The sequence below is a fragment of the Ictalurus punctatus genome, unplaced genomic scaffold (assembly GCF_001660625.3).
Source record: "Ictalurus punctatus breed USDA103 unplaced genomic scaffold, Coco_2.0 tig00005203, whole genome shotgun sequence".
Taxonomy (NCBI): Eukaryota; Metazoa; Chordata; class Actinopteri; order Siluriformes; family Ictaluridae; genus Ictalurus; species Ictalurus punctatus.
The window spans coordinates 1-54,842 of NW_026521107.1; the positions used below are offsets into that span (position 1 = coordinate 1).

General features: G+C 45.5%; 7 non-coding genes across 7 annotated transcripts; all 7 read right to left on the reverse strand.

Annotated features, from left to right (window-relative positions):
• Positions 1-589: 589 nt before the first annotated feature.
• trnav-aac (transfer RNA valine (anticodon AAC)) lies at positions 590-662 on the reverse strand. Its single transcript has one exon. It is a non-coding gene; the product is annotated as a tRNA-Val (tRNA).
• A 13,726-nt stretch (positions 663-14,388) lies between these two features.
• trnav-aac (transfer RNA valine (anticodon AAC)) lies at positions 14,389-14,461 on the reverse strand. Its single transcript has one exon. It is a non-coding gene; the product is annotated as a tRNA-Val (tRNA).
• A 5,467-nt stretch (positions 14,462-19,928) lies between these two features.
• trnav-aac (transfer RNA valine (anticodon AAC)) lies at positions 19,929-20,001 on the reverse strand. The gene has a single exon. It is a non-coding gene; the product is annotated as a tRNA-Val (tRNA).
• A 2,726-nt stretch (positions 20,002-22,727) lies between these two features.
• trnav-aac (transfer RNA valine (anticodon AAC)) lies at positions 22,728-22,800 on the reverse strand. Its single transcript has one exon. It is a non-coding gene; the product is annotated as a tRNA-Val (tRNA).
• A 2,717-nt stretch (positions 22,801-25,517) lies between these two features.
• trnav-aac (transfer RNA valine (anticodon AAC)) lies at positions 25,518-25,590 on the reverse strand. Its single transcript has one exon. It is a non-coding gene; the product is annotated as a tRNA-Val (tRNA).
• A 2,717-nt stretch (positions 25,591-28,307) lies between these two features.
• Positions 28,308-28,380, reverse strand: trnav-aac (transfer RNA valine (anticodon AAC)). The gene has a single exon. It is a non-coding gene; the product is annotated as a tRNA-Val (tRNA).
• An 8,199-nt stretch (positions 28,381-36,579) lies between these two features.
• trnav-aac (transfer RNA valine (anticodon AAC)) lies at positions 36,580-36,652 on the reverse strand. The gene has a single exon. It is a non-coding gene; the product is annotated as a tRNA-Val (tRNA).
• Between the last annotated feature and the right edge of the window lie 18,190 nt (positions 36,653-54,842).

Sequence of the window (54,842 nt, forward strand, 5' to 3'; positions counted from 1 at the left end):
GACTCGACGTCACTCGGTGAACAGGGAAGGAACTGGTAGATGAGAAGACTTCCCACCGTTGACGAATGGCGATTTCAAGTTGAGGGTGCGTTTGCTTTGCGTTTTCCCGCTTGGAGGTGGGGAATTACAAGTCGCAACCTCTTCTCAAGCGCATCATTACTCTTGTCTTCTTGATGAAGGAAAGAGCCAGGCTTCCACATTCAGTGGAAAAGCAGAGACTGCCCGTGATTTTGCAAGCAGCTGTTATCTGCCTTGCTACAAAAGCTCAATGGAAGGGAAACCGCTCCCAGCCTTTTTCGGGCGTAGACCTCTTGCTGATAGGTGAACTTGGCGACCAGTACTTTATGGAAAATTTTCCAGTCACGCACAGAGTCTTATTGAGCAACGAAAGAGCCAGGCTTCCACTTTCTGTGGAAAACCAGAGACTCCCTTTCATTTTGTAAGCAAATGTTAACTGCTTTGCTACAAAAGCACAAAAGAAGGAAATCTGCTCTGTCCAAGGTGTCGCTCTCCGGCTGTTCCTGGAGGAGCTGATCCTACAGTGATGACAACCGGTCAGTTATTAAAGCAAAGTTCAAAATTGCTAGCTTGTTTCTGCCCGGTCTCAAAACAGGGACCTTTTGCATGTTAGGCAAACGTGATAACCACTACACTACAGAAACCATGACAAAGGTGTGAGTCGGCTCTTGCCTACAGTCTGCTGATGAGAAGAGCACATACTTAAACTTTTGGTCAGCAGGGTTGAACTGCCTAGTGTGGCATTGGTGGTATAGAGTTGAGCAAAGCTGCCTTCCAATCAGTTGACCCGGGTTCGATTCCTGGCCAATGCATGGATTCTAACTCGGAGCCTCTGGAGCTGCTTTATGGTAGTTGGCACAAAAAGAAAGAATCACCTACCTAAAAATTAATGGGTCCAGAGAATGTGCCATAGGCTTCTCTGCAGGCCTCCCACAACTCTTTCTGCTTCCCACTTGAATTCTTAGTGCTTCTTTTTTGTTTGTAAGCACAGCATTATCCAACAGGGCACGTTTGACCCGTGAACAGGGGCGAAAATGTTAGAAAATGCCGTCTCTCCGTGTCTGTCTTTTGTTAGCGACAAGCTAGCATGCAAACTGTGATGAGAGGTGTACATTTTTCACAATCAGCCATCTATATAGTCAATGTTTTATATTTAATATGCAAATATGTCTATATGCTGATTGGTCTTAAGCAGCGTTGTCCAATCTTCAGCTTTTCGTTCCAATCTAGCAGGAGCCACACCTGATTCCAATTGTTGGATCCGCTGATCTTGGCTTTCAATAGACTAAAGTGTGGCTTCTGCTTAGTTAGAATGACAACCTGCAACCACACTGGCCCATTCTGGAGAAGACTGGACAACCCTGATCTAAAGCAAATAAAGACCGAGGTAAGTGCCACTTTGTGAGTTCTGAATCCGTCATGCCGACTCGACGTCACTCGGTGAACAGGGAAGGAACTGGTAGATGAGAAGACTTCCCACTGTTGACGAATGGCGATTTCAAGTTGAGGGTGCGTTTGCTTTGCGTTTTCCCGCTTGGAGGTGGGGAATTACAAGTCGCAACCTCTTCTCAAGCGCATCATTACTCTTGTCTTCTTGATGAAGGAAAGAGCCAGGCTTCCACATTCAGTGGAAAAGCAGAGACTGCCCGTGATTTTGCAAGCAGCTGTTATCTGCCTTGCTACAAAAGCTCAATGGAAGGGAAACCGCTCCCAGCCTTTTTCGGGCGTAGACCTCTTGCTGATAGGTGAACTTGGCGACCAGTACTTTATGGAAAATTTTCCAGTCACGCACAGAGTCTTATTGAGCAACGAAAGAGCCAGGCTTCCATTTTCTGTGCAAAACCAGAGACTCCCTTTCATTTTGTAAGCAAATGTTAACTGCTTTGCTACGAAAGCACAAAAGAAGGAAATCTGCTCTGTCCAAGGTGTCGCTTTGCGGCTGTTCCTGGAGGACCTGATCCTACAGTGATGAGTGTTAGGCAAACGTGATAACCACCACACTACAGAAACCATGACAGAGCTGCGCTTCGGCTCTTGCCTATGGTCTGCTGATGAGAAGAGCACATACTTAAACTTTTGTTCAGCAGAGTTGAATTGCCTAGCATGGCATTGGTGGTATAGAGGTGAGCATAGCTGCCTTCCAAGTAGTTGACCTGCCTTTGATTCCTGGCCAATGCACGGATTGTAACTGGGAGCTTCTGGAGCTACTTTATGATAGTTGGCACAAAAGGAAGGAATCACCTACCTGAAAGTAAATGGGTCAACAGAATGTGCCATAGGCTTCTCTGCAGGCCTCCCACAACTCTTTCTGCTTCCCACTTGAATTCTTAGTGCTTCTTTGCTGTTTGTAAACACAGCATTATCCAACAGGGCACGTTTGACCCGTGAACAGGGGCGAAAATGTTAGAAAATGCCGTCTCTCCGTGTCTGTCTTTTGTTAGCAACAAGCTAGCATGCAAACTGTGATGAGAGGTGTACATTTTCCGCAATCAGCCATCTATATAGTCAATGTTTTATATTTAATAAGCAAAAATGTCTATATGCTGATTGGTCTTAAGCAGCGTTGTCCAATCTTCAGCTTTTCGTTCCAATCTAGCAGGAGCCACACCCGATTCCAATTGTTGGATCCGCTGATCTTGACTTTCAATAGACTAAAGTGTGGCTTCTACTTGGTTAGAATGACAACCTGCAAAGACACTGGCCCAATCTGGAGAAAACTGGACAACCCTTATCTAATGCAAATAAAGACCGAGGTCAGTGCCACTTTGTGAGTTCTGAATCCGTCATGCCGACTCGACGTCACTCGATGAACAGGGAAGGAACTGGTAGATCTGGTAGATGAGAAGACTTCCCACTGTTGACGAATGGCGATTTCAAGTTGAGGGTGCGTTTGCTTTGCGTTTTCCCGCTTGGAGGTGGGGAATTACAAGTCGCAACCTCTTGTCAAGCGCATCATTACTCTTGTCTTCTTGATGAAGGAAAGAGCCAGGCTTCCACATTCAGTGGAAAAGCAGAGACTGCCCGTGATTTTGCAAGCAGCTGTTATCTGCCTTGCTACAAAAGCTCAATGGAAGGGAAACCGCTCCCAACCTTTTTCGGGCGTAGACCTCTTGCTGATAGGTGAACTTGGCGACCAGTACTTTATGGAAAATTTTCCAGTCACGCACAGAGTCTTATTGAGCAACGAAAGAGCCAGGCTTCCACTTTCTGTGGAAAACCAGAGACTCCCTTTCATTTTGTAAGCAAATGTTAACTGCTTTGCTACAAAAGCACAAAAGAAGGAAATCTGCTCTGTCCAAGGTGTCGCTTTCCGGCTGTTCCTGGAGGAGCTGATCATACAGTGATGAGTGTTAGGCAAACGTGATAACCACCACACTACAGAAACCATGACAGAGCTGCGCTTCGGCTCTTGCCTATGGTCTGCTGATGAGAAGAGCACATACTTAAACTTTTGTTCAGCAGAGTTGAATTGCCTAGCATGGCATTGGTGGTATAGAGGTGAGCATAGCTGCCTTCCAAGTAGTTGACCTGCCTTTGATTCCTGGCCAATGCACGGATTGTAACTGGGAGCTTCTGGAGCTACTTTATGATAGTTGGCACAAAAGGAAGGAATCACCTACCTGAAAGTAAATGGGTCAACAGAATGTGCCATAGGCTTCTCTGCAGGCCTCCCACAACTCTTTCTGCTTCCCACTTGAATTCTTAGTGCTTCTTTGCTGTTTGTAAACACAGCATTATCCAACAGGGCACGTTTGACCCGTGAACAGGGGCGAAAATGTTAGAAAATGCCGTCTCTCCGTGTCTGTCTTTTGTTAGCAACAAGCTAGCATGCAAACTGTGATGAGAGGTGTACATTTTCCGCAATCAGCCATCTATATAGTCAATGTTTTATATTTAATAAGCAAAAATGTCTATATGCTGATTGGTCTTAAGCAGCGTTGTCCAATCTTCAGCTTTTCGTTCCAATCTAGCAGGAGCCACACCCGATTCCAATTGTTGGATCCGCTGATCTTGACTTTCAATAGACTAAAGTGTGGCTTCTACTTGGTTAGAATGACAACCTGCAAAGACACTGGCCCAATCTGGAGAAGACTGGACAACCCTTATCTAATGCAAATAAAGACCGAGGTCAGTGCCACTTTGTGAGTTCTGAATCCGTCATGCCGACTCGACGTCACTCGATGAACAGGGAAGGAACTGGTAGATCTGGTAGATGAGAAGACTTCCCACTGTTGACGAATGGCGATTTCAAGTTGAGGGTGCGTTTGCTTTGCGTTTTCCCGCTTGGAGGTGGGGAATTACAAGTCGCAACCTCTTGTCAAGCGCATCATTACTCTTGTCTTCTTGATGAAGGAAAGAGCCAGGCTTCCACATTCAGTGGAAAAGCAGAGACTGCCCGTGATTTTGCAAGCAGCTGTTATCTGCCTTGCTACAAAAGCTCAATGGAAGGGAAACCGCTCCCAACCTTTTTCGGGCGTAGACCTCTTGCTGATAGGTGAACTTGGCGACCAGTACTTTATGGAAAATTTTCCAGTCACGCACAGAGTCTTATTGAGCAACGAAAGAGCCAGGCTTCCACTTTCTGTGGAAAACCAGAGACTCCCTTTCATTTTGTAAGCAAATGTTAACTGCTTTGCTACAAAAGCACAAAAGAAGGAAATCTGCTCTGTCCAAGGTGTCGCTTTCCGGCTGTTCCTGGAGGAGCTGATCATACAGTGATGAGTGTTAGGCAAACGTGATAACCACCACACTACAGAAACCATGACAGAGCTGCGCTTCGGCTCTTGCCTATGGTCTGCTGATGAGAAGAGCACATACTTAAACTTTTGTTCAGCAGAGTTGAATTGCCTAGCATGGCATTGGTGGTATAGAGGTGAGCATAGCTGCCTTCCAAGTAGTTGACCTGCCTTTGATTCCTGGCCAATGCACGGATTGTAACTGGGAGCTTCTGGAGCTACTTTATGATAGTTGGCACAAAAGGAAGGAATCACCTACCTGAAAGTAAATGGGTCAACAGAATGTGCCATAGGCTTCTCTGCAGGCCTCCCACAACTCTTTCTGCTTCCCACTTGAATTCTTAGTGCTTCTTTGCTGTTTGTAAACACAGCATTATCCAACAGGGCACGTTTGACCCGTGAACAGGGGCGAAAATGTTAGAAAATGCCGTCTCTCCGTGTCTGTCTTTTGTTAGCAACAAGCTAGCATGCAAACTGTGATGAGAGGTGTACATTTTCCGCAATCAGCCATCTATATAGTCAATGTTTTATATTTAATAAGCAAAAATGTCTATATGCTGATTGGTCTTAAGCAGCGTTGTCCAATCTTCAGCTTTTCGTTCCAATCTAGCAGGAGCCACACCCGATTCCAATTGTTGGATCCGCTGATCTTGACTTTCAATAGACTAAAGTGTGGCTTCTACTTGGTTAGAATGACAACCTGCAAAGACACTGGCCCAATCTGGAGAAGACTGGACAACCCTTATCTAATGCAAATAAAGACCGAGGTCAGTGCCACTTTGTGAGTTCTGAATCCGTCATGCCGACTCGACGTCACTCGATGAACAGGGAAGGAACTGGTAGATCTGGTAGATGAGAAGACTTCCCACTGTTGACGAATGGCGATTTCAAGTTGAGGGTGCGTTTGCTTTGCGTTTTCCCGCTTGGAGGTGGGGAATTACAAGTCGCAACCTCTTGTCAAGCGCATCATTACTCTTGTCTTCTTGATGAAGGAAAGAGCCAGGCTTCCACATTCAGTGGAAAAGCAGAGACTGCCCGTGATTTTGCAAGCAGCTGTTATCTGCCTTGCTACAAAAGCTCAATGGAAGGGAAACCGCTCCCAACCTTTTTCGGGCGTAGACCTCTTGCTGATAGGTGAACTTGGCGACCAGTACTTTATGGAAAATTTTCCAGTCACGCACAGAGTCTTATTGAGCAACGAAAGAGCCAGGCTTCCACTTTCTGTGGAAAACCAGAGACTCCCTTTCATTTTGTAAGCAAATGTTAACTGCTTTGCTACAAAAGCACAAAAGAAGGAAATCTGCTCTGTCCAAGGTGTCGCTTTCCGGCTGTTCCTGGAGGAGCTGATCATACAGTGATGAGTGTTAGGCAAACGTGATAACCACCACACTACAGAAACCATGACAGAGCTGCGCTTCGGCTCTTGCCTATGGTCTGCTGATGAGAAGAGCACATACTTAAACTTTTGTTCAGCAGAGTTGAATTGCCTAGCATGGCATTGGTGGTATAGAGGTGAGCATAGCTGCCTTCCAAGTAGTTGACCTGCCTTTGATTCCTGGCCAATGCACGGATTGTAACTGGGAGCTTCTGGAGCTACTTTATGATAGTTGGCACAAAAGGAAGGAATCACCTACCTGAAAGTAAATGGGTCAACAGAATGTGCCATAGGCTTCTCTGCAGGCCTCCCACAACTCTTTCTGCTTCCCACTTGAATTCTTAGTGCTTCTTTGCTGTTTGTAAACACAGCATTATCCAACAGGGCACGTTTGACCCGTGAACAGGGGCGAAAATGTTAGAAAATGCCGTCTCTCCGTGTCTGTCTTTTGTTAGCAACAAGCTAGCATGCAAACTGTGATGAGAGGTGTACATTTTCCGCAATCAGCCATCTATATAGTCAATGTTTTATATTTAATAAGCAAAAATGTCTATATGCTGATTGGTCTTAAGCAGCGTTGTCCAATCTTCAGCTTTTCGTTCCAATCTAGCAGGAGCCACACCCGATTCCAATTGTTGGATCCGCTGATCTTGACTTTCAATAGACTAAAGTGTGGCTTCTACTTGGTTAGAATGACAACCTGCAAAGACACTGGCCCAATCTGGAGAAGACTGGACAACCCTTATCTAATGCAAATAAAGACCGAGGTCAGTGCCACTTTGTGAGTTCTGAATCCGTCATGCCGACTCGACGTCACTCGATGAACAGGGAAGGAACTGGTAGATCTGGTAGATGAGAAGACTTCCCACTGTTGACGAATGGCGATTTCAAGTTGAGGGTGCGTTTGCTTTGCGTTTTCCCGCTTGGAGGTGGGGAATTACAAGTCGCAACCTCTTGTCAAGCGCATCATTACTCTTGTCTTCTTGATGAAGGAAAGAGCCAGGCTTCCACATTCAGTGGAAAAGCAGAGACTGCCCGTGATTTTGCAAGCAGCTGTTATCTGCCTTGCTACAAAAGCTCAATGGAAGGGAAACCGCTCCCAACCTTTTTCGGGCGTAGACCTCTTGCTGATAGGTGAACTTGGCGACCAGTACTTTATGGAAAATTTTCCAGTCACGCACAGAGTCTTATTGAGCAACGAAAGAGCCAGGCTTCCACTTTCTGTGGAAAACCAGAGACTCCCTTTCATTTTGTAAGCAAATGTTAACTGCTTTGCTACAAAAGCACAAAAGAAGGAAATCTGCTCTGTCCAAGGTGTCGCTTTCCGGCTGTTCCTGGAGGAGCTGATCATACAGTGATGAGTGTTAGGCAAACGTGATAACCACCACACTACAGAAACCATGACAGAGCTGCGCTTCGGCTCTTGCCTATGGTCTGCTGATGAGAAGAGCACATACTTAAACTTTTGTTCAGCAGAGTTGAATTGCCTAGCATGGCATTGGTGGTATAGAGGTGAGCATAGCTGCCTTCCAAGTAGTTGACCTGCCTTTGATTCCTGGCCAATGCACGGATTGTAACTGGGAGCTTCTGGAGCTACTTTATGATAGTTGGCACAAAAGGAAGGAATCACCTACCTGAAAGTAAATGGGTCAACAGAATGTGCCATAGGCTTCTCTGCAGGCCTCCCACAACTCTTTCTGCTTCCCACTTGAATTCTTAGTGCTTCTTTGCTGTTTGTAAACACAGCATTATCCAACAGGGCACGTTTGACCCGTGAACAGGGGCGAAAATGTTAGAAAATGCCGTCTCTCCGTGTCTGTCTTTTGTTAGCAACAAGCTAGCATGCAAACTGTGATGAGAGGTGTACATTTTCCGCAATCAGCCATCTATATAGTCAATGTTTTATATTTAATAAGCAAAAATGTCTATATGCTGATTGGTCTTAAGCAGCGTTGTCCAATCTTCAGCTTTTCGTTCCAATCTAGCAGGAGCCACACCCGATTCCAATTGTTGGATCCGCTGATCTTGACTTTCAATAGACTAAAGTGTGGCTTCTACTTGGTTAGTATGACAACCTGCAAAGACACTGGCCCAATCTGGAGAAGACTGGACAACCCTTATCTAATGCAAATAAAGACCGAGGTCAGTGCCACTTTGTGAGTTCTGAATCCGTCATGCCGACTCGACGTCACTCGATGAACAGGGAAGGAACTGGTAGATCTGGTAGATGAGAAGACTTCCCACTGTTGACGAATGGCGATTTCAAGTTGAGGGTGCGTTTGCTTTGCGTTTTCCCGCTTGGAGGTGGGGAATTACAAGTCGCAACCTCTTCTCAAGCGCATCATTACTCTTGTCTTCTTGATGAAGGAAAGAGCCAGGCTTCCACATTCAGTGGAAAAGCAGAGACTGCCCGTGATTTTGCAAGCAGCTGTTATCTGCCTTGCTACAAAAGCTCAATGGAAGGGAAACCGCTCCCAACCTTTTTCGGGCGTAGACCTCTTGCTGATAGGTGAACTTGGCGACCAGTACTTTATGGAAAATTTTCCAGTCACGCACAGAGTCTTATTGAGCAACGAAAGAGCCAGGCTTCCACTTTCTGTGGAAAACCAGAGACTCCCTTTCATTTTGTAAGCAAATGTTAACTGCTTTGCTACAAAAGCACAAAAGAAGGAAATCTGCTCTGTCCAAGGTGTCGCTTTCCGGCTGTTCCTGGAGGAGCTGATCATACAGTGATGAGTGTTAGGCAAACGTGATAACCACCACACTACAGAAACCATGACAGAGCTGCGCTTCGGCTCTTGCCTATGGTCTGCTGATGAGAAGAGCACATACTTAAACTTTTGTTCAGCAGAGTTGAATTGCCTAGCATGGCATTGGTGGTATAGAGGTGAGCATAGCTGCCTTCCAAGTAGTTGACCTGCCTTTGATTCCTGGCCAATGCACGGATTGTAACTGGGAGCTTCTGGAGCTACTTTATGATAGTTGGCACAAAAGGAAGGAATCACCTACCTGAAAGTAAATGGGTCAACAGAATGTGCCATAGGCTTCTCTGCAGGCCTCCCACAACTCTTTCTGCTTCCCACTTGAATTCTTAGTGCTTCTTTGCTGTTTGTAAACACAGCATTATCCAACAGGGCACGTTTGACCCGTGAACAGGGGCGAAAATGTTAGAAAATGCCGTCTCTCCGTGTCTGTCTTTTGTTAGCAACAAGCTAGCATGCAAACTGTGATGAGAGGTGTACATTTTCCGCAATCAGCCATCTATATAGTCAATGTTTTATATTTAATAAGCAAAAATGTCTATATGCTGATTGGTCTTAAGCAGCGTTGTCCAATCTTCAGCTTTTCGTTCCAATCTAGCAGGAGCCACACCCGATTCCAATTGTTGGATCCGCTGATCTTGACTTTCAATAGACTAAAGTGTGGCTTCTACTTGGTTAGTATGACAACCTGCAAAGACACTGGCCCAATCTGGAGAAGACTGGACAACCCTTATCTAATGCAAATAAAGACCGAGGTCAGTGCCACTTTGTGAGTTCTGAATCCGTCATGCCGACTCGACGTCACTCGATGAACAGGGAAGGAACTGGTAGATCTGGTAGATGAGAAGACTTCCCACTGTTGACGAATGGCGATTTCAAGTTGAGGGTGCGTTTGCTTTGTGTTTTCCCGCTTGGAGGTGGGGAATTACAAGTCGCAACCTCTTGTCAAGCGCATCATTACTCTTGTCTTCTTGATGAAGGAAAGAGCCAGGCTTCCACATTCAGTGGAAAAGCAGAGACTGCCCGTGATTTTGCAAGCAGCTGTTATCTGCCTTGCTACAAAAGCTCAATGGAAGGGAAACCGCTCCCAACCTTTTTCGGGCGTAGACCTCTTGCTGATAGGTGAACTTGGCGACCAGTACTTTATGGAAAATTTTCCAGTCACGCACAGAGTCTTATTGAGCAACGAAAGAGCCAGGCTTCCATTTTCTGTGGAAAACCAGAGGCTCCCTTTCATTTTGTAAGCAAATGTTAACTGTTTTGCTACGAAAGCACAAAAGAAGGAAATCTGCTCTGTCCAAGGTGTCGCTTTCCAGCTGTTCCTGGAGGACCTGATCCTACAGTGATGAGTGTTAGGCAAACGTGATAACCACCACACTACAGAAACCATGACAGAGCTGCGCTTCGGCTCTTGCCTATGGTCTGCTGATGAGAAGAGCACATACTTAAACTTTTGTTCAGCAGAGTTGAATTGCCTAGCATGGCATTGGTGGTATAGAGGTGAGCATAGCTGCCTTCCAAGTAGTTGACCTGCCTTTGATTCCTGGCCAATGCACGGATTGTAACTCGGAGCTACTTTATGGTAGTTGGCACAAAAGGAAGGAATCACCTACCTGAAAGTAAATGGGTCAACAGAATGTGCCATAGGCTTCTCTGCAGGCCTCCCACAACTCTTTCTGCTTCCCACTTGAATTCTTAGTGCTTCTTTGCTGTTTGTAAACACAGCATTATCCAACAGGGCACGTTTGACCCGTGAACAGGGGCGAAAATGTTAGAAAATGCCGTCTCTCCGTGTCTGTCTTTTGTTAGCGACAAGCTAGCATGCAAACTGTGATGAGAGGTGTACATTTTCCACAATCAGCCATCTATATAGTCAATGTTTTATATTTAATAAGCAAATATGTCTATATGCTGATTGGTCTTAAGCAGCGTTGTCCAATCTTCAGCTTTTCGTTCCAATCTAGCAGGAGCCACACCCGATTCCAATTGTTGGATCCGCTGATCTTGACTTTCAATAGACTAAAGTGTGGCTTCTACTTGGTTAGAATGACAACCTGCAAAGACACTGGCCCAATCTGGAGAAGACTGGACAACCCTTATCTAATGCAAATAAAGACCGAGGTCAGTGCCACTTTGTGAGTTCTGAATCCGTCATGCCGACTCGACGTCACTCGATGAACAGGGAAGGAACTGGTAGATCTGGTAGATGAGAAGACTTCCCACTGTTGACGAATGGCGATTTCAAGTTGAGGGTGCGTTTGCTTTGTGTTTTCCCGCTTGGAGGTGGGGAATTACAAGTCGCAACCTCTTGTCAAGCGGATCATTACTCTTGTCTTCTTGATGAAGGAAAGAGCCAGGCTTCCACATTCAGTGGAAAAGCAGAGACTGCCCGTGATTTTGCAAGCAGCTGTTATCTGCCTTGCTACAAAAGCTCAATGGAAGGGAAACCGCTCCCAACCTTTTTCGGGCGTAGACCTCTTGCTGATAGGTGAACTTGGCGACCAGTACTTTATGGAAAATTTTCCAGTCACGCACAGAGTCTTATTGAGCAACGAAAGAGCCAGGCTTCCACTTTCTGTGGAAAACCAGAGACTCCCTTTCATTTTGTAAGCAAATGTTAACTGCTTTGCTACAAAAGCACAAAAGAAGGAAATCTGCTCTGTCCAAGGTGTCGCTTTCCGGCTGTTCCTGGAGGAGCTGATCATACAGTGATGAGTGTTAGGCAAACGTGATAACCACCACACTACAGAAACCATGACAGAGCTGCGCTTCGGCTCTTGCCTATGGTCTGCTGATGAGAAGAGCACATACTTAAACTTTTGTTCAGCAGAGTTGAATTGCCTAGCATGGCATTGGTGGTATAGAGGTGAGCATAGCTGCCTTCCAAGTAGTTGACCTGCCTTTGATTCCTGGCCAATGCACGGATTGTAACTGGGAGCTTCTGGAGCTACTTTATGATAGTTGGCACAAAAGGAAGGAATCACCTACCTGAAAGTAAATGGGTCAACAGAATGTGCCATAGGCTTCTCTGCAGGCCTCCCACAACTCTTTCTGCTTCCCACTTGAATTCTTAGTGCTTCTTTGCTGTTTGTAAACACAGCATTATCCAACAGGGCACGTTTGACCCGTGAACAGGGGCGAAAATGTTAGAAAATGCCGTCTCTCCGTGTCTGTCTTTTGTTAGCAACAAGCTAGCATGCAAACTGTGATGAGAGGTGTACATTTTCCGCAATCAGCCATCTATATAGTCAATGTTTTATATTTAATAAGCAAAAATGTCTATATGCTGATTGGTCTTAAGCAGCGTTGTCCAATCTTCAGCTTTTCGTTCCAATCTAGCAGGAGCCACACCCGATTCCAATTGTTGGATCCGCTGATCTTGACTTTCAATAGACTAAAGTGTGGCTTCTACTTGGTTAGTATGACAACCTGCAAAGACACTGGCCCAATCTGGAGAAGACTGGACAACCCTTATCTAATGCAAATAAAGACCGAGGTCAGTGCCACTTTGTGAGTTCTGAATCCGTCATGCCGACTCGACGTCACTCGATGAACAGGGAAGGAACTGGTAGATCTGGTAGATGAGAAGACTTCCCACTGTTGACGAATGGCGATTTCAAGTTGAGGGTGCGTTTGCTTTGTGTTTTCCCGCTTGGAGGTGGGGAATTACAAGTCGCAACCTCTTGTCAAGCGCATCATTACTCTTGTCTTCTTGATGAAGGAAAGAGCCAGGCTTCCACATTCAGTGGAAAAGCAGAGACTGCCCGTGATTTTGCAAGCAGCTGTTATCTGCCTTGCTACAAAAGCTCAATGGAAGGGAAACCGCTCCCAACCTTTTTCGGGCGTAGACCTCTTGCTGATAGGTGAACTTGGCGACCAGTACTTTATGGAAAATTTTCCAGTCACGCACAGAGTCTTATTGAGCAACGAAAGAGCCAGGCTTCCATTTTCTGTGGAAAACCAGAGGCTCCCTTTCATTTTGTAAGCAAATGTTAACTGTTTTGCTACGAAAGCACAAAAGAAGGAAATCTGCTCTGTCCAAGGTGTCGCTTTCCAGCTGTTCCTGGAGGACCTGATCCTACAGTGATGAGTGTTAGGCAAACGTGATAACCACCACACTACAGAAACCATGACAGAGCTGCGCTTCGGCTCTTGCCTATGGTCTGCTGATGAGAAGAGCACATACTTAAACTTTTGTTCAGCAGAGTTGAATTGCCTAGCATGGCATTGGTGGTATAGAGGTGAGCATAGCTGCCTTCCAAGTAGTTGACCTGCCTTTGATTCCTGGCCAATGCACGGATTGTAACTCGGAGCTACTTTATGGTAGTTGGCACAAAAGGAAGGAATCACCTACCTGAAAGTAAATGGGTCAACAGAATGTGCCATAGGCTTCTCTGCAGGCCTCCCACAACTCTTTCTGCTTCCCACTTGAATTCTTAGTGCTTCTTTGCTGTTTGTAAACACAGCATTATCCAACAGGGCACGTTTGACCCGTGAACAGGGGCGAAAATGTTAGAAAATGCCGTCTCTCCGTGTCTGTCTTTTGTTAGCGACAAGCTAGCATGCAAACTGTGATGAGAGGTGTACATTTTCCACAATCAGCCATCTATATAGTCAATGTTTTATATTTAATAAGCAAAAATGTCTATATGCTGATTGGTCTTAAGCAGCGTTGTCCAATCTTCAGCTTTTCGTTCCAATCTAGCAGGAGCCACACCCGATTCCAATTGTTGGATCCGCTGATCTTGACTTTCAATAGACTAAAGTGTGGCTTCTACTTGGTTAGAATGACAACCTGCAAAGACACTGGCCCAATCTGGAGAAGACTGGACAACCCTTATCTAATGCAAATAAAGACCGAGGTCAGTGCCACTTTGTGAGTTCTGAATCCGTCATGCCGACTCGACGTCACTCGATGAACAGGGAAGGAACTGGTAGATCTGGTAGATGAGAAGACTTCCCACTGTTGACGAATGGCGATTTCAAGTTGAGGGTGCGTTTGCTTTGCGTTTTCCCGCTTGGAGGTGGGGAATTACAAGTCGCAACCTCTTGTCAAGCGCATCATTACTCTTGTCTTCTTGATGAAGGAAAGAGCCAGGCTTCCACATTCAGTGGAAAAGCAGAGACTGCCCGTGATTTTGCAAGCAGCTGTTATCTGCCTTGCTACAAAAGCTCAATGGAAGGGAAACCGCTCCCAGCCTTTTTCGGGCGTAGACCTCTTGCTGATAGGTGAACTTGGCGACCAGTACTTTATGGAAAATTTTCCAGTCACGCACAGAGTCTTATTGAGCAACGAAAGAGCCAGGCTTCCACTTTCTGTGGAAAACCAGAGACTCCCTTTCATTTTGTAAGCAAATGTTAACTGCTTTGCTACAAAAGCACAAAAGAAGGAAATCTGCTCTGTCCAAGGTGTCGCTCTCCGGCTGTTCCTGGAGGAGCTGATCCTACAGTGATGACAACCGGTCAGTTATTAAAGCAAAGTTCAAAATTGCTAGCTTGTTTCTGCCCGGTCTCAAAACAGGGACCTTTTGCATGTTAGGCAAACGTGATAACCACTACACTACAGAAACCATGACAAAGGTGTGAGTCGGCTCTTGCCTACAGTCTGCTGATGAGAAGAGCACATACTTAAACTTTTGGTCAGCAGGGTTGAACTGCCTAGTGTGGTATAGAGTTGAGCAAAGCTGCCTTCCAATCAGTTGACCCGGGTTCGATTCCTGGCCAATGCATGGATTCTAACTCGGAGCCTCTGGAGCTGCTTTATGGTAGTTGGCACAAAAAGAAAGAATCACCTACCTAAAAATTAATGGGTCCAGAGAATGTGCCATAGGCTTCTCTGCAGGCCTCCCACAACTCTTTCTGCTTCCCACTTGAATTCTTAGTGCTTCTTTTTTGTTTGTAAGCACAGCATTATCCAACAGGGCACGTTTGACCCGTGAACAGGGGCGAAAATGTTAGAAAATGCCGTCTCTCCGTGTCTGTCTTTTGTTAGCGACAAGCTAGCATGCAAACTGTGATGAGAGGTGTACATTTTTCACAATCAGCCATCTATATAGTCAATGTTTTATATTTAATATGCAAATATGTCTATATGCTGATTGGTCTTAAGCAGCGTTGTCCAATCTTCAGCTTTTCGTTCCAATCTAGCAGGAGCCACACCTGATTCCAATTGTTGGATCCGCTGATCTTGGCTTTCAATAGACTAAAGTGTGGCTTCTGCTTAGTTAAAATGACAACCTGCAACCACACTGGCCCATTCTGGAGAAGACTGGACAACCCTGATCTAAAGCAAATAAAGACCGAGGTAAGTGCCACTTTGTGAGTTCTGAATCCGTCATGCCGACTCGACGTCACTCGGTGAACAGGGAAGGAACTGGTAGATGAGAAGACTTCCCACTGTTGACGAATGGCGATTTCAAGTTGAGGGTGCGTTTGCTTTGCGTTTTCCCGCTTGGAGGTGGGGAATTACAAGTCGCAACCTCTTCTCAAGCGCATCATTACTCTTGTCTTCTTGATGAAGGAAAGAGCCAGGCTTCCACATTCAGTGGAAAAGCAGAGACTGCCCGTGATTTTGCAAGCAGCTGTTATCTGCCTTGCTACAAAAGCTCAATGGAAGGGAAACCGCTCCCAGCCTTTTTCGGGCGTAGACCTCTTGCTGATAGGTGAACTTGGCGACCAGTACTTTATGGAAAATTTTCCAGTCACGCACAGAGTCTTATTGAGCAACGAAAGAGCCAGGCTTCCATTTTCTGTGCAAAACCAGAGACTCCCTTTCATTTTGTAAGCAAATGTTAACTGCTTTGCTACGAAAGCACAAAAGAAGGAAATCTGCTCTGTCCAAGGTGTCGCTTTGCGGCTGTTCCTGGAGGACCTGATCCTACAGTGATGAGTGTTAGGCAAACGTGATAACCACCACACTACAGAAACCATGACAGAGCTGCGCTTCGGCTCTTGCCTATGGTCTGCTGATGAGAAGAGCACATACTTAAACTTTTGTTCAGCAGAGTTGAATTGCCTAGCATGGCATTGGTGGTATAGAGGTGAGCATAGCTGCCTTCCAAGTAGTTGACCTGCCTTTGATTCCTGGCCAATGCACGGATTGTAACTCGGAGCTACTTTATGGTAGTTGGCACAAAAGGAAGGAATCACCTACCTGAAAGTAAATGGGTCAACAGAATGTGCCATAGGCTTCTCTGCAGGCCTCCCACAACTCTTTCTGCTTCCCACTTGAATTCTTAGTGCTTCTTTGCTGTTTGTAAACACAGCATTATCCAACAGGGCACGTTTGACCCGTGAACAGGGGCGAAAATGTTAGAAAATGCCGTCTCTCCGTGTCTGTCTTTTGTTAGCGACAAGCTAGCATGCAAACTGTGATGAGAGGTGTACATTTTCCACAATCAGCCATCTATATAGTCAATGTTTTATATTTCATAAGCAAAAATGTCTATATGCTGATTGGTCTTAAGCAGCGTTGTCCAATCTTCTGCTTTTCGTTCCAATCTAGCAGGAGCCACACCCGATTCCAATTGTTGGATCCGCTGATCTTGACTTTCAATAGACTAAAGTGTGGCTTCTACTTGGTTAGAATGACAACCTGCAAAGACACTGGCCCAATCTGGAGAAGACTGGACAACCCTTATCTAATGCAAATAAAGACCGAGGTCAGTGCCACTTTGTGAGTTCTGAATCCGTCATGCCGACTCGACGTCACTCGATGAACAGGGAAGGAACTGGTAGATCTGGTAGATGAGAAGACTTCCCACTGTTGACGAATGGCGATTTCAAGTTGAGGGTGCGTTTGCTTTGCGTTTTCCCGCTTGGAGGTGGGGAATTACAAGTCGCAACCTCTTCTCAAGCGCATCATTACTCTTGTCTTCTTGATGAAGGAAAGAGCCAGGCTTCCACATTCAGTGGAAAAGCAGAGACTGCCCGTGATTTTGCAAGCAGCTGTTATCTGCCTTGCTACAAAAGCTCAATGGAAGGGAAACCGCTCCCAACCTTTTTCGGGCGTAGACCTCTTGCTGATAGGTGAACTTGGCGACCAGTACTTTATGGAAAATTTTCCAGTCACGCACAGAGTCTTATTGAGCAACGAAAGAGCCAGGCTTCCACTTTCTGTGGAAAACCAGAGACTCCCTTTCATTTTGTAAGCAAATGTTAACTGCTTTGCTACAAAAGCACAAAAGAAGGAAATCTGCTCTGTCCAAGGTGTCGCTTTCCGGCTGTTCCTGGAGGAGCTGATCATACAGTGATGAGTGTTAGGCAAACGTGATAACCACCACACTACAGAAACCATGACAGAGCTGCGCTTCGGCTCTTGCCTATGGTCTGCTGATGAGAAGAGCACATACTTAAACTTTTGTTCAGCAGAGTTGAATTGCCTAGCATGGCATTGGTGGTATAGAGGTGAGCATAGCTGCCTTCCAAGTAGTTGACCTGCCTTTGATTCCTGGCCAATGCACGGATTGTAACTGGGAGCTTCTGGAGCTACTTTATGATAGTTGGCACAAAAGGAAGGAATCACCTACCTGAAAGTAAATGGGTCAACAGAATGTGCCATAGGCTTCTCTGCAGGCCTCCCACAACTCTTTCTGCTTCCCACTTGAATTCTTAGTGCTTCTTTGCTGTTTGTAAACACAGCATTATCCAACAGGGCACGTTTGACCCGTGAACAGGGGCGAAAATGTTAGAAAATGCCGTCTCTCCGTGTCTGTCTTTTGTTAGCAACAAGCTAGCATGCAAACTGTGATGAGAGGTGTACATTTTCCGCAATCAGCCATCTATATAGTCAATGTTTTATATTTAATAAGCAAAAATGTCTATATGCTGATTGGTCTTAAGCAGCGTTGTCCAATCTTCAGCTTTTCGTTCCAATCTAGCAGGAGCCACACCCGATTCCAATTGTTGGATCCGCTGATCTTGACTTTCAATAGACTAAAGTGTGGCTTCTACTTGGTTAGAATGACAACCTGCAAAGACACTGGCCCAATCTGGAGAAGACTGGACAACCCTTATCTAATGCAAATAAAGACCGAGGTCAGTGCCACTTTGTGAGTTCTGAATCCGTCATGCCGACTCGACGTCACTCGATGAACAGGGAAGGAACTGGTAGATCTGGTAGATGAGAAGACTTCCCACTGTTGACGAATGGCGATTTCAAGTTGAGGGTGCGTTTGCTTTGTGTTTTCCCGCTTGGAGGTGGGGAATTACAAGTCGCAACCTCTTGTCAAGCGCATCATTACTCTTGTCTTCTTGATGAAGGAAAGAGCCAGGCTTCCACATTCAGTGGAAAAGCAGAGACTGCCCGTGATTTTGCAAGCAGCTGTTATCTGCCTTGCTACAAAAGCTCAATGGAAGGGAAACCGCTCCCAACCTTTTTCGGGCGTAGACCTCTTGCTGATAGGTGAACTTGGCGACCAGTACTTTATGGAAAATTTTCCAGTCACGCACAGAGTCTTATTGAGCAACGAAAGAGCCAGGCTTCCATTTTCTGTGGAAAACCAGAGGCTCCCTTTCATTTTGTAAGCAAATGTTAACTGTTTTGCTACGAAAGCACAAAAGAAGGAAATCTGCTCTGTCCAAGGTGTCGCTTTGCGGCTGTTCCTGGAGGACCTGATCCTACAGTGATGAGTGTTAGGCAAACGTGATAACCACCACACTACAGAAACCATGACAGAGCTGCGCTTCGGCTCTTGCCTATGGTCTGCTGATGAGAAGAGCACATACTTAAACTTTTGTTCAGCAGAGTTGAATTGCCTAGCATGGCATTGGTGGTATAGAGGTGAGCATAGCTGCCTTCCAAGTAGTTGACCTGCCTTTGATTCCTGGCCAATGCACGGATTGTAACTCGGAGCTACTTTATGGTAGTTGGCACAAAAGGAAGGAATCACCTACCTGAAAGTAAATGGGTCAACAGAATGTGCCATAGGCTTCTCTGCAGGCCTCCCACAACTCTTTCTGCTTCCCACTTGAATTCTTAGTGCTTCTTTGCTGTTTGTAAACACAGCATTATCCAACAGGGCACGTTTGACCCGTGAACAGGGGCGAAAATGTTAGAAAATGCCGTCTCTCCGTGTCTGTCTTTTGTTAGCGACAAGCTAGCATGCAAACTGTGATGAGAGGTGTACATTTTCCACAATCAGCCATCTATATAGTCAATGTTTTATATTTAATAAGCAAATATGTCTATATGCTGATTGGTCTTAAGCAGCGTTGTCCAATCTTCAGCTTTTCGTTCCAATCTAGCAGGAGCCACACCCGATTCCAATTGTTGGATCCGCTGATCTTGACTTTCAATAGACTAAAGTGTGGCTTCTACTTGGTTAGAATGACAACCTGCAAAGACACTGGCCCAATCTGGAGAAGACTGGACAACCCTTATCTAATGCAAATAAAGACCGAGGTCAGTGCCACTTTGTGAGTTCTGAATCCGTCATGCCGACTCGACGTCACTCGATGAACAGGGAAGGAACTGGTAGATCTGGTAGATGAGAAGACTTCCCACTGTTGACGAATGGCGATTTCAAGTTGAGGGTGCGTTTGCTTTGCGTTTTCCCGCTTGGAGGTGGGGAATTACAAGTCGCAACCTCTTGTCAAGCGCATCATTACTCTTGTCTTCTTGATGAAGGAAAGAGCCAGGCTTCCACATTCAGTGGAAAAGCAGAGACTGCCCGTGATTTTGCAAGCAGCTGTTATCTGCCTTGCTACAAAAGCTCAATGGAAGGGAAACCGCTCCCAGCCTTTTTCGGGCGTAGACCTCTTGCTGATAGGTGAACTTGGCGACCAGTACTTTATGGAAAATTTTCCAGTCACGCACAGAGTCTTATTGAGCAACGAAAGAGCCAGGCTTCCACTTTCTGTGGAAAACCAGAGACTCCCTTTCATTTTGTAAGCAAATGTTAACTGCTTTGCTACAAAAGCACAAAAGAAGGAAATCTGCTCTGTCCAAGGTGTCGCTCTCCGGCTGTTCCTGGAGGAGCTGATCCTACAGTGATGACAACCGGTCAGTTATTAAAGCAAAGTTCAAAATTGCTAGCTTGTTTCTGCCCGGTCTCAAAACAGGGACCTTTTGCATGTTAGGCAAACGTGATAACCACTACACTACAGAAACCATGACAAAGGTGTGAGTCGGCTCTTGCCTACAGTCTGCTGATGAGAAGAGCACATACTTAAACTTTTGGTCAGCAGGGTTGAACTGCCTAGTGTGGTATAGAGTTGAGCAAAGCTGCCTTCCAATCAGTTGACCCGGGTTCGATTCCTGGCCAATGCATGGATTCTAACTCGGAGCCTCTGGAGCTGCTTTATGGTAGTTGGCACAAAAAGAAAGAATCACCTACCTAAAAATTAATGGGTCCAGAGAATGTGCCATAGGCTTCTCTGCAGGCCTCCCACAACTCTTTCTGCTTCCCACTTGAATTCTTAGTGCTTCTTTTTTGTTTGTAAGCACAGCATTATCCAACAGGGCACGTTTGACCCGTGAACAGGGGCGAAAATGTTAGAAAATGCCGTCTCTCCGTGTCTGTCTTTTGTTAGCGACAAGCTAGCATGCAAACTGTGATGAGAGGTGTACATTTTTCACAATCAGCCATCTATATAGTCAATGTTTTATATTTAATATGCAAATATGTCTATATGCTGATTGGTCTTAAGCAGCGTTGTCCAATCTTCAGCTTTTCGTTCCAATCTAGCAGGAGCCACACCTGATTCCAATTGTTGGATCCGCTGATCTTGGCTTTCAATAGACTAAAGTGTGGCTTCTGCTTAGTTAGAATGACAACCTGCAACCACACTGGCCCATTCTGGAGAAGACTGGACAACCCTGATCTAAAGCAAATAAAGACCGAGGTAAGTGCCACTTTGTGAGTTCTGAATCCGTCATGCCGACTCGACGTCACTCGGTGAACAGGGAAGGAACTGGTAGATGAGAAGACTTCCCACTGTTGACGAATGGCGATTTCAAGTTGAGGGTGCGTTTGCTTTGCGTTTTCCCGCTTGGAGGTGGGGAATTACAAGTCGCAACCTCTTCTCAAGCGCATCATTACTCTTGTCTTCTTGATGAAGGAAAGAGCCAGGCTTCCACATTCAGTGGAAAAGCAGAGACTGCCCGTGATTTTGCAAGCAGCTGTTATCTGCCTTGCTACAAAAGCTCAATGGAAGGGAAACCGCTCCCAGCCTTTTTCGGGCGTAGACCTCTTGCTGATAGGTGAACTTGGCGACCAGTACTTTATGGAAAATTTTCCAGTCACGCACAGAGTCTTATTGAGCAACGAAAGAGCCAGGCTTCCATTTTCTGTGCAAAACCAGAGACTCCCTTTCATTTTGTAAGCAAATGTTAACTGTTTTGCTACGAAAGCACAAAAGAAGGAAATCTGCTCTGTCCAAGGTGTCGCTTTGCGGCTGTTCCTGGAGGACCTGATCCTACAGTGATGAGTGTTAGGCAAACGTGATAACCACCACACTACAGAAACCATGACAGAGCTGCGCTTCGGCTCTTGCCTATGGTCTGCTGATGAGAAGAGCACATACTTAAACTTTTGTTCAGCAGAGTTGAATTGCCTAGCATGGCATTGGTGGTATAGAGGTGAGCATAGCTGCCTTCCAAGTAGTTGACCTGCCTTTGATTCCTGGCCAATGCACGGATTGTAACTCGGAGCTACTTTATGGTAGTTGGCACAAAAGGAAGGAATCACCTACCTGAAAGTAAATGGGTCAACAGAATGTGCCATAGGCTTCTCTGCAGGCCTCCCACAACTCTTTCTGCTTCCCACTTGAATTCTTAGTGCTTCTTTGCTGTTTGTAAACACAGCATTATCCAACAGGGCACGTTTGACCCGTGAACAGGGGCGAAAATGTTAGAAAATGCCGTCTCTCCGTGTCTGTCTTTTGTTAGCGACAAGCTAGCATGCAAACTGTGATGAGAGGTGTACATTTTCCACAATCAGCCATCTATATAGTCAATGTTTTATATTTAATAAGCAAATATGTCTATATGCTGATTGGTCTTAAGCAGCGTTGTCCAATCTTCAGCTTTTCGTTCCAATCTAGCAGGAGCCACACCCGATTCCAATTGTTGGATCCGCTGATCTTGACTTTCAATAGACTAAAGTGTGGCTTCTACTTGGTTAGAATGACAACCTGCAAAGACACTGGCCCAATCTGGAGAAGACTGGACAACCCTTATCTAATGCAAATAAAGACCGAGGTCAGTGCCACTTTGTGAGTTCTGAATCCGTCATGCCGACTCGACGTCACTCGATGAACAGGGAAGGAACTGGTAGATCTGGTAGATGAGAAGACTTCCCACTGTTGACGAATGGCGATTTCAAGTTGAGGGTGCGTTTGCTTTGCGTTTTCCCGCTTGGAGGTGGGGAATTACAAGTCGCAACCTCTTGTCAAGCGCATCATTACTCTTGTCTTCTTGATGAAGGAAAGAGCCAGGCTTCCACATTCAGTGGAAAAGCAGAGACTGCCCGTGATTTTGCAAGCAGCTGTTATCTGCCTTGCTACAAAAGCTCAATGGAAGGGAAACCGCTCCCAGCCTTTTTCGGGCGTAGACCTCTTGCTGATAGGTGAACTTGGCGACCAGTACTTTATGGAAAATTTTCCAGTCACGCACAGAGTCTTATTGAGCAACGAAAGAGCCAGGCTTCCACTTTCTGTGGAAAACCAGAGACTCCCTTTCATTTTGTAAGCAAATGTTAACTGCTTTGCTACAAAAGCACAAAAGAAGGAAATCTGCTCTGTCCAAGGTGTCGCTCTCCGGCTGTTCCTGGAGGAGCTGATCCTACAGTGATGACAACCGGTCAGTTATTAAAGCAAAGTTCAAAATTGCTAGCTTGTTTCTGCCCGGTCTCAAAACAGGGACCTTTTGCATGTTAGGCAAACGTGATAACCACTACACTACAGAAACCATGACAAAGGTGTGAGTCGGCTCTTGCCTACAGTCTGCTGATGAGAAGAGCACATACTTAAACTTTTGGTCAGCAGGGTTGAACTGCCTAGTGTGGTATAGAGTTGAGCAAAGCTGCCTTCCAATCAGTTGACCCGGGTTCGATTCCTGGCCAATGCATGGATTCTAACTCGGAGCCTCTGGAGCTGCTTTATGGTAGTTGGCACAAAAAGAAAGAATCACCTACCTAAAAATTAATGGGTCCAGAGAATGTGCCATAGGCTTCTCTGCAGGCCTCCCACAACTCTTTCTGCTTCCCACTTGAATTCTTAGTGCTTCTTTTTTGTTTGTAAGCACAGCATTATCCAACAGGGCACGTTTGACCCGTGAACAGGGGCGAAAATGTTAGAAAATGCCGTCTCTCCGTGTCTGTCTTTTGTTAGCGACAAGCTAGCATGCAAACTGTGATGAGAGGTGTACATTTTTCACAATCAGCCATCTATATAGTCAATGTTTTATATTTAATATGCAAATATGTCTATATGCTGATTGGTCTTAAGCAGCGTTGTCCAATCTTCAGCTTTTCGTTCCAATCTAGCAGGAGCCACACCTGATTCCAATTGTTGGATCCGCTGATCTTGGCTTTCAATAGACTAAAGTGTGGCTTCTGCTTAGTTAGAATGACAACCTGCAACCACACTGGCCCATTCTGGAGAAGACTGGACAACCCTGATCTAAAGCAAATAAAGACCGAGGTAAGTGCCACTTTGTGAGTTCTGAATCCGTCATGCCGACTCGACGTCACTCGGTGAACAGGGAAGGAACTGGTAGATGAGAAGACTTCCCACTGTTGACGAATGGCGATTTCAAGTTGAGGGTGCGTTTGCTTTGCGTTTTCCCGCTTGGAGGTGGGGAATTACAAGTCGCAACCTCTTCTCAAGCGCATCATTACTCTTGTCTTCTTGATGAAGGAAAGAGCCAGGCTTCCACATTCAGTGGAAAAGCAGAGACTGCCCGTGATTTTGCAAGCAGCTGTTATCTGCCTTGCTACAAAAGCTCAATGGAAGGGAAACCGCTCCCAGCCTTTTTCGGGCGTAGACCTCTTGCTGATAGGTGAACTTGGCGACCAGTACTTTATGGAAAATTTTCCAGTCACGCACAGAGTCTTATTGAGCAACGAAAGAGCCAGGCTTCCATTTTCTGTGCAAAACCAGAGACTCCCTTTCATTTTGTAAGCAAATGTTAACTGCTTTGCTACGAAAGCACAAAAGAAGGAAATCTGCTCTGTCCAAGGTGTCGCTTTGCGGCTGTTCCTGGAGGACCTGATCCTACAGTGATGAGTGTTAGGCAAACGTGATAACCACCACACTACAGAAACCATGACAGAGCTGCGCTTCGGCTCTTGCCTATGGTCTGCTGATGAGAAGAGCACATACTTAAACTTTTGTTCAGCAGAGTTGAATTGCCTAGCATGGCATTGGTGGTATAGAGGTGAGCATAGCTGCCTTCCAAGTAGTTGACCTGCCTTTGATTCCTGGCCAATGCACGGATTGTAACTTGGAGCTACTTTATGGTAGTTGGCACAAAAGGAAGGAATCACCTACCTGAAAGTAAATGGGTCAACAGAATGTGCCATAGGCTTCTCTGCAGGCCTCCCACAACTCTTTCTGCTTCCCACTTGAATTCTTAGTGCTTCTTTGCTGTTTGTAAACACAGCATTATCCAACAGGGCACGTTTGACCCGTGAACAGGGGCGAAAATGTTAGAAAATGCCGTCTCTCCGTGTCTGTCTTTTGTTAGCGACAAGCTAGCATGCAAACTGTGATGAGAGGTGTACATTTTCCACAATCAGCCATCTATATAGTCAATGTTTTATATTTAATAAGCAAATATGTCTATATGCTGATTGGTCTTAAGCAGCGTTGTCCAATCTTCAGCTTTTCGTTCCAATCTAGCAGGAGCCACACCTGATTCCAATTGTTGGATCCGCTGATCTTGGCTTTCAATAGACTAAAGTGTGGCTTCTGCTTGGTTAGAATGACAAACTGCAACCACACTGGCCCATTCTGGAGAAGACTGGACAACCCTTATCTAAAGCAAATAAAGACCGAGGTCAGTGCCATTTTGTGAGTTCTGAATCCGTCATGCCGACTCGACGTCACTCGATGAACAGGGAAGGAACTGGTAGATGAGAAGACTTCCCACTGTTGACGAATGGCGATTTCAAGTTGAGGGTGCGTTTGCTTTGCGTTTTCCCGCTTGGAGGTGGGGAATTACAAGTCGCAACCTCTTGTCAAGCGCATCATTACTCTTGTCTTCTTGATGAAGGAAAGAGCCAGGCTTCCACATTCAGTGGAAAAGCAGAGACTGCCCGTGATTTTGCAAGCAGCTGTTATCTGCCTTGCTACAAAAGCTCAATGGAAGGGAAACCGCTCCCAGCCTTTTTCGGGCGTAGACCTCTTGCTGATAGGTGAACTTGGCGACCAGTACTTTATGGAAAATTTTCCAGTCACGCACAGAGTCTTATTGAGCAACGAAAGAGCCAGGCTTCCACTTTCTGTGGAAAACCAGAGACTCCCTTTCATTTTGTAAGCAAATGTTAACTGCTTTGCTACAAAAGCACAAAAGAAGGAAATCTGCTCTGTCCAAGGTGTCGCTCTCCGGCTGTTCCTGGAGGAGCTGATCCTACAGTGATGACAACCGGTCAGTTATTAAAGCAAAGTTCAAAATTGCTAGCTTGTTTCTGCCCGGTCTCAAAACAGGGACCTTTTGCATGTTAGGCAAACGTGATAACCACTACACTACAGAAACCATGACAAAGGTGTGAGTCGGCTCTTGCCTACAGTCTGCTGATGAGAAGAGCACATACTTAAACTTTTGGTCAGCAGGGTTGAACTGCCTAGTGTGGTATAGAGTTGAGCAAAGCTGCCTTCCAATCAGTTGACCCGGGTTCAATTCCTGGCCAATGCATGGATTCTAACTCGGAGCCTCTGGAGCTGCTTTATGGTAGTTGGCACAAAAAGAAAGAATCACCTACCTAAAAATTAATGGGTCCAGAGAATGTGCCATAGGCTTCTCTGCAGGCCTCCCACAACTCTTTCTGCTTCCCACTTGAATTCTTAGTGCTTCTTTTTTGTTTGTAAGCACAGCATTATCCAACAGGGCACGTTTGACCCGTGAACAGGGGCGAAAATGTTAGAAAATGCCGTCTCTCCGTGTCTGTCTTTTGTTAGCGACAAGCTAGCATGCAAACTGTGATGAGAGGTGTACATTTTTCACAATCAGCCATCTATATAGTCAATGTTTTATATTTAATATGCAAATATGTCTATATGCTGATTGGTCTTAAGCAGCGTTGTCCAATCTTCAGCTTTTCGTTCCAATCTAGCAGGAGCCACACCTGATTCCAATTGTTGGATCCGCTGATCTTGGCTTTCAATAGACTAAAGTGTGGCTTCTGCTTAGTTAGAATGACAACCTGCAACCACACTGGCCCATTCTGGAGAAGACTGGACAACCCTGATCTAAAGCAAATAAAGACCGAGGTAAGTGCCACTTTGTGAGTTCTGAATCCGTCATGCCGACTCGACGTCACTCGGTGAACAGGGAAGGAACTGGTAGATGAGAAGACTTCCCACTGTTGACGAATGGCGATTTCAAGTTGAGGGTGCGTTTGCTTTGCGTTTTCCCGCTTGGAGGTGGGGAATTACAAGTCGCAACCTCTTCTCAAGCGCATCATTACTCTTGTCTTCTTGATGAAGGAAAGAGCCAGGCTTCCACATTCAGTGGAAAAGCAGAGACTGCCCGTGATTTTGCAAGCAGCTGTTATCTGCCTTGCTACAAAAGCTCAATGGAAGGGAAACCGCTCCCAGCCTTTTTCGGGCGTAGACCTCTTGCTGATAGGTGAACTTGGCGACCAGTACTTTATGGAAAATTTTCCAGTCACGCACAGAGTCTTATTGAGCAACGAAAGAGCCAGGCTTCCATTTTCTGTGCAAAACCAGAGACTCCCTTTCATTTTGTAAGCAAATGTTAACTGCTTTGCTACGAAAGCACAAAAGAAGGAAATCTGCTCTGTCCAAGGTGTCGCTTTGCGGCTGTTCCTGGAGGACCTGATCCTACAGTGATGAGTGTTAGGCAAACGTGATAACCACCACACTACAGAAACCATGACAGAGCTGCGCTTCGGCTCTTGCCTATGGTCTGCTGATGAGAAGAGCACATACTTAAACTTTTGTTCAGCAGAGTTGAATTGCCTAGCATGGCATTGGTGGTATAGAGGTGAGCATAGCTGCCTTCCAAGTAGTTGACCTGCCTTTGATTCCTGGCCAATGCACGGATTGTAACTTGGAGCTACTTTATGGTAGTTGGCACAAAAGGAAGGAATCACCTACCTGAAAGTAAATGGGTCAACAGAATGTGCCATAGGCTTCTCTGCAGGCCTCCCACAACTCTTTCTGCTTCCCACTTGAATTCTTAGTGCTTCTTTGCTGTTTGTAAACACAGCATTATCCAACAGGGCACGTTTGACCCGTGAACAGGGGCGAAAATGTTAGAAAATGCCGTCTCTCCGTGTCTGTCTTTTGTTAGCGACAAGCTAGCATGCAAACTGTGATGAGAGGTGTACATTTTCCACAATCAGCCATCTATATAGTCAATGTTTTATATTTAATAAGCAAATATGTCTATATGCTGATTGGTCTTAAGCAGCGTTGTCCAATCTTCAGCTTTTCGTTCCAATCTAGCAGGAGCCACACCTGATTCCAATTGTTGGATCCGCTGATCTTGGCTTTCAATAGACTAAAGTGTGGCTTCTGCTTGGTTAGAATGACAAACTGCAACCACACTGGCCCATTCTGGAGAAGACTGGACAACCCTTATCTAAAGCAAATAAAGACCGAGGTCAGTGCCACTTTGTGAGTTCTGAATCCGTCATGCCGACTCGACGTCACTCGATGAACAGGGAAGGAACTGGTAGATGAGAAGACTTCCCACTGTTGACGAATGGCGATTTCAAGTTGAGGGTGCGTTTGCTTTGCGTTTTCCCGCTTGGAGGTGGGGAATTACAAGTCGCAACCTCTTGTCAAGCGCATCATTACTCTTGTCTTCTTGATGAAGGAAAGAGCCAGGCTTCCACATTCAGTGGAAAAGCAGAGACTGCCCGTGATTTTGCAAGCAGCTGTTATCTGCCTTGCTACAAAAGCTCAATGGAAGGGAAACCGCTCCCAGCCTTTTTCGGGCGTAGACCTCTTGCTGATAGGTGAACTTGGCGACCAGTACTTTATGGAAAATTTTCCAGTCACGCACAGAGTCTTATTGAGCAACGAAAGAGCCAGGCTTCCACTTTCTGTGGAAAACCAGAGACTCCCTTTCATTTTGTAAGCAAATGTTAACTGCTTTGCTACAAAAGCACAAAAGAAGGAAATCTGCTCTGTCCAAGGTGTCGCTCTCCGGCTGTTCCTGGAGGAGCTGATCCTACAGTGATGACAACCGGTCAGTTATTAAAGCAAAGTTCAAAATTGCTAGCTTGTTTCTGCCCGGTCTCAAAACAGGGACCTTTTGCATGTTAGGCAAACGTGATAACCACTACACTACAGAAACCATGACAAAGGTGTGAGTCGGCTCTTGCCTACAGTCTGCTGATGAGAAGAGCACATACTTAAACTTTTGGTCAGCAGGGTTGAACTGCCTAGTGTGGTATAGAGTTGAGCAAAGCTGCCTTCCAATCAGTTGACCCGGGTTCGATTCCTGGCCAATGCATGGATTCTAACTCGGAGCCTCTGGAGCTGCTTTATGGTAGTTGGCACAAAAAGAAAGAATCACCTACCTAAAAATTAATGGGTCCAGAGAATGTGCCATAGGCTTCTCTGCAGGCCTCCCACAACTCTTTCTGCTTCCCACTTGAATTCTTAGTGCTTCTTTTTTGTTTGTAAGCACAGCATTATCCAACAGGGCACGTTTGACCCGTGAACAGGGGCGAAAATGTTAGAAAATGCCGTCTCTCCGTGTCTGTCTTTTGTTAGCGACAAGCTAGCATGCAAACTGTGATGAGAGGTGTACATTTTTCACAATCAGCCATCTATATAGTCAATGTTTTATATTTAATATGCAAATATGTCTATATGCTGATTGGTCTTAAGCAGCGTTGTCCAATCTTCAGCTTTTCGTTCCAATCTAGCAGGAGCCACACCTGATTCCAATTGTTGGATCCGCTGATCTTGGCTTTCAATAGACTAAAGTGTGGCTTCTGCTTAGTTAGAATGACAACCTGCAACCACACTGGCCCATTCTGGAGAAGACTGGACAACCCTGATCTAAAGCAAATAAAGACCGAGGTAAGTGCCACTTTGTGAGTTCTGAATCCGTCATGCCGACTCGACGTCACTCGGTGAACAGGGAAGGAACTGGTAGATGAGAAGACTTCCCACTGTTGACGAATGGCGATTTCAAGTTGAGGGTGCGTTTGCTTTGCGTTTTCCCGCTTGGAGGTGGGGAATTACAAGTCGCAACCTCTTCTCAAGCGCATCATTACTCTTGTCTTCTTGATGAAGGAAAGAGCCAGGCTTCCACATTCAGTGGAAAAGCAGAGACTGCCCGTGATTTTGCAAGCAGCTGTTATCTGCCTTGCTACAAAAGCTCAATGGAAGGGAAACCGCTCCCAGCCTTTTTCGGGCGTAGACCTCTTGCTGATAGGTGAACTTGGCGACCAGTACTTTATGGAAAATTTTCCAGTCACGCACAGAGTCTTATTGAGCAACGAAAGAGCCAGGCTTCCATTTTCTGTGCAAAACCAGAGACTCCCTTTCATTTTGTAAGCAAATGTTAACTGCTTTGCTACGAAAGCACAAAAGAAGGAAATCTGCTCTGTCCAAGGTGTCGCTTTGCGGCTGTTCCTGGAGGACCTGATCCTACAGTGATGAGTGTTAGGCAAACGTGATAACCACCACACTACAGAAACCATGACAGAGCTGCGCTTCGGCTCTTGCCTATGGTCTGCTGATGAGAAGAGCACATACTTAAACTTTTGTTCAGCAGAGTTGAATTGCCTAGCATGGCATTGGTGGTATAGAGGTGAGCATAGCTGCCTTCCAAGTAGTTGACCTGCCTTTGATTCCTGGCCAATGCACGGATTGTAACTGGGAGCTTCTGGAGCTACTTTATGATAGTTGGCACAAAAGGAAGGAATCACCTACCTGAAAGTAAATGGGTCAACAGAATGTGCCATAGGCTTCTCTGCAGGCCTCCCACAACTCTTTCTGCTTCCCACTTGAATTCTTAGTGCTTCTTTGCTGTTTGTAAACACAGCATTATCCAACAGGGCACGTTTGACCCGTGAACAGGGGCGAAAATGTTAGAAAATGCCGTCTCTCCGTGTCTGTCTTTTGTTAGCAACAAGCTAGCATGCAAACTGTGATGAGAGGTGTACATTTTCCGCAATCAGCCATCTATATAGTCAATGTTTTATATTTAATAAGCAAAAATGTCTATATGCTGATTGGTCTTAAGCAGCGTTGTCCAATCTTCAGCTTTTCGTTCCAATCTAGCAGGAGCCACACCCGATTCCAATTGTTGGATCCGCTGATCTTGACTTTCAATAGACTAAAGTGTGGCTTCTACTTGGTTAGAATGACAACCTGCAAAGACACTGGCCCAATCTGGAGAAGACTGGACAACCCTTATCTAATGCAAATAAAGACCGAGGTCAGTGCCACTTTGTGAGTTCTGAATCCGTCATGCCGACTCGACGTCACTCGATGAACAGGGAAGGAACTGGTAGATCTGGTAGATGAGAAGACTTCCCACTGTTGACGAATGGCGATTTCAAGTTGAGGGTGCGTTTGCTTTGTGTTTTCCCGCTTGGAGGTGGGGAATTACAAGTCGCAACCTCTTGTCAAGCGGATCATTACTCTTGTCTTCTTGATGAAGGAAAGAGCCAGGCTTCCACATTCAGTGGAAAAGCAGAGACTGCCCGTGATTTTGCAAGCAGCTGTTATCTGCCTTGCTACAAAAGCTCAATGGAAGGGAAACCGCTCCCAACCTTTTTCGGGCGTAGACCTCTTGCTGATAGGTGAACTTGGCGACCAGTACTTTATGGAAAATTTTCCAGTCACGCACAGAGTCTTATTGAGCAACGAAAGAGCCAGGCTTCCACTTTCTGTGGAAAACCAGAGACTCCCTTTCATTTTGTAAGCAAATGTTAACTGCTTTGCTACAAAAGCACAAAAGAAGGAAATCTGCTCTGTCCAAGGTGTCGCTCTCCGGCTGTTCCTGGAGGACCTGATCCTACAGTGATGAGTGTTAGGCAAACGTGATAACCACCACACTACAGAAACCATGACAGAGCTGCGCTTCGGCTCTTGCCTATGGTCTGCTGATGAGAAGAGCACATACTTAAACTTTTGTTCAGCAGAGTTGAATTGCCTAGCATGGCATTGGTGGTATAGCGGTGAGCATAGCTGCCTTCCAAGTAGTTGACCTGCCTTTGATTCCTGGCCAATGCACGGATTGTAACTGGGAGCTTCTGGAGCTACTTTATGATAGTTGGCACAAAAGGAAGGAATCACCTACCTGAAAGTAAATGGGTCAACAGAATGTGCCATAGGCTTCTCTGCAGGCCTCCCACAACTCTTTCTGCTTCCCACTTGAATTCTTAGTGCTTCTTTGCTGTTTGTAAACACAGCATTATCCAACAGGGCACGTTTGACCCGTGAACAGGGGCGAAAATGTTAGAAAATGCCGTCTCTCCGTGTCTGTCTTTTGTTAGCGACAAGCTAGCATGCAAACTGTGATGAGAGGTGTACATTTTCCACAATCAGCCATCTATATAGTCAATGTTTTATATTTGATAAGCAAATATGTCTATATGCTGATTGGTCTTAAGCAGCGTTGTCCAATCTTCAGCTTTTCGTTCCAATCTAGCAGGAGGCACACCTGATTCCAATTGTTGGATCCGCTGATCTTGGCTTTCAATAGACTAAAGTGTGGCTTCTGCTTGGTTAGAATGACAACCTGCAACCACACTGGCCCATTCTGGAGAAGACTGGACAACCCTGATCTAAAGCAAATAAAGACCGAGGTAAGTGCCACTTTGTGAGTTCTGAATCCGTCATGCCGACTCGACGTCACTCGATGAACAGGGAAGGAACTGGTAGATGAGAAGACTTCCCACTGTTGACGAATGGCGATTTCAAGTTGAGGGTGCGTTTGCTTTGCGTTTTCCCGCTTGGAGGTGGGGAATTACAAGTCGCAACCTCTTCTCAAGCGCATCATTACTCTTGTCTTCTTGATGAAGGAAAGAGCCAGGCTTCCACATTCAGTGGAAAAGCAGAGACTGCCCGTGATTTTGCAAGCAGCTGTTATCTGCCTTGCTACAAAAGCTCAATGGAAGGGAAACCACTCCCAGCCTTTTTCAGGCGTAGACCTCTTGCTGATAGGTGAACTTGGCGACCAGTACTTTATGGAAAATTTTCCAGTCACGCACAGAGTCTTATTGAGCAACGAAAGAGCCAGGCTTCCACTTTCTGTGGAAAACCAGAGACTCCCTTTCATTTTGTAAGCAAATGTTAACTGTTTTGCTACGAAAGCACAAAAGAAGGAAATCTGCTCTGTCCAAGGTGTCGCTTTCCAGCTGTTCCTGGAGGACCTGATCCTACAGTGATGAGTGTTAGGCAAACGTGATAACCACCACACTACAGAAACCATGACAGAGCTGCGCTTCGGCTCTTGCCTATGGTCTGCTGATGAGAAGAGCACATACTTAAACTTTTGTTCAGCAGAGTTGAATTGCCTAGCATGGCATTGGTGGTATAGAGGTGAGCATAGCTGCCTTCCAAGTAGTTGACCTGCGTTTGATTCCTGGCCAATGCACGGATTGTAACTCGGAGCTTCTGGAGCTACTTTATGGTAGTTGGCACAAAAGGAAGGAATCACCTACCTGAAAGTAAATGGGTCAACAGAATGTGCCATAGGCTTCTCTGCAGGCCTCCCACAACTCTTTCTGCTTCCCACTTGAATTCTTAGTGCTTCTTTGCTGTTTGTAAACACAGCATTATCCAACAGGGCACGTTTGACCCGTGAACAGGGGCGAAAATGTTAGAAAATGCCGTCTCTCCGTGTCTGTCTTTTGTTAGCGACAAGCTAGCATGCAAACTGTGATGAGAGGTGTACATTTTCCACAATCAGCCATCTATATAGTCAATGTTTTATATTTGATAAGCAAATATGTCTATATGCTGATTGGTCTTAAGCAGCGTTGTCCAATCTTCAGCTGTTCGTTCCAATCTAGCAGGAGGCACACCTGATTCCAATTGTTGGATCCGCTGATCTTGGCTTTCAATAGACTAAAGTGTGGCTTCTGCTTGGTTAGAATGACAACCTGCAACCACACTGGCCCAATCTGGAAAAGACTGGACAACCTTTATCTAAAGCAAATAAAGACCGAGGTCAGTGCCACTTTGTGAGTTCTGAATCCGTCATGCCGACTCGACGTCACTCGGTGAACAGGGAAGGAACTGGTAGATGAGAAGACTTCCCACTGTTGACGAATGGCGATTTCAAGTTGAGGGTGCGTTTGCTTTGCGTTTTCCCGCTTGGAGGTGGGGAATTACAAGTCGCAACCTCTTCTCAAGCGCATCATTACTCTTGTCTTCTTGATGAAGGAAAGAGCCAGGCTTCCACATTCAGTGGAAAAGCAGAGACTGCCCGTGATTTTGCAAGCAGCTGTTATCTGCCTTGCTACAAAAGCTCAATGGAAGGGAAACCGCTCCCAGCCTTTTTCGGGCGTAGACCTCTTGCTGATAGGTGAACTTGGCGACCAGTACTTTATGGAAAATTTTCCAGTCACGCACAGAGTCTTATTGAGCAACGAAAGAGCCAGGCTTCCATTTTCTGTGGAAAACCAGAGGCTCCCTTTCATTTTGTAAGCAAATGTTAACTGTTTTGCTACGAAAGCACAAAAGAAGGAAATCTGCTCTGTCCAAGGTGTCGCTTTCCGGCTGTTCCTGGAGGACCTGATCCTACAGTGATGAGTGTTAGGCAAACGTGATAATCACCACACTACAGAAACCATGACAGAGCTGCGCTTCGGCTCTTGCCTATGGTCTGCTGATGAGAAGAGCACATACTTAAACTTTTGTTCAGCAGAGTTGAATTGCCTAGCATGGCATTGGTGGTATAGAGGTGAGCATAGCTGCCTTCCAAGTAGTTGACCTGCCTTTGATTCCTGGCCAATGCACGGATTGTAACTCGGAGCTTCTGGAGCTACTTTATGGTAGTTGGCACAAAAGGAAGGAATCACCTACCTGAAAGTAAATGGGTCAACAGAATGTGCCATAGGCTTCTCTGCAGGCCTCCCACAACTCTTTCTGCTTCCCACTTGAATTCTTAGTGCTTCTTTGCTGTTTGTAAACACAGCATTATCCAACAGGGCACGTTTGACCCGTGAACAGGGGCGAAAATGTTAGAAAATGCCGTCTCTCCGTGTCTGTCTTTTGTTAGTGACAAGCTAGCATGCAAACTGTGATGAGAGGTGTACATTTTCCACAATCAGCCATCTATATAGTCAATGTTTTATATTTGATAAGCAAATATGTCTATATGCTGATTGGTCTTAAGCAGCGTTGTCCAATCTTCAGCTTTTCGTTCCAATCTAGCAGGAGCCACACCTGTTTCCAATTGTTGGATCCGCTGATCTTGGCTTTCAATAGACTAAAGTGTGGCTTCTGCTTGGTTAGAATGACAACCTGCAACCACACTGGCCCATTCTGGAGAAGACTGGACAACCCTGATCTAAAGCAAATAAAGACCGAGGTAAGTGCCACTTTGTGAGTTCTGAATCCGTCATGCCGACTCGACGTCACTCGATGAACAGGGAAGGAACTGGTAGATGAGAAGACTTCCCACTGTTGACGAATGGCGATTTCAAGTTGAGGGTGCGTTTGCTTTGCGTTTTCCCGCTTGGAGGTGGGGAATTACAAGTCGCAACCTCTTCTCAAGCGCATCATTACTCTTGTCTCCTTGATGAAGGAAAGAGCCAGGCTTCCACATTCAGTGGAAAAGCAGAGACTGCCCGTGATTTTGCAAGCAGCTGTTATCTGCCTTGCTACAAAAGCTCAATGGAAGGGAAACCGCTCCCAGCCTTTTTCGGGCGTAGACCTCTTGCTGATAGGTGAACTTGGCGACCAGTACTTTATGGAAAATTTTCCAGTCACGCACAGAGTCTTATTGAGCAACGAAAGAGCCAGGCTTCCACTTTCTGTGGAAAACCAGAGGCTCCCTTTCATTTTGTAAGCAAATGTTAACTGTTTTGCTACGAAAGCACAAAAGAAGGAAATCTGCTCTGTCCAAGGTGTCGCTTTCCGGCTGTTCCTGGAGGACCTGATCCTACAGTGATGAGTGTTAGGCAAACGTGATAACCACCACACTACAGAAACCATGACAGAGCTGCGCTTTGGCTCTTGCCTATGGTCTGCTGATGAGAAGAGCACATACTTAAACTTTTGTTCAGCAGAGTTGAATTGCCTAGCATGGCATTGGTGGTATAGAGGTGAGCATCGCTGCCTTCCAAGTAGTTGACCTGCGTTTGATTCCTGGCCAATGCACGGATTGTAACTCGGAGCTTCTAGAGCTACTTTATGGAAGTTGGCACAAAAGGAAGGAATCACCTACCTGAAAGTAAATGGGTCAACAGAATGTGCCATAGGCTTCTCTGCAGGCCTCCCACAACTCTTTCTGCTTCCCACTTGAATTCTTAGTGCTTCTTTGCTGTTTGTAAACACAGCATTATCCAACAGGGCACATTTGACCCGTGAACAGGGGCGAAAATGTTAGAAAATGCCGTCTCTCCGTGTCTGTCTTTTGTTAGCGACAAGCTAGCATGCAAACTGTGATGAGAGGTGTACATTTTCCACAATCAGCCATCTATATAGTCAATGTTTTATATTTAATAAGCAAATATGTCTATATGCTGATTGGTCTTAAGCAGCGTTGTCCAATCTTCAGCTGTTCGTTCCAATCTAGCAGGAGCCACACCTGATTCCAATTGTTGGATCCGCTGATCTTGGCTTTCAATAGACTAAAGTGTGGCTTCTGCTTGGTTAGAATGACAACCTGCAACCACACTGGCCCATTCTGGAGAAGACTGGACAACCCTTATCTAAAGCAAATAAAGACCGAGGTCAGTGCCACTTTGTGAGTTCTGAATCCGTCATGCCGACTCGACGTCACTCGGTGAACAGGGAAGGAACTGGTAGATGAGAAGACTTCCCACTGTTGACGAATGGCGATTTCAAGTTGAGGGTGCGTTTGCATTGCGTTTTATGGCTTGGAGGTGGGGAATTACAAGTCGCTACCTCGTGTCAAGCGCATCAGTACTCTTGTCTTCTTGATGAAGGAAAGAGCCAGGCTTCCACATTCAGTGGAAAAGCAGAGATTGCCCGTGATATTGCAAGCAGCTGTTATCTGCCTTGCTACAAAAGCTCAATGGAAGGGAAACCGCTCCCAGCCTTTTTCGGGCGTAGACCTCTTGCTGATAGGTGAACTTGGCGACCAGTACTTTATGGAAAATTTTCCAGTCACGCACAGAGTCTTATTGAGCAACGAAAGAGCCAGGCTTCCACTTTCTGTGGAAAACCAGAGACTCCCTTTCATTTTGTAAGCAAATGTTAACTGCTTTGCTACAAAAGCACAAAAGAAGGAAATCTGCTCTGTCCAAGGTGTCGCTTTCCGGCTGTTCCTGGAGGAGCTGATCCTACAGTGATGACAACCGGTCAGTTATTAAAGCAAAGTTCAAAATTGCTAGCTTGTTTCTGCCCGGTCTCAAACCAGGGACATTTTGCATGTTAGGCAAACATGATAACCACTACACTACAGAAACCATGACAAAGGCGTGAGTCGGCTCTTCCCTACAGTCTGCTGATGAGAAGAGCACATACTTAAACTTTTGTTCAGCAGAGTTGAATTGCCTAGCATGGCATTGGTGCTATAGAGGTGAGCATAGCTGCCTTCCAAGTAGTTGACCTGTGTTTGATTCCTGGCCAATGCACGGATTGTAACTCGGAGCTTCTGGAGCTACTTTATGGTAGTTGGCACAAAAGGAAGGAATCACCTACCTGAAAGTAAATGGGTCAACAGAATGTGCCATAGGCTTCTCTGCAGGCCTCCCACAACTCTTTCTGCTTCCCACTTGAATTCTTAGTGCTTCTTTGCTGTTTGTAAACACAGCATTATCCAACAGGGCACGTTTGACCCGTGAACAGGGGCGAAAATGTTAGAAAATGCCGTCTCTCCGTGTCTGTCTTTTGTTAGCGACAAGCTAGCATGCAAACTGTGATGAGAGGTGTACATTTTCCACAATCAGCCATCTATATAGTCAATGTTTTATATTTAATAAGCAAATATGTCTATATGCTGATTGGTCTTAAGCAGCGTTGTCCAATCTTCAGCTTTTCGTTCCAATCTAGCAGGAGCCACACCTGTTTCCAATTGTTGGATCCACTGATCTTGGCTTTCAATAGACTAAAGTGTGGCTTCTGCTTGGTTAGAATGACAACCTGCAACCACACTGGCCCATTCTGGAGAAGACTGGACAACCCTGATCTAAAGCAAATAAAGACCGAGGTAAGTGCCACTTTGTGAGTTCTGAATCCGTCATGCCGACTCGACGTCACTCGATGAACAGGGAAGGAACTGGTAGATGAGAAGACTTCCCACTGTTGACGAATGGCGATTTCAAGTTGAGGGTGCGTTTGCTTTGCGTTTTCCCGCTTGGAGGTGGGGAATTACAAGTCGCAACCTCTTCTCAAGCGCATCATTACTCTTGTCTTCTTGATGAAGGAAAGAGCCAGGCTTCCACATTCAGTGGAAAAGCAGAGACTGCCCGTGATTTTGCAAGCAGCTGTTATCTGCCTTGCTACAAAAGCTCAATGGAAGGGAAACCGCTCCCAGCCTTTTTCGGGCATAGACCTCTTGCTGATAGGTGAACTTGGCGACCAGTACTTTATGGAAAATTTTCCAGTCATGCACATAGTCTTATTGAGCAACGAAAGAGCCAGGCTTCCACTTTCTGTGGAAAACCAGAGACTCCCTTTCATTTTGTAAGCAAATGTTAACTGCTTTGCTACAAAAGCACAAAAGAAGGAAATCTGCTGTTGTGCATAAAAAATGTCATAAAATAAACATAAGGGAGAAGAAGGAAAAACGGGCACCTAGACACATAGAAGCGGGATTAGGCGGACATTGACAGATTGGAATTACGAGCAATTTAAGAGCAGTAATAGTCAAAAAAAAGTCAAAAAGAAGTGTACGAGCTGAGGAGTGCTAAAAACACACACACACACACTCGTGCAGTCAAGGGCGGGCAAGTAGACACAACATACATAAACACACACTCTCTCTTCCTCATACACACACATGAATAACTTTAATAATATCTTATAGTAATAGAGAAACTCTATAAAAAACAGAATAGTAGGATATGCAGGACAGTAGAACTGTAATGATATTAAGAAGTTGGAAGTACAGTAAACCGCTTTTCAAGTAGTATAAATATATATAAACTAAGAAATATAGTGCAAATATGAAAATAAATTATAAACGAGAAATACAGGAAAAAAAGGAAAATATAACTTACTCATGATTCAGATGGTGAAGATTCTCGTCTCACAAGGAAAGCCTTAATTTTTAGAGAACCATGAAGAAAGCCAGTTATAAGGGTGGCTGCCCCCCCCCCCCTCGAGATAACGATAAGACCCTGGTCCCTCCCGGTTGTTTAGTCGTCTTGCTTACGTCATTTTGTTAACCTAGGGAATTGAGAATCCTGGTTTTTGACAACCTAGGTAAATGAGAATCCTGGTTTTTGACAACCTAGGTAAATGAGAATCCTGGTTTTTGACAACCTACGTAACTAGAAACTCTGGGTTTTTGTTTCCTGGGTTGTTGGAAATGCCTGGGTTCTGATTTTATGTGTAAATTAAAATCCCTGGTTTCAATTCTATGGGTAAGTGAAATAGGCCTTTTCTGGAAACCTATGGGTTATCTAGTGTGTAAATACAGTATAAATACTGGAGCTTAAGCTCAGGATATGGGGATCACTTCTGAGAATTCTCATCGGTGTGGATCTCGTGTGGTGGAATGAAACAATAAAGCTGGACCCTTGCTTCTTCTCACTCACGGCTGGTGTATTTTTTCTATCTCCAACTGGTCTCAGAGGTAGATGTGAGTATTGGCTTCTAAGTTGAATTTTAAATGTTTTTGGGTAATAGGCTAAATTCGAACCAACATTTGGCACCCCAGATGGGACTGGGCTAAGATCTATATGTCTGGAATCTCTTCCGTGGGACTTCGCTCTCTAAGCAACAGACAGGCCGTATAGGAAAAGGCATTGCAGACGCCTGTTATGTCAAAGCTCTGTTTTAGTGGTCTGTTGTTACGATTGAGAAGCCCCGGGGTGGGAAGAAGGACTAAGTGGGTCTCCAAAAGAACCTGGAGTGAGTGAGAAGAGGTAAGAGAAGTGTAGATTGTAGAAAGTGTGTTTTTTATAATTATAATAAAGAAATGGTATATGTGTTGTGTGAGTGAAAGTCCTGCAATACCGCTGGAGGAAGGGAAAAAAGGTAGAAAAAAGAGTAGAGAAATAGAGAAGTACTCCAGGGCTGGATAGAAAGCAGGTGGAAAATGAGGCCTCAGACCCCAGATACCGGCTACTAGACTAGACTAGCAGTCTAGTGGTGGCTGCATTGGTGGGGACCCCTAATACCGCTGGAAAAGGATTAGATAAAAGATAGATAGATTAGATTCCAGGGCTGGATAGAGAGGGGAATAAATCCTGGGCCCAGGTCCGGGTCGTGCAATACAGCATGCCCGGTGTATGAATGGAATATGTACTAACAAATGTGTGTGCTTAAAATATATGTGCTTAGAATATGAGTGTGGTGTGAGAGCGTGTAAGTTTTGGAGACAGGGAAAAAGTATTTATTAGTGCTCTGAACAAGAGCTCCATACATTAGACGCTTGATAAGATTTAGGGAAAAAGAAAAAAGGGAAAAAAAGAAAAAAGGGAGAATAATAATAATAATTTTTTTTGAAAAAGTTGTATTTAATTTATGTGACTGTAAGCTTCATACATACGGAGCTGGTGTGAAGGCGTTTTATATTCTGAGACCACAATGGTGTGTATGTAATAACTAAATATGTGTAAGAGAGTGTGTGACACAATGTGTATATGAGTGTGCCGATGTTGTTGATAGAAAGGGGTGTATGTGTGTGTTCCTATCTGTTCTTATCTGCACAAGCAGGCCTGTCTTCTGTGTGGAAAGGAAAAAAGGAAAAGAAGAAAAATGTGTGTGTGTGCGCACTTCAGATTGAGCTGACTAATATAGAACAGTGTGAGATTTTTGTTTTTAAATTTGTTTTAATGTTTTGAATCTGATATGGACTTTCTGTGAGTCGGGTGTGACTGTGTGTATTATAACTTTATTGGTATCAATAACTGCTGTTTTAAAAACTGGAGGAGCATTCAAGAATTGTAAACAAAAAAAAATAAAAAATAAAACATTTATTTTTTTCTTTTTTTTTAAATATTTTAGGCATCTGTCAGACTGCCCATTGGGTGAATAAGAACTTCCAGACCAGTAATATATAACAAAATTGTTGAGAAATCAGGGAGTCAGTCCATTGGGACCTTTTCATTTATATTCCATAAATTATGAAGGTGTTGTTCAGTTAAATGACGAATAATAATACAATTTAATTTTTGTTTAATTACCCAAAATTGGGTAATGTTGAATAGGTAAATATTATGTCTAAGAATATTGTAAACATGTAAGAATTGTCTGTTGTGTGAGGCTGTGTGAATTACCTAAAGTTAAACTTAAAACTTATAAGAGTAATTGAATCATTTAACTTAATTAATTAATCATCATAAGTAAATTGAATGTATGTACTCTGAGTGTATGTGAGTCCCTAGGGAGGCTGGCTGGGCCAAGTACGGACGGAAGGGAAAAGCGGGCATAAATCGGTACGAGATAGGCTAAGCAGGCGGGAACAACGGACAAGGTAGGAGGAAAACATTTGGCTGTGAGGCATAACTTAGTGGATTTAGGGGGTGTGTGCGACCGACTCTAAGGGCTGAGAGGTGTGAGACACGACCAGAGTTATGGCTGAATGTAAGAAAAAGATGAGCCCGATAGAGAGGGTGATAAGCAAACACTGTACAGATGAGAAGGACATTAGACATTATTGTAAAAAATGGAGTGAGAAGACAAGTGGTGAGTGGAAATGGCCCGAGGAAGGTACTTTTGATGAACAGCTATGCCAGATAATGAAAGAGAGATTAGTTGTATGGAATAAACAGAAAAAAGGCTTGAGAGTGAGGGAGAAATGTGTGAAGACAGAGAAGATAGTGGACTGGTTTGTGGAGGCAGGGAAAGAAGAGAAGGAGAAGGATAGGCGGCAGAGAGAACGAGCAGAGGCGGTGATACGGAAGAAAGAAGAAAGGGAAGCAAGCCTAGGAAAAAAGATAAAAGAAGCCATTCAGGAGGAATTGGCCGAGGCCCCGCCCTCATATAATCCTCAGTACCGCCCTCCAGTGAGACCTGTCGGAAGTGCCCCACCCGCCGGGCTCTACATGATGCAAGACCTGGAAGACAGAGAAGATGAATGGAAGGAAACTAAGGTGGACATAAAGGGAACATTCACCGGATACCAAAGAATGAGGCATCGCATGCGGGAGGATGGAGAACGTATCAAAATGGAAGAAGGAGCTGCCGGATACGAGGATAGAACCCCGGTCGAGAGCGAAAGCCCACGGCTGGACCTCCCACAGGTAGGCAACAAGGAGAGGGACAGGGAACTACAGGAGTATATGAAAAACTGGACCCGCACTCCGGGGTGGCCGGAGCACAGGGAGATTCCCCCCAGCACTAGCACCCCGAGGCCAGGGTCACGGCCGATGGTGCACAAGCAAAAAGACAAGGAACTGGAGGAAATACAGGAGCAGGAGGGGCATGGGACCAGGGGCAATCAAGAAAGTTGTCGGAGCGAGAGAGGGCACGAGGGTGGAAACGGAGCACGAGGGGCTCCACATACCAAAAGAGGAGGAAAAAGTGAGCCGAGAGACAATGTGGGGCGGATGGTCCGTATAGAGGGGGATGTGGTGCTCTCCCCATATGCTGTCGAGGAGGATAAGGAATTGGAGGGCAGGATTCGACGGCTAGAGGACGGGATATCATACGGAGTGGGTAAAATGGATGAATTGAAAAATCTCGCAGGTCAAGCGTACCAAATGGCGACTGCTGTGAAGAATAAGTATGCGCACAAGCCGCGTTTGGGAGAGTCAAAATCACAAAGGTCGAGAAGAGCACTGAACCAGTCAGCAGGAAAACATGTGAAAAGCCTGAGTAAGGCCTCAAAAGTCCTAATATATCACCAGCAGAAGAAGAAGCAAGTAAGTTCAGACATGGAACTGGACGACCAAGTGGGGACTGAGAGCGAGGGGACTGAAACAGACAACGAAGGAAAAGTTGAACAAGAAGTCAATGAGGAGGAGGACTTGGACGATTTGAAGCTTAGAGGAGCTAGAACACTACGGAACAGGGAAAGCCTGACGCCCCCAGTGAGATTCGAACCTGGTGTCACAGCGTGCTTGGCGCATGCCCGCTCCCAGTCGGAGCCCAGCCTTACTCAGATGCCCCTCATGGTTAAAGGAAAAGCCCTACATTATGCACCCTGGAGTTTCATGGACCTAACAGGCCTGATCCAACGATTACCCAACATGTGTGAAGGGGGGCAGAAATGGATTACACAGTTTGAGGAAAAAACATCAGGACAGCACCTGGCGATAGGCGATATCAAAGCCATTCTCTGCCAAACAGTGGGCAAGGGACGGGCTGAAGAAATTTTCGATGGGGCAGAACACAGGGATTTGATAGACGACCCCAAGGCTGATGCCATCCCGTTTGGCCTATACCGACAAGAAATATGGGATGCTGTGAGGAGTATGTATCCGGCTTAGATGGACCCTGGGAAGCTTGAAAATATAAAACTGAAAGACGAAGAAAACATGATAACCTTCATACAAAAGTTTCAAGATAAATGGAGGGATGAAACGGGTGCCAAATGGGACGATTCAGTGGCAAGTGTGGGACTGTTCAAACTGCTATTGAAGAAGGCTCTCCCTGGGGAGGTACAGAAGAAGTTAGAGGAAGTGGTGGGGCTCAACGCAATGGAATGGGCTTCATTTCTGGCACATGTGACCCATCACGTGGAGCAACACAGGAAGCTGAAAAAAGAAGCTAAAGATGCTACTGAAACCCTAATGAGCCAACTCTATAAAGCACAGCTCGGCGAACTGACCAGGACTAAACAGGAAGAGAAGGAACGGAGGAGGGAGCACATTAAACAAGCGGCAGTGATGGTGCCCCATCCACAAGCGTCAGCCCCAGCACAGGCTGACCCTATGCTGTTGGCCAATGGATACCAGGCCCACCCACAACAGCAAGTCCCACACATAACTACTATGCTGCACCCCGACCAGATGGATTACATATATCATATGAGGGCCCCCATGCACCCGGGAATGCCACCTGCCTGGAGGAGGGGACGAGGATACGGACGGGGTCGAGTTTTGCCAAGGCCAGATATGGCAACTGAAGGGTGTTGGGGATGCGGTGATCCTAGCCACTTCAGGAGAAATTGTCCACGTGTCCCACGACCAACTTGGGGAGACCGCGTGGATAGGGCTGAAAGAAGAGGTCAGGTGCTTGGACCGAGAGCACCGGAGAGCTATGGAATGCCACCTCGGTGTCAACCGCTACCCCCAGTACCCCAAGGTGGCCCCATGTATGGCCCCTATGGGGAGCCGGGACCCAGCCAGAGTTGAGGAGGCCGAGAGAAGCCCGGGGGGGAGCTCATGCAGTGCCTCACCACACTGCATCCAGAACAAGAGCCAACTGTTACAGTGACGATCGGAAACACCTTGCAAGCGCCTTTTATGATCGACACTGGAGCTACATATTCAAGTATAGGGAAAGAAGGTTCACAGCTCCCCCTCACCTGTAAGGCTATTCAAACTATGGGCTTCTCAGGAAAAATACAGACCTTACGATTCACCGAGCCTCAAGAACTATCTCTGTATGGTGTGACAATACAAGCACCCCTGTTATATTCGCCAGGAGCGCCTGTTAACCTACTGGGACGTGATGCTCTGTGTAAGTTGGGAGCTCAGATACAGTGCGAAGCGACTGGGATTTGGGTGACGTTCCCCAAATCAATATCCACACAATTCCTACTGTTGCACGAGCCACCTAGCACCGCCCGTAATGTGAGGATGGTATACTGGCTAGAGATGTCCGATCCAGCTAACTCGGAACTCTGGCACAGATACGCAGAATGGAAACCATGGTTACAGTACATGCGGCCCGAGTGCACCGAAGTGGAGGCCCCTTTATATTGCACTATTAAAAATGATGACGGTGGACGAGACCAGGAATATGCTCAGCTTTGGGAGGACATGGAACAGGGACAAGTAATGGACATTAAAACCATGGAAATAATAAGCGGCCCACAGGGAGTGGCGGCTATTATAAAGCTCCCAGATAGAATCGCTAACTGGTATCAGCTGGAAGGGACAGCGCCCCATGTCACACTCATGGTCACCAAAGGCCTGGAACGGGAAGAGGTAGAGCCAATGATAGGGCAGGCAAGAGAAGTACAAGAGTGGAAGCCAACTACCAATCCATCCTTGCACAAGTCGCCTGATGGAAAGTTTGTGCGAATCTCAGTAACAGCAATTGATACCACCGTGGCCACTAGTGTCTGCATATGCACGAACACGGACCGGAGTGGTTTACAAATGGCAGTTAAGGCAGCAAAAGATCAGGACAATGAGGAAATACTGAAAACTATTCCAGAACAGCTATGGACAAAACATCCGACCGACGTAGGGTTGGTTAAATCCGCCGACCTAGCTCAAATTAAGGTAAAAGAGAATGCAAGGTTGCCCTACCAGAAACAGTATCCGTTGTCAGTGCAAGCTAGAGAAGGCATACGGCCCACAATACACGGATTGGTAGAGGCTGGAGTTCTAATCTCCACGCGAAGTCAGTGCAATACCCCCATTTTTCCAGTTAGAAAACCTGACTCAGAGAAGTGGAGGCTAGTACATGATTTGCGTGCTATTAACCAAATTGTGATACCGGAAACACCAGTAGTGCCAGACCCACACACCCTATTGTCGAACATTCCAGAAGGGACCAAATGGTATACTGTCATAGATTTATGCTCAGCATTTTTTAGCGTGCCACTGCACCCAGACTCACAGCATTTGTTTGCTTTCACGTACGAAGGGCAGCAGTACACATACACTAGACTTCCGCAGGGATACTGTGAAAGCCCATCCATATTTAATCAGGTACTGGCTCAAGACCTCTCAGCCCTGGAGTGCCGTAGCACCATCTTGCAATATGTCGACGACCTTTTGATTTGTAGTGCGTCCAAAGAGCAATGCCAGCACGACTCTCTAAAGGTTCTAAGAATGTTGGCCGAAAATGGCCACAAAGTAAGTAAAGAAAAGTTGCAATTTTGTAGACAAAAGGTGGAATACCTAGGTCGTGTGTTAGAGGGAGAAAGCCGTACTATAGCACCAAAGCATGTAGAGGCCATACGCAAGGCCCCACAGCCAACCACCGTGCGACAGATGTTGGCATTTCTAGGAATGGCGGGGTTCAGTCGTCCATGGATATGTGAGTTCGCGCTAAGGGTCCAACCATTACGGGATATGATTAAGGCAGCAGACCAATCACAGCCAAATGCCCCCCTCGTCTGGACTCCTGAAGCTCTAGCTGCACTCGCAGATATTAAAATGGCCTTAATGACCGCTCCTGCATTGGCTAACCCAGATTATAGCAAACCTTTTCACCTCTATGTATCCGAAAGAAAGGGGTACGCATCGGCCGTCCTAACTCAGCAGCAACAAGGGATGGGGAAACAGGCCATCTCCTATTACAGCACGGCTCTTGATAACGTGGAAAAAGGGATGCCCCCCTGTTATCGGTCTTTGGCAGCGGCCGCATTTGCATATCAGAAAGCGTCCTCAATCACCATGGGGCACCCAGTTACATTATATACGACCCATGCACTGCATGCGCTCCTAACGAGTCAGACCTTTGTGATAACGAACTCCCGTCGAACAGGATATGACTCCATTCTGTGAGCCCCGGAGCTCACCATAGAACGGTGCACCACGGTGAATCCGGCCGATAAACTGGTAACCCCGATAGATGGTGTACCCCATGAGTGCGTAGCGGTATCAGAGATATTTTTGAAAGCGCGTTCAGATTTGGATAACTGCCCTATTGATAATGCTAAGCTAGGTGGCTAGGTGAACGCGTTTGGCCTTATTTATTCGCTAAGCTGCTAGCTTGTTAGCTCTGCGGCTGTTTTGGTATAAAGTACTAACTTGAGTTAACTCGGTGGGAGTTTATTTAGCGCCGGATAAACGGTGAACTAGTTAGTTTGGTAAATCTGACGCTTCTCGGGAACTTGTAGTTTATCCGCCTCGCTGTCTGGGTGACGCAGAGAGCAACTGTTTACCAAGTGACTTTATTTTCAGTGCTTTTTGAACTGTCTCTCAGCCCTAAGTAGTTCCGCGGTATTTGTGTGGAATTGGGATGAGCGTCTAGTTAAAGGGTTGATGTCTCGCTGGCGCAGTGATTTGTTCTTTAGGAGTGTTTTTCTCTTGAACAGCTCTCTGTGTGGAGACTTGAGGTAGTTCTGTAGTCACAGGTGCACAAATCAGTCACACAGCTCCAGCTCCACCTGCGCCTCTCGCAGGGAAACGGTTTCTGTGCACTGGCTCCGTCCCAAATCACCTTGTATGGAATCTCTATCTCTAGCGCACTAGGTGCGGTAGACACTCCATTCGTTCGTGTGTAGTGTACCTAGATACGCAGTCGTGCAGGATTTGGGCACAGGCCACGCTAATGAAACATCATCCATTTCAAATCAAGTTGCTATTGTTAAACACTTCACTAAAACCTGTATGGAAACGTTACTGTTCAGTTGTTCTATAAGCGCAATTTCAACCAAATACCGTGGAGTGTAAAAGTTTGTACCCCCTTTTGGTTTCTTTTGGACGGAAGGGTGTTAAATGTCCTAAACACTACAAAATTTGACTGCAAGTAGAAGTTAATTTTATTATCAGACTCAGATATCCATGTTAATATTTTCAATACTGATCATTAGTGTTAAATGACTTGATGATTTTGTGGTCAGTAAACCGTTTTTGCGTTGATTTTGATGTATGTTTTGGATCACTGTCCTGCTGGAAGATCCAACCACGGCACATTTTAATCTTTCTGGCAGAGGCAGTCAGGTTTTTATTTAATATCCATGTATCCTAACAATATGTCCAGGTCCTCTGGCAGAAAAACATTCCCAAAACATTAAAGATCCACCACCATATTTAACCGTGGGCATGAGGTACTTTTCCGTATGGCTACCTATCTGTGTGCTTCAAAACCACCTCTGGTGTTTATTACCAAAAAGCTCTATTCTGGTTTCATCTGACCATAGAACCCGATCCCATTTGAAGTTCCAGTAGTGTCTGGCCAACTGAAGACACCTGAGTGTGTTTTTGGATGAGAGTAGAGGCTTTTTTCTTGAAACCCTTCCAACAACTTGTGGTGATGTAGGTGACTTCATATTGTAGTTTTGGAGACTTTCTGACCCCAAGACACAACTAACTCCTGCAATTCTCCAGCTGTGATCCTTGGAGATGTTTTGTCCACTCGAACCGTCCTCTTCAGTGTGTTGAGACGATATAGACACGCGTCCAATTCCAGGTTAATTCATAACATTTCCAGTTGACTGGAACTTCTTAATTATTGTCCTGATGGTGGAAATGGGCATTTTCGATGCTTGTGCTATTTTCTTATAGACACTTCCCATTTTGTGAAGCTCAACAACCTTTTGCTGCACATCACAGCTACAGTGGTGCTTGAAAGTTTGTGAACCCTTTAACGTTTTCTATATTTCTACATAAATAACAAGATTTTCAGACAAGTCCTAAAACTACTCAAAGAGAACCCATTTAAACAAACGTGACACATGTTATACTTGGTCATTTATTTATTGCAGAAAATAATCCAATATTACATATCTGGGAGTGGCAAAAATATGTGAACCTTTTGCCTTCAGTATCTGATCTGACCCCCTTGTGCAGCAATAACTGCAACTAATCATTTCCAGTAACTGTTTATTAGTCCTGCACATGGGCTTGGACATCAGTTTTGGCCATTCAAACCAATAACTTTATTGTTCTTTAACCATTATTTGTTTTGGGCCATTGTCTTATTGCATGCCCCACTTTCTCTTGAGATTCAGTTCAGTTCCTGGGTTCATTCTTGCCCTGCGTTTGGGGAACTCACCACTACACTAATTATAATCTTTCAGATAGCTTGGAGATTTAGTACGTGTAGACCTTCTCAACTCTGGGTTTTCCATCCCAAGGAAAGTTTCTGATGCAGCCACTTCAGAAGTTCCTCCCAGTTTTTGTTTGTGACTTTCCTCAGAGAATGAAGAACCTGAGTCTTTTGTAGAATGCGCTGGAATGGCAACATCTGGCCGTGAAGTGTCTTACAACACTGGTGCTACGGATGTTGCATTGTGCCCATCTCTCACCTGATCAATATGTCAGTGCACTACCTGCCCACTTCCCAATGCTACTGTGCACCATACAGGACCAGTCTTTTTCTGAACTGTTCCTGGAATAAAAGTAGGTCCAGAGCTGAAGTTCCTAGTATACACTGGGTCACCCACCACGAGATATCTTTCCTTTGCATGTTGGTCATGGTACCATTTTTCTCAATTATTTGTATCTCAATGTAGACCAGTTTCCTTCCACACAGCCGATTAGCGGCTGATTTGCCAGTGGTCGACTGTGGCGTCGTTCGGTGACTGAACAGCACTCTGCCTAGCTTTTTCAATGGACTCTCCAGCACTCTTTTCATCAGGGTTTTGAATGTTTGAACGGCCCTTTCAGCCAGACCACTGGAAGATGCATGGTAGGGTGCTGTGCTTGTGTTTAATTCCGTTTCTTTCCATAAACTCTTGGAATTCAGCACTGGTAAAAAAAACAAAAAAACTGCTATGGTCTGACATCACTACTTCTGGTATCCTGTGTTGGCTAAAGGTTTGTCTTAAGCACTGAATGGTAACTGTGGATGTAGACTTGATTAACAGATAAGCCTCTATCCATTTTGAGAATGCTTCTACCACGATCAAGAACATTCTACCCATCCACGGTGCACTGTAATCAATGTGAATCCTTCTCCATGGCTGCTCTGGTATCTCTCACGCATGCAGTGGCGCGTTTGCCGGAGCGTTTCTGTTTTCCTGACAGACTGCACACGATTTGACCAATGCTTCCACCTCTGCATCCAAGTGTGGCAACCACATATAGCTACGCACTAGGCCTTTCATCCTGGTAATTCCCAGATGGGTTTCATGTAGATGTCTTAGAAGAGCCGCGGAGGTGGAACCACTACGCGAGTCCCCCATAAAACTAAGCTTCCCTGTATGCAGAGTTCATCCTATTTCCTTACATATTAGGGATGTCATGATACCAAAAGTCGTTGGTAACGATACCACCAAAAGTACACATGCTCAGTACCATGGTGTGATTTTTTTTTTTTTAAATAACTCCGAGAATTAAAAAAAAAAAAAAAAAACCTAAAATTAAAAACTCCTGGAGGGCATCCTCCTCTGGCTGATACTGGGAGAGAGAGAGAGGGAGAGAGAGAGAGGGAGAGAGAGAGGGGGGGGGGGGAGAGAGAGAGAGAGAGAGAGAGAGATTTTGATTTTAGTTCAAACACTGTCTGACCATGACTAATAAGTGCTAAGGTGCACTCCTGAATGCACACACACCCCTTATACTCTGAATGCAGGCATTAGTTTAAATTCACTGATACGGTGTCAGGATAAAAAGATTTATTAAAAGCATGAACATGTGAATAATTATTAGTGACATTAGGCTACATTTAGCTGACAGGACACGGGCTGAATGGAGATGCATGGTGGTCCATTAGGAGGTAGTTTATAACACTGCAATGCGTTAGCGTTTAACAAATAACTGGATATCTCAAACATTACATGGAGCATAATGTTAGCTGATTTCACGGCTACAATGCCAGCTGTCTCAAACATAATATAGGACCTGTCTTTCGACTGTAATCCTATGGCATTAATTTTGTGACATAAAAATATCTCTACTTCTCCCAAGGACTCGCACTTGCTCCTTCTTTGTCTCAGTCCACTCTTTTCTATCCTACTTAGTACCTCATCCAAGTTCTGCAGATGTTCATTAGCCCCTGAGACTAGAATGCAATCCAGATAAACTGTGACGCATGTGATGTCTTGCAGAATCCCTTCTATTGTGTGCTGGAAGATCGCTGGACTTGAAGCAACTCCAAATGGTGGCCTGTTGTAAGTATATAATCCCTTGTGCATGTTGATTGTAACGTACTTATTGGAATTTTTGTACAGTATTATCTTCTGATGCGCATGGGTCATGTCCTGTTTGGAAATTCTTTCCTCCTGCCGACTGAGCAAATAAATCTTCTACCTTGGGAATTGGATACTGCTCCACACTAGAGCTGGATTTACTGCGAATTTATAATCCCTACAAGTTGGGGTAGAACCATCAGTTTTCTGACTGGAACAATGGGAGCTGCCCACTCTGCAAACTGCATTGGTTCAATGATCTTGTCTTCCACCAGCCTCTGGAGTTCTCTCTCCAGTAGTGGACCCAACTCTTCTTTGAACACTTTGGATTGTCTCTCCAATACGTTAGCCAATTTATGACCTGGTACATTTGCTACTGTATTTACAAGCTGAGGCAACAAATGATTTCTAACCCCCCCCCCCCCCCAAATATTTGAATGTTGAATGTTTGAATTTTACCAAAATGAAGCTCGTTTAACCGCATGTTTATTCCTTACATAATACATATTAAACGCAAAGCATGTAGGGGTTCTACATGCATATAGTATTTGCACAATCAATAACCTATTCGAGTAATACATTGTCGTATATAAACTTGATTTTGTGTTTGTGTCTGCAGTGTCCAAAGCCCAGGCTGACCCCCCACCCCTTCAACGTTTGCAGCAATGCTGGCAGCACTATTTCCCAAAGACAACCTCTGGATATGACGCTGAGCACGTGCAATCAACTTCTTCTTTGGTCGACCATGGCGAGGCCTGTTCTGAGTGGAACCTGTCCTGTTAAACCGCTGTATGGTCTTGGCCACCGTGCTGCAGCTCAGTGTCAGGGTCTTCGTAATCTTCTTAAAGCCTAGGCCATTTTTATGTAGAGCAAGAATTCTTTTTTTTCACATCCTCAGAGAGTTCTTTGCCTTGAGGTGCCATGTCGAACTTCCAGTGACCAGTATGAGGGAGTGTGAGAGCGATGACACCAAATTTTACACACCTGCTCCCCATTCACACCTGAGACCTTGTAACACTAACAAGTCACATGACACCGGGGAGGGAAAATGGCTAATTGGGCCCGATTTGGACATTTTTACTTGGGGGTGTACTCACTTTTGTTGCCAGCAGTTTAGACATTGTGTGTTGAGTTATTTTGAGGGGACAGCAAATTTACACTGCTACACAAGCTGTACACTCACTACTTTACACTGTAGCAAAGTGTCATTTCTTCAGTGTTGCCACATGAAAAGATATCATCAAATATTTACAAAAATGTGAGGGGAGTTCTCACTTTATTGTGAAATACTGTACATCTTTTTATTTACTTTAATATTTATTCATAGTGTGTGTGTGTTTGTTTTTATATATATAAAATAGATAGAGCGAGCGAGCAACGGTAGCGTGTCTGACTCCAGATCAGAAGGTTGCGTGTTCAAATCAGGTCGGGGTCATTCAATGCACTGGAGTGAGATCTACCATTTGATCTTGAAAATCTCCCTTAATGTCCAGGGAAGGGAAACCAGGCAGGTTATCCCTTTAAAGGGCTCGTGCCTTGTCCTCTAAAAGAGCTCTTGCCCAGATGTCAGACACTAGTCGCAACAGTCACAGCCCACCACCTGTCTCCGAGTTCCAATGCGTCTTGATCACCACGCCGATGAACAAGTATGCCTTGCACCATGATGCGCTGTAGGCTTCGAGCTGGGACCAGTGGCGCAACGGAAGTGCGTCTGACTCCAGATCAGGAGGTTCAAATCACGTCGCGGTCATTCAATGTGCTCTTTTTCACACAGACCCATGATTTTCTGCGCAGTCTAATAAGGATGCTGTTATATGGACTCCAATCTCTATGATGACCACCCATGTCTTTGTCAACTTCATGCTAAAAGGTAACAAAGCTTAGGTAGCAACACTCTCACCTAGTAACCATTAGTAACTTGACAACCTGCTGAATGTTTACCCTTAGTTTGCCCATTTTGCTTGCTGAACAAAACATGCTGGAAAGAGGCACCTTAGATGGTTTCACTGGACCTCTCAGAGGATCTGGAGGGTACTACAACACCCAAACAAGGACTGTTTGACTGTGTGAACCCTGGACCCTCAGATTAAAAGTCTGATGCTCTACCGACTGAGCTACCTGGGCTCGAGGAGAGAGAGAGAGCGCACTTTACCCTCGAGCTTGTAGGTCAGGCCTGTGGACGCTCTAGTTCAACGGTTCTCACAGACATAAATGGTGCTCAGCCCTTGGCTTGGAAAGGGCGCATCCCATCTGGTTCTCATGGCTTTCTACAAACTATTAACACAGCTCAGCACCACTATTCAAGGATACAAACCAACAGGGTTCAACCACAGCTCTGTCCTTCATACTTCTTTACCCACTGACTGCCTGCAGTCTGAGACATACAAAGAGACAAGGTTCTTGTGAAACCTGTAAAATGGTGACGTTAACCAAGAGAATGTTGAACTTTGCTCCCCTCCATTATGTTGGCCAGTTTCTAAGTTGAGATCAACTTAACCCCAGTGCTTTCTGTTTAACGACCTTGTTCGTATTTTTGTTTACAACTAGCACACTTTTGACCAGCATGTCGCTTGGAAATCGTTACCAGCATAACTCTTGTTCGTAAGGCTCACTCTGGAGGCTTGTCTTGGTTCAAGGAATGCCTTCGTGTCATGGTATGAGAACAAGTAGAATAGCATCAGCATTTTTAATTAAACTTGGCTTTTCTGCACAAGGAGACCAAAATTTCTAACAAACACGTTAATTCCACACCACAGACTGACGTGTAATCTTGGCTCTGTATGCCTCGCAAAAAGCAGGTTCACGCCACCTTTGCCACTGATTGCCCATCGTCTGACACGTATAATGACACAAAGGCCTCGTACAAATGGTAAATGTGTGAAGTTACCCAGAAGAAGGCTGAACCATGGTTCTATCGCATAGGCAGTTGAGTCCCTGAGTTGCGCTTCAGGTATAAGTTGTCCACGCTTCACTCTCACGCACTGGGGTGAGATCTACCATTTGATCTTGAAAATCTCCCTTAATGTCCAGGGAAGGGAAACCAGGCAGGTTATCCCTTTAAAGGGCTTGTGCCTTGTCCTCTGAAAGAGCTCTTGCCCAGATGTCAGACACTAGTCGCAACAGTCATAGCCCACCACCTGTCTCCGAGTTCCAATGCGTCTTGATCGCCACGCCGATGGACAAGTATGCCTTGCACCATGATGCGCTGTAGGCTTCGAGCTGGGACCTCGTGGCGCAACGGAAGTGCGTCTGACTCCAGATCAGGAGGTTCAAATCACGTCGGGGTCATTCAATGTGCTCTTTTTCACACAGACCCATGATTTTCTGCGCAGTCTAATAAGGATGCTGTTATATGGACTCCAATCTCTATGATGACCACCCATGTCTTTGTCAACTTCATGCTAAAAGGTAACAAAGCTTAGGTAGCAACACTCTCACCTAGTAACCATTAGTAACTTGACAACCTGCTGAATGTTTACCCTTAGTTTGCCCATTTTGCTTGCTGAACAAAACATGCTGGAAAGAGGCACCTTAGATGGTTTCACTGGACCTCTCAGAGGATCTGGAGGGTACTACAACACCCAAACAGGGACTGTTTGACTGTGTGAACCCTGGACCCTCAGATTAAAAGTCTGATGCTCTACCGACTGAGCTACCTGGGCTCGAGGACAGAGAGAGAGCGCACTTTACCCTCGAGCTTGTAGGTCAGGCCTGTGGACGCTCTAGTTCAACGGTTCTCACAGACATAAATGGTGCTCAGCCCTTGGCTTGGAAAGGGCGCATCCCATCTGGTTCTCATGGCTTTCTACAAACTGTTAACACAGCTCAGCACCACTATTCAAGGATACAAACCAACAGGGTTCAACCACGGCTCTGTCCTTCATACTTCTTTACCCACTGACTGCCTGCAGTCTGAGACATACAAAGAGACAAGGTTCTTGTGAAACCTGTAAAATGGTGACGTTAACCAAGAGAATGTTGAACTTTGGTCCTATCTATTATGTTGGCCAGTTTCTAAGTTGAGATCAACTTAACCCCAGTGCTTTCTGTTTAACGACCTTGTTCGTATTTTTGTTTACAACTAGCACACTTTTGACCAGCATGTCGCTTGGAAATCGTTACCAGCATAACTCTTGTTCGTAAGGCTCACTCTGGAGGCTTGTCTTGGTTCAAGGAATGCCTTCGTGTCATGGTATGAGAACAAGTAGAATAGCATCAGCATTTTTAATTAAACTTGGCTTTTCTGCACAAGGAGACCAAAATTTCTAACAAACACGTTAATTCCACACCACAGACTGACGTGTAATCTTGGCTCTGTATGCCTCGCAAAAAGCAGGTTCACGCCACCTTTGCCACTGATTGCCCATCGTCTGACACGTATAATGACACAAAGGCCTCGTACAAATGGTAAATGTGTGAAGTTACCCAGAAGAAGGCTGAACCATGGTTCTATCGCATAGGCAGTTGAGTCCCTGAGTTGCGCTTCAGGTATAAGTTGTCCACGCTTCACTCTCACGCACTGGGGTGAGATCTACCATTTGATCTTGAAAATCTCCCTTAATGTCCAG